We start from the raw sequence: 60,948 nt of genomic DNA on the forward strand, positions 1-60,948 counted from the left end.
GGGCTTAGTGGCTGTTGTGAACTGCAATTAACCCCTTATTACCCCGATTGCCACTGCACTATGGCAATCGGAAAGAGCCTGGTAAAGTGCCGGGACTGTCACATCTAATGAATGCGACAACCCTGGACAGCTGCAGGGTGCTATTTTTAGGCTGGGGGCTCAACCAGCACAGGTCTCCACAGTCTGAGAATACCAGCCCCCAGCTCTCAGGCTTTATCTTGACTGGGCATCAAAATTTGGGGGGAACTGCATGGAATATTTGCACAGAATGCATGATGATGAGGCTGATCACCCCTGAGGAAGCAGTTCAATACAGCATTCTGTGCAAATATTCCAAAAAAAGCAAAACATACGTTGGGGTTACTTTGTCTGCTAGGGAGGGAGTTTTCTTGACTTATGAGACATGGGTTGGACATAGACTTTTTTATGAGAGTGGCACCTAAACAAAAAAAAAACACTGAAATCTCAATCTCTCTGTCATGTGCCTTCCTCTCTATTGTTACAATAGGCATGACATTCTTCCTACAGTTACTTTAAAGATAAATTAAAAAATGTATAAAATTTTCCAACTCACCTTAGCAAACAAACATATGCATAATGTTAGAAGCAATAACATTGTTTGCTTTTTGCACTCTGAAGGGTGCTTTACGCGCTGCGACATCGCTAGCGATAGCTAGCGATGTCGTGCGCGATAGCACCTACCCCTGTCACTCATGCAACATTTGGTGATCGCTGCCGTAGCGAACACTATCACTACGTTAGCGTCACAAGCACATACCTTATCAGCGACGTCGCTATGACCGGCGAACAATCCCTCCTTCAAGGGGGAGGTGCATTTGGCGTCATACCGACGTCACTGCAGCGTCACTAAGCGGATGCCCAATAGCAGAGGAGGGGTGGAGATGAGCGGCCGGAACATGCCACCCACCTCCTTCGTTCCTCATTGCCAGTGGACGCAGGTAAGGAGATGTTCGTCGTTCCTGCAGCGTCACACACAGCGATGTGCGACGCCGCAGGAGCGACGAACAATCAGAGGCATGCACCACCAATGATATTTGGAAAAGGAGCGACGTATCAACGATTTTAGACGTTTTTGCGATCGTTGCACGACGCTCCTTGGTGTCACACGCTGCGATGTCACTAACGGCGCCGGATGTGCGTCACAAACACCGTGACCCCGAAGATATATTGTTAGCGATGTTGCAGCGTGTAAAGCACCCTTAAGTATCATGAGCACATAAAAGATTAAATATAAAGTTCAGTGTCCTTGTTGGCAGTGGCCATAAACCCCCTTATAGCACGTGACACAAGGCTAGAACAGCTTCTAGTTCTTTACTAGAGGAACACATGACATATTTCATCTTTACATAACAGCATCTTAGTTCCTCACTTCTTGATGGTTTTTGGGTACTGCTAAGAATCGCTTCCTCTTGATGAACTCCTCATTACCGAGGCCATTGGCCCAGAGATATTCGGGGGACAGTACCTTTGTAGGCTTAATGTACACCAGATATCTGTTGAGATGAGATTCCTCCTGCCACACAGCTTCAATACCTTTTTTCTTGTCCTCCATAATACCTTTCTGGCATTCCTTACTAAGTTTGTAAATTTCCTCCACTTTTCCACCATACAGAGCTGCCATGTAATAGAAGTCTCCTTGTCCTTCTGGTATATATGCTGCAGAAATCGGTCTACGCTCATATGTAAAGTACTTTGGTTCAGCAAGAAAATATCCTGGGTGGAGTGTAGCTACCAGGTCTCCAAGTATTTCGACTCCTACGTGATCGGTGAATACCATATCTACATCAGCGCATACAAGGTAGTCTATCTCATTGGGCATATACTCCTTGGTGAAGATCGTGAGGGTATCCATTCTTCTCATTGACACGTCCTGCCAGCGTTGGTCAGCAATCACATTGTGCAGTTGCAAGATGCGACCATCAGCTACTTTGGGTTTAACTACATTAGTGACATTGTCAGTGAATACGTAGTACGTAACTTTGTGACCAACCATGAAATAACGTTCTGCAGACTCCAAGAATGGTAGAAGGAATCGGATATACCTGGAAGGAATAATTGATTTTATTATATACAAATATTATATAATATTAGGCTTTAACCTGAAATTACGTAACAATACAAAATTATCTGACTTCTAACAATTGATATCATCACTGTAATTTATATCTTCCCAATCTAATAAATAAATTAAAAAAAAATCTCAACAATGCCACCTAGCAGAGATAACTACAATAAAAGTCAATGTAAATTAGATATCTAATGGAAGGTAGCCCATCTAACAAAAGCTGCATACTTATAAAAGATTAATGTCCTGGAGGAGAATATAGTTGTTTTCCATCTCAGTTTACCACAATGTATTGTTGACAGATAAAGATAACCCAAGTCTTTGAAATGTACAAGACTCAATAGCTGAAAAATACAATAGTGCCTGAAAGAAAGAGGAAACAGAACCACTAAAAGGATGAATGGTATCACACAAATAATGTACACACCATTAAAACCTATGGATTGGATGAGCTCTGTATCAACCCCAATAAACAGCTATAGAAGACAGATAGGGTACACATAGGGGGAAAAGCATGAAGTACTTATTGGATGAATCAGGTAGGAGTTCAGCAGAGCTTTCAATAACAAAACCACAGAGAAGTATAAGCCACCTGCTTGCAATCTCGGCTTGAAGGAACTGAAAATATCACCAGCATCTGTCCAAAGACAGGAAAGGATATTTAAACACCAAGTGAACAGTGACAATTAACAGCTGGGTGGAAGGCGAGCTCCTGTTGGGTCTAAAAGGGAGGGAGATGAATCCAGCAGGAAAGCTATACCAATGAATACTGATAGCAGGAACAATGGAAAGTCAGGGAGCATTCTGCACAGCCAGACGCTGTGACCTTCTATGGCCAGAAATCACATGACACACACGTGACACACCCATGACAATAACTTTGCAATCATCAGAATTGATCAAACCACAGAATAAAGAATGCCATGTCAGTTTTAAAATTAAAAAAAATCTAGAATTGCTGTTTTTTGTTCATTTTATTTCCATTCCAAAAAAATGCAACAACAAAAAATGAAAAAAGAAAATCATCATATGTACCAGAAAATGGTACCAATGAAAGCATTAGCTTGCCGCGCAAAAAGTAAGTCCTGAAATAACTGTTTATTGAAAAGAAATATCATTAATTTATAGAGTGATCATATTGTAGGGGAAAAAGGTTTTTCAATTTTCAAAAAGTTTTTATTGTAGAAATGTAAAAGAAAAAAACGTAAATAAATCTGTATAAATGTAGTATAATTTTATTCATACTGACAAACTATAACAGTACCATTTAAAATATGTATGGTGAATACCGGAAAGTTTAAAATTGTTGATGTTTTTATATATTCCTAACCATAAAATTAATAAGACTTTGTCACTAGCATCGTTTTGCAGTACATGTAACTTTGTACTTCTAAACAAATAGAACTCATCACCCCCACCCAAAAAAAACCCCCCAAAAAAATAGTCCGTCATACTGTTTTGCAGCCAAAAAGTAAAATTAAAAAGTTATTGAACATCTAACGCAACAATTAAAAAGTAAAAAAAAGGACAAAAGGAGGCTTTGTGCATTGTGAATTAACCATTAGTTTCCAATGTATACTTACTTTTTCACAGCAAATACAAACAATCCAATTCTTGTACTGTTGTGTTGGTTATCTAATATGTTAATGTCATATATTCCATCCCAGATAATTGGGGCGAGCCAAGGAGTGAGAACATTGAGACCCAATTTCCTATTAAAAAAAAGGGAAGGATGTAAAAAAACAGCACATACCACACTTCCCATATATATGCATTTCTACATTAGTCTGTCTTACATAGAGAGGTTTTAACATTGTAGAATTATCAATAGTAAGGCCGGTGTCCCACTTGCGATTGCCTCGCGTGTATTTCGCGCGAGTCTCGCGTTGCATCACCCATCACGGACTCACACTCTCCCCACAGGAGCAGGTCGGTTGCATGCATCTCTATGCAGCCGACCCGCTCCTGTGAGGAGAGTGTGAGTCTGTGATGGGTGATGCAACGCGAGGTAATCGCACGTGGGACACCGGCCTAATTAAAAGAGTTGTCCCATTTCAACTGCTACCACCATGGCCTGCAGCGTCTCCAGACTTGTCTCCCATCGAGCATGTGTGGTATGTCACTGGTATGCATTTGCAAAGGGAGTTGGCAGCAGCAGATCTTGATGATTTGTGTGCTCAAGTCCATTCAGCACGGCAGAACCTTCCTCAGACAACCATTAATAATCTCATTGACAGCAGCAAAGGTGTGTGTGTATTTCTGCGTGTTGTGCTCATACCCGATAGTCAATGAGTGAAGATGTTTTTTAAATTTTGTTTAGATGTTTCATCATTGGCACACGTTTTTTGATCCTGTAATTTCCATAACTCCATTACTTTTTCTTCTTGGTGTTGTAATTTCAATATTGTGGAGTGTAAATTACTATTGCTTTTACTTCATGTACATGTTCTTGTTAAAGGGAACCTGTCAGGTGCAATATGTACCCAGAACCACGAGCAGTTCTGGGTATATATTTCTAATCCCTGCCTAACTGTCCCTGTATACACTAGCAAAGATAAAGAGATCTTTAGAAAAAACATTTCTAAAGGTCCTTCATTATATGCTAATGAGCGCAGGGAATAGTCGTAAGTGCGTTAGTTCCCTTGGCTACTCAGCCCCCTTTAGCATATAGGCGCGCCCCTTTGGGTGTTCTAGTGTGTTGCCCAGGGATAGGGGGTACTCGGAACCGGGCCAATGGGGTCGCTTCTAGAGGTATCATGGTGGCGTGACCTGGTCTGTGATTCCAGGCTCCACAACAAAAGGGGAATATGTAAAGGGAGATTGTCTGTGACGCCACCCGTGGGTTGCGGCGATGAGATGGCGGCACCGTCGCTGCCTCTGGGGACCGTGCCCGGGACTGATGGTGTGGGGCAGCAAGGTAGGATACCCTCCACGGGTAGGGGAGTTGTAGTCCCGGGGCCTAATTGGGAGTTGTGGTGGTGGCAGGGATTGCAGGGAGTAGGAAACTCACAGTTCGGTTGTCCTGGTGTTGGATGAGGCTGCTTTCATGTGTAAGGTCAGGAAACACACAGTCTGTTTTGTCAACCAACTTGCCAAATGGCCGGTCACCTTTGGCAGGTGTTTTCGAGTCCCACACCATGATGTACAGACAGGGCCCTTCTTTCCACACTCTCTGTCTGTCTCTTTCTTGTCTGGACTAGTCTGTTTGAACGGCCTCCGGACAGATTCACCACTCTCAGCACCGGCGGGCTACAACCCTGTCCCGGTCGCCTTAGGATCCTCGCGACCGGATCTCCGTCGCCTGTGGCCCTCACAGCCACCTAGTCCGGTAGTCCAGGGCTCCAACCCCAGCTACCACCTTCTCCCGGGGAGCTCCAAGCTTCCCCTGTCAGCGCTTCACTGACTACTGCACAACTGAAACTAAAACTCTCTCCACTGCCTTAGTTCCTCTCGCCCCCATCCCTTTTTCCTGAGGAGGGGGTGAGTAGGGCCTGATTGGCTCGTGTACATCTGTGTGGGGATTGTGTAGCTGCCAAGGAGGATTAACTCTTTCTGTGACTACCTGGTTTTGCCAGGGCGTCACACTAGCATGCTAATAAATGTGCAGAATCAGAGGTATGGTCGCACTCACCTCTCTGCTGCCACTGCGTCCGACGCTGGATTTTGGCACAATGTGCATGATCCCCAGACTACCGGTCATGTGCACTAAGAAGCTGGGTGTACGCGTCTCATCTTCAAATTGGTGTAGCGCGCATGACCGAAAGTGGCCAGAATTCTGAGGTGGTGCCATTGCCGATGATGACACTGGGCAATGGGAATTGATTAGCATGTTAGTGTCGCGCCCCAGGAGCGCTGATCCTGTTCAGGGACGCCACAGTGCTGGAGTTCTTCTGGTCACAAATAGGGTCAGGTTGACTTCTATGGGGGATTCGTGACGCCACTCTTGGTATTGCGGTCAGGGGTGACCGCCACTGCAGTTTTGGGGAGCGGTTGGGGCGGATGGTGGGTGCAGTAAGGTGACGTGGCCCCCCCGAGAGTGGGGCTGGCCCCAGTGCCCGAATGTAGCTGTGTAGTGCAGCAGAGCGCAGAGGAATCACACACGGAATGTCTTTCAGGGGTTTAACTCACGCTTAGATGTTGCAAGTGAGCCAATCCGGGCGATGCTGTGATTAAGCTGCAGGAGAACCAGGTACCTTCAGGCTGTATCCAGGGGTGACTACCGACTCGCCTTCCTAGCCCTCGTTGTTTGTAGTGACCCAGACTTGAAGTCCTACGGGGTCACCCAGGAAAGTCGCCTACGCCTGTTCTCCCCTTTTTCGGCCCGTTTGCGGGCAGCTTGGGCCAAGTGACTCCAGCTACTTGCCTCTTGTCACTATGGGCCCTCTCGTTGCTGCTGTAGCTGCGGACTCTGTGGTGTTTTCGTGGAGGGCATGAAGTGCCCCCACTTACAGGTTTAGCAGGCCAACTCAATGGGCCCCTGCTCTGGGGATCTGCAACCCCGTGCGGGCAGGGTCTACTGGCAGTCTCCTTACTCAGCCACCTCACTGCGCTCCGGCCTCAGGTGGTTTTCGGGTGGCACTACCAGGTAGCCCTTTCTCCCCCGCCAGCAGTCACTGCACCTGCGGTGTCAGACTAGTTTGACTCCTCACGTCTGCACTCTGTGCTGTCTTCACTAACTCTGACTCGGCTCACTACTCTTCTCCCCACTGTGCCTGCCTCTGCATCCTAGCAACCAGCCTCTCTACCACACCCCTTGAAGTGGAGATGGAGGCCACGCCCCCTCCTGGATTCCCCAGGGGTCCCTTCAAAGGTCCATGTGGGAGACCTGGCTACTACGTGCCTGTGTGTGTCTACACCCTGGTCAGCCTTCAGGAATACCTGTATTGTACCCACCCAGCATGGGTAAAGTACTCAGTAGTGCCTGACCAGGACAGGGGCGCCACATTAGCACGTCCCTGTGGGTGGGCTAACATGTTAAAAGGGTGGAATGAGCACAGGAACAAACACTCTTGCGACTATTTGCTGTCCTCATTAGCATATCATAAAGGATCTTTAGAAATACTTTTTCTAAAGATCTCTTTATCTATACTACTAGATACAGGGACAGTTGGGCAGAGATTAGCAATATTCACCCAGAACTGCTCGTGGTTCTGGGTGCATATTTCACCTGACAGGTTCCCTTTAAGGGTAAGAGGTTATATGTGCATCTACACGTTTTTTAGTCTATTTTATGTTTTTGTTGGGTGATAGGTGGTTAATATATTGATCACAAGATTAGTCGAGTACAGTCCATCAGGGTTTTTAATGAAGTCTTGAGTAAGAACTGGATATGATGAAAACTCTGTAGGCGTTTTATTGGTGTTTTTATTGGAATTGATAGTAAGGCTGGAAGATTCATAATTGGAATGGTCAGTGTGCGGAATAATCTCAGCTTTATATAGTTACATTATAATATATCGTCATGGGATGATACAAGTAAATGATCGGAGCTGGAACACCAGACACATCCAATGACCTTTATGGTGCAAAAAAAAATCCTCTGTCATTTACCTGCAGGAAGTATGATTTGTTGTAGGATTCTCATTTTCAGACTGTAATGGTCATGTCACACACAACGACAGCGATGACGACGACGCTGCTAAGTCACCATTTTCTGTGACGTAGCAGTGACTTTGCTAGCAATGTCGCTGTGTGTGACATCCAGCAACAACCTAGCCCCTGCTGTGAGGTCGCTGGTTGTTGCTGAATGTCCTGGACCATTTTTTGGTCGTTGCTCTCCCGCTGTGAAGCACACATCACTGTGTGTGACAGCGAGAGAGCAACGAACTGAATGTGCAGGGACCACGGAGCCGGCTTCTGCGGATGCTGGTAGCCAAGGTAAATATCGGGTAACCAAGCAAAGGCTTTACTTGGTTACCCGATATTTACCGTCGTTACCAGCGTCCGCAGCTTCTTGAAGCTGGCTCACTGCTCCGTGCACATGTAGCCAAGGTACACATCGGGTAACTAAAAGCAAAGCGGTTTGCTTATTAACCCGATGTGTATGTGACGCCCTGGACTAGCCAGGTAGTCACAGGTAGGCCCTTGCACAACAACCGTCCCCTAAAAAGGTGTCACCAGCCAATCTTAAAACCCTAGTCACCTCCCGCAGGGTTTGATGGACACACCAGGGGGCATGCCCAGGTGGTTGGACACGCCCGCCAAGGAGTTCACAGGCCCTGAGGCAGGAAAAACACACAGAGAGTCGGAGTTAGAGTCTGAGAGTGGAGTGGAGTGAAGGTCAAGTGCAGAGGCAGACCTATGCCCAGGTCTGCCACAGTCTAATGACAGGTGTCTGGGTCGGAGCCCAGTCACCTCTGGCTAGGAGGCAGACGGTGGCCTCAGCCTGCAGGAGCCGGGAAGACGGCTCGGTGGAACTGTAGGGGACCGGGGCAGGGTAGTGGCCCGCGGTGCCGAACCGGGGAACCGACTGGAAACCGGAGCGCAAAAAGGGGGTACTCAGACTCTGAAACTCCGTCCAGAAACCAGTGGACCCAGTTAATTAACTGATTGAGGTCTGGACTTTAGGTCCTTTCCCACCCAAGTCCCGACTGAAGACAATAGTCCACCGAGAGGGATAAAAAGCCACTGCTCAGGCAATGAGATCCCACGGGCCAGCGTCTGTGGGCAAACGGGCTCTCCCGACACACAACGCCAGGGAGCGGGCTCCTGTTGCTGAAGCACGGGCTGTCCACAGCTACAAAGAAGGTGCAGGAGAAAGGTGGAGACCACCAACCCGAGTGGGGGACCAGACCACCATCATCTTGGTTTACCAGAGACTCTTGTGCATCTGTAATAGTGAGTACAACTGTGCCCTCGGGCCACGCATCGCCCTGCACCGCCAAGCACCGACATATCACACCAATCGGGTCCCGGGGCCGTCACCCCTGCCCACGGAGGGGTTAACAACGTTGCTGCACAACATCTTCCCCGGATGCCTATTAAACAGCAGTGGGAGTGTTCACATTCACCACAACCTGTGGGTGGCATCACGAACTCAAACAAAAACCACGGCCCTGACCGTAACCTTAACCCCCTCAAAGCGCCAGCCCCTTTCAGAGCGAAGTGACCCCCGGTCCGGAGGCGCTCGAGCCACCCACAAACGAGCCCGGATATGAGCGGCTCGGCTGCGGCCGAGCACGGGGTGGTACATGTACTCTGGCTACGAGTGCAGGGAGCCAGCACTAAGCAGTGTGCGCTAGTAACCAAGGTAAATAACGGGTAACCAAGCGATGCGGTGCAAGTTATAATGCAGTTTACGGAATTGTATGTCAGCTATATACAGTTGAAACCAGAAGTTTCCATACACTATCTATAAAGACACATGTCCAGGTTTTTCCCTCCACTCTCTATAAAGATATATCTGCAGGTTTTTCCCTCCACTCTGTATAAAGACACATCTGCAGGTTTTTCTAACTATCTGACATGAAATCAAAACCGTTCCCATTTTAGTTCAATTAGGAAGCAAAATTATTCCTATTTGCCAAATGCCAGAATGATGAGAGAGAGGATGTTTTAAGGCATTTTTATTACCATCTGCAAAGTCAAAAGTTTCCATACACCTCATTAGTATTTGGTACCATTGCTCTTACACTGTATGATTTAGTCAAATGTTTTGGATCTCCTTCCACAAGCTTCTCACAATAGTTGGCAGGAATTTGGGGCCATTCTTCCTGACATAACTGGTGTAGCTGAGCCATGTTTGCAGGTCGCCTTGCTTGCACCGGCCTTTTCAGCTTGGCCCATAAACTTTCAATAGGATTGAGATCAGGGCTTTGTGATGGCCACTACAAAACATTGACATTTTATCCTTAAGCCACTTTGTAACCAGTTTGGCCAATGCTTCAGGTCATTGTCCATTTGGAAGACCCATTTTGGCCCAAGCTTTAAGTTCCTCGCTGATGTCTTGAGATGTTCTTCAGTATTGCCACATAATCTTCTTTTCTCATGATGCCATCTATTTTGTGAAGTGCACCAGTCCTTCCTGCAGCAAAACAACCTCACAACATGATGCTGCCACCCCCATGTTTCACAGTTCGGATGGTGTTATTAGGCTTCAAAGCTGCTCCCTTTCCCTCCAAATGTAACAATGGTCATTATGGCCAAACAGTTCAATTTTAGTTTTGTCAGACCACAGGACATGTCTCCAAAAATTAAGGTCTTTGTTCCTGTGTGTATTTGCAAACAATAATCTGTTTTGTTATGTTTATTTTGGAATAATGGCTTCTTCCTGGCAGAGTGGCCTTTCAGACGATGTTGATATAGTACTCGTTTCACTGTGGATAATGACACAATCTTACCAGCTTCCGCCAGCATCTTCACAAGGTCTTTTGCTTTTGTACTTTAGTTGCTATGCATGTCTGTCAATAGCACGTTCATCTATCGTACATAGAACCCATCTCCTTCCTGAGCGGTATGATGGCTGGACGTTCCCATCTTGTTTGTACTTGTGTATAATTGTTCGCCCACAACTATCAGTGATTGATGGCGGCATTTAAGACATTAACTGCTGTGAGTCGAGCATAGCTCTGCTTGCTCCTCATAAAGTAACACAGCCTGCATCTGCTGGGTAAGATGTGGCCTCAGCTCCTCTGTCCTCTCCATACATAGGGAGCCAATACACTGGTAATGAGTTTAAAGCACCCCTCATGCCTTTTTTGTTTATTTTTCAACACTGGAAAGGGCTTTAACTCTATGCCCCCTGACTCCTGTCATATACCCACCTTCTGGCAGCTTCACCTTTTACCAATGCCTCTTTGGTCTCACTGCTCCATCTTGTGTCCATAACTACTGTCTACCAATCAAAAAAGACTGCTGGAACACCATTGTCAATGTGAACAGGGTGCTAGCCAAAAAATACACAATCTATTTGAAGTGAAAGCTGCACACCAAATTCAGAGAAATATGGACAAGCATAACTGCTTTATGATACATAAGGAATGAAAAATACAATTAGCCATATGAGAAATTGAAAAAATTTAAAATGTGACATTGCATAACTGCTGAGGACTATTTGAAAAAAAAAGAGAGATTTAGCTAATGTATTAATCAATTCATTACTGCCCCATAACCAACTTCACGGTAATCTCTTATTTATGGGATCCCTAACCAAACGTTGCCTCTATATGCGGTTAAAACCTGCTTGTGTGCATGGGTATCTAACCAAATGTTATCTTTATGTGCGGTTGAAACCTGCTTGTGTATGGGAAGCAAGGGACCTGGCTATATAGGAAATTGAATAAACATAGCTAAAGGGCGGGACTGGGTTCTCAGCCAGAAAAAAACTGCATAACAATCAAAAAAGACTGCTGGACCACCATTGTAAATGTGTGCTAGCCAAAAAATACACAATCTATATGAAGTGAAAGCTGCACACCAAATTCAGAGAAATATGAACAAGCATAACTGCTTTATAATACATAAGGAATGAAAAATACAACTATATATATGAAAAATTTAAAAAATTTAAAATGTGACATTGCATAACTGCTGAGGATTATCTGAAAAAAAGAGATATTTAGCTAATGTATTGATCAATTCATTACTGCCCCATTACCAACTTCACGGTAATTTCTTATGCAATGTCACGTTTTTTGAATATTGGCACCAGATTAGCTTTGCGCCAACCCGGTGATAAAGACCCTGTTATTTTTGAGACCTTTAATATTACAAATAATGGTCTGTCTATCATGGTCCTTAATTTCTTCTCTATTTGGGGGTGTATGCCATTTAGGTCCAGTGTTTTGTCTATTTAAAGTGTTTGAGATAACGCCATACCTCCTGCTAGGTTAAACAAGTAACATTTAATGGAGAATTTATGGCATCGCTGGTCATGACAAAATGAATGGTGTCAATCAAAACTACAACTCATCTCATAAATATAAGCCCTCATATAGTAAAGCTGAAAAATAAAAAAGTTATGGGTTTTGGAAGAAATGGAGGGGGAATCGAAAGCGGAAAAATATAAAATTGCTTTGTCAGGAAGATGTTAAAATACCAATTAGTGCCCCATAAAAGACACGGTCTTCCTATTGCAAAGACAGCCATGTAAAGGTTCTTTACACCTAACCTGAGAGCAGCATAATGTAGGGGCAGAGTTCCTGATTCAAGTGATGTGTCACTTACTGGGCTGCTTAGTGTAGTTTTGATAAAAATCATTGTTTAATCAGCAGTAGATCATCATTACAGGACTACTAGGTGTGCTGCAGGTAGTCCAGCATATTCATGAGCTCTTTATAACTGCTAGATCTGCAAGCAGAAAAAACATTGATTTTATCAAAATGACAGCAAACAGCTCAGTAAGTGACACATCGCTGGAATGAGGGTTTCTGTCTTTACATTATGCTGCTCGCAGATCAGGCAGCACAATCCTGGTGACAGATTCCCGTTAAGTGACCAACATCTGTTCTACAATATTATGCCTCCACAGCATCTGACAATTGTCCCAGACTGTGAAGTGACAGAAATAGAGTTTTCACTTTACATTCTGGCTATTTATTCATTTATTACTAATTAATTTATAACACATATCCATGCATGACTTACCTCTTATTTGCAGTATTAAGAAGTAGTTTCCTCTCGCAATGCTCCAGTTCTATAGACTTCTCCACCACTTTCTGTGAACAATCAATAGGTGGTTCTTGTTTGGATGCAAATGATAATTTTGTGTTCTGTATGCTGTGAATGAGAGGAAAAGGAAAGCTATTAATAAAAGCACATGCTTCAGAAAGAAAATGGTTGCTCCTGCAAATAGCATGGCTATGTAAAGACATAGAAATCTGCTTTGTGCTGTCCCTCTGTTATTGCCACTAAAAAAGTATAAGGGCAGCTTTGCACGTTGCGACATCGCAAGCTGATGCTGCGATGTCGCACGCGATAGTCCCCGCCCCCGTCGCAGGTACGATTTCGTGTTATAGCTGGCGTAGCGAAAATTATCGCTACGCCAGCTTCACATGCACTCACCTGCCCTGCGACCGTCGCTCTGGCCGGCGACCCGCCTCCTTCCTAAGGGGGCGGGTCGTGTGGCGTCATAGCGACGTCACACGGCAGGCGGCCAATAGCGGCGGAGGGGCGGAGATGAGCAGGATGTAAACATCCCGCCCACCTCCTTCCTTCCGCATATCCTACGGAAGCCGCGGTGACACCGGTAGGAGATGTTCCTCGCTCCTGCGACTTCACACACAGCGATGTGTGCTGCCGTAGGAGCGAGGAACAACATCGGACCGTCGCGTCAGCTTAATTATGGATTACGCCGACGCTGCACCGATGATACGATTACGACGATTTTGCGCTCGTTAATCGTATCATCTAGGCTTTACATACTATGATGTCACCTGCGATGCCTGATGTGCGTCACTTTCAATTTGACCCCACCGACATCGCACCTGCGATGTCGTAGTGTGCAAAGCCTGCCTAAGTATATTGATGACTATCCATTTTTACAAGCTATGAGTGAAGAAATCCGCATTGTGTTATCTTTCTGTTATTGCTCCTAAAAAAGTATAAGTATATTGACGACTATCCATTGTTACAAGCTAGGAGTGAAGAAATCTGCATTGTGCTGCCCTTCTGTTATTGCTCCTAGAAAAGTATATTGACAACTATTTCTTTTTCCAAGCTATGAGTGAAGAAATCTGCATTCTGCTGTCCTTCTGTTATTGCTTCTAAAAAAGTATAGGTATATTGATGACTATCCATTGTTACAAGCTATGAGTGAAGAAATCTACATTGTGCTGTCCTTCTATTTTTGCTCCTAGAAAAGTATATTGACAACTATTTCTTTTTACAAGTTATGAGTGAAGAAATCTGCATTCTGCTGTCCTTCTGTTATTGCTTCTAAAAAAAATATAGGTATATTGACAACTATCCATTGTTACAAGCTACGAGTGAAGATATCTGCATTGTGCTGTCCTTCTGTTATTGCTCCTTAACCTCATAACGACGGCCGTACGACTTAAAGTGGCGGCAAAACAGGGTACTTATTCTGTTCCGCCGCTTTAAAGCGGCGGGCCGAAAAAACCCTGTAGCGCCCCCCAGCGACCGAAAATCTCGGGGGTTTCAGCTACCAGGGGCAGCTGAGACCCCCTAGATTATGAATCGGGGTGTTTTTTTTGGACCCCGATAATGTGATCGCCGGTATACACCGTATACCGACGAACACATGAAAAAAAAAAGAAATGACCGGTAAAACTGATCTCTTTTTCATCTGACGTGATCAAACATGTCAGATGAGAAAGAAATATAAACCCCTAGTGCCCCCAAAGCCCCCGGTACCGGAGAGTCCCCCCCCCACCCCTACCCCCCCTCCGGAAGTCAAAATGGCGCCGAAGCGCACAGAAAACTGCCGCCGCCGGCTCTGCATTAATTTCCCTCCGATCTGAAATGATCAAACATTTCAGATCGGAGGGAAATGTCCTCCCCCTGACCCCTCCTCCGGTACACCAGAGCCCTCTGGTCCCCCGGAGCCCCTCCGGTTCTCCAAAGAGCCCCCCGTTTTCCCCGCCGGAGCATGCAAGATAGTGGCGCGCAGCGCACAGTAACGCACGGCCGCATTCATCCTGCTCTTTCTGCCGCATGTGACACGTCACATGCGACAGAAAAGTTGTCGCCAGGTCTCCCCCCGTCACCCCCCGTCACCCCGCGTCAGCCCCCGGTCAGCCCTGTTACCTGGCTTCTGCTCTGTCGCCGCGATCACTCCACCTTAGTGATGTGTCGGTCGCGAACGATCCGACACAAAGATCCGGCTCCCTGCTGTGAACGACAGGAGCCGGATCACCAGTGTGAGCCACTAAAAATATCTAAACGGCTCTTTTCGACGTCAAACCTGGCCCACCCGCGACTAAACTCCGCCTACTCAGCAATCTAATTGGCCGCTTGTAAGTGGGCGGGGCTTAGCTGCGGGTGGGCGGGGCTTTGGCGGCGTCACTATAATCTTAAATATGTGTTCACCTGGGGTGAACACATATTTAATAAGGAGCCGAGAACGAGCTGAAAGATCCGGCTCTTTTTGGTGAACGGAGCCATAGGAACCGGCTCACCAAAAAGAGCCGGACTGCCCATCACTTCTCCGCCTCCTAGAAAGCTGGCAGCGCATGCGCAGACAGCGGCTGTCAGCTGGATCCTTGCAAGCAGGGACGCTGACCTCGCTGCTGCACTGTGGACCGGGGGAGAGTGAGTGCAGTAATCTGCAGCCACACTCCTCACATGGAGAGCCTGCTGTTCTAGAAAATGGGGGGTACGTTCTGTGAGCGTGCCCCTCATATTCTGGAATGAGGTTACTGCAGGTCACTCTGCCCTAGGTTGGACCGGGGCAGTGTGAGTGCAGTATTCTCAGATTACTGCACCCACACTGCTCATGCAGAGCTTGCTCTTCCAGAAAATGGGGGATACGTTCCAGGTCTAGAGCCGTCGAGGGACCTCCAAAATGGGCTACAGCGACCGGAATTTGTTTATTTTCAATAAATTGGTGAAAGAGGAATGTCTCGGGGAGTTTTTTTTCAAATACATTTTTTTTTGTGTTTATTTTTTTCTATTACTGACTGGGTTAGTGATGTCTGGTATCTGTTTAGATGCCGTGACATCACTAACCCCAGGGCTTGATGCCAGGTGACATTACAGCTGGTATCAACCCCGTATATTACCCCGTTTGCCACCGCACCAGGGCGCGGGATGAGCTGGGGCGAAGCGCCAGGATTGGCGCATCTAATGGATGCGCCACTTCTGGGGCGGCTGCGGCCTGCTATTTTTAGGCTGGGAAGAGTCCAATAACCATGGCTCTTCCCACCCTGAGAATACCAGACCCCAGCTGTCCGCTTCACCTTGGCTGGTGATCTAATTTGGGGGGGACCCCACGTTTGTTTGTTTGCTTTTTTTTTTAAAAAAAACGCCTGGGGAGCCCTCCAAATTGATCACCAGACAAGGTGACACTGTCAGCTGTGGTTTGCAGGCTACAGCTGTCTGCTTTACCCTAGCTGGCTATCAAAAATAGGGTGGACCCCACGTCGTTTATTTTAATTATTAATTTTTTGGGGGGCTAAATACAAGGCTAGGCACCCTTTAGTGCCACATGAAAGGCACTAAAGGGCGCCAGCTTCGAATATGCAGGGGGGTCGGATGTTATATATGTTTGACATCTATCCATTCATCCATTGTAGCATTTTAGGCTGTGTGCCCACGATCAGGGTTTGCAGCGTTTTAGGCGCAGTGTTTTCCCTGCATCCATAACGCTGCGTTGTGCAGTAGAAGCACAGTGGAAGGATTTTTAGAAATCTCATGCCCACTGTGCTTCTTTTCTCCGCAGCATACACTGACCTGTGGTGCAGCTTCCTGAGCCTCAGCATGTCAATTTATGCTGCGGAGACAAGAGTGTTCTCTGCAGGTAGCATATAGCTCCACAGCAGCCTGAACCCAAATCGTGGGCATTGGCAGCTGCGTTCTCCCGTGGACAACACTCACATCTCTGCAGGAAGGCTGACACTGTGTACTAGACGCCGTGTCGCTGGATCATGGCCACATAGCCTAACAGTGAGAAATTTGTTTCTACAGCAACATTTTTGTGAAGTACCTGTGGATTCAAAATGCTTACTATACTCCTGAATAAAATCCAGTTTCCAAAATGGGGTCACTTGTGGGGGGTTTCTGCTGTATAGGTACCCAAGGGGCCCTGCAAATGTAAACATGGTGCCCGCAATTTATTTCAACTTTTCCAGAATTCAAATGGTGCTCCTTCCATTCCAAGCCCTCCCATTTATCCAAACAGAGGTTTTTGGCCACATGTAGGGTATCCCTGTGCTCATAAGACATTGTATAACAACCTGTTGGGTCCACGGTTTGTTGTTGCCTCTTGAAAAAGTAAGAAATATGATGCTAAAGCAACATTTTTGTGAAAAAAATGAAAATTTTCAATATGGCAACCTAAGCTTATCAAATTCTGTGAAGTACTCTTGGATTCAAACTGCTCACTATACACCTAGATAAAAGCCTTGAGGGGTCTAGTTTCCAAAATGGCATCACTTGTGAGGGGTTTCTTCTGTTTAGGTACCTTAGCGCACCTGTAAATGCAACATGGTGCCCACAATCTATTTCAGCCAAATTTGCTTTCCAAAATTCAAATATTGCTCCTTCTGTTCCAAGCCCTCCCATTTGTCCAAACAGAGGTTTCTGACCACATGTGGGGTATCGGCGCGCTCATAAGAAAGTGGGGAACAAGTTTTGGCGTTCATTTTGTTGTGTTATTTCTTCTAAAAGGGAATAAATTTGGGTTAGAGCAACATTTTTAGGTAAAATTAAATTTTTGCTTTTTTTCATTCCACATTGCTTTTGTTCATGTGAAGCACCTGAAGGGTTAATAAACTTCTTGAATGTGGTTTTGAGTACTTTGGGGGGTGCAGTTTTTAGAATGGTGTCGCTTTTGGGTATTTTCTGTCATCTAGGCCTATCGAAGTCACTTCAAATGTGATGTGGTCCCTAAAAAAATGGTTTTGTAAATTTTGATGTAAAAATGAGAAATTGCTGATAAACTTTGAACTCTTCTAACTTCCTAACAAAAAAAAATTTTGTTTCCGAAAATTGTGCTTATGTAAAGTAGACAAGTGGGAAATGTTATTTATTAACTAATTGTGTCACAGAAATCTCTGGTTTAACGGTATAAAAATTCAAAAGTTGAAAATTGCTAAATTTTCAAAATTTTTGCCAAAATTCAGTTTTTTTCATAAATAAACGCAAAAAATATTGTCCTAAATTTGGTACTAACATGAAGTCCAATATGTGACGAAAAAACAGTCTCAGAATCACCGGGATCCGTTGAATCGTTCCAGAGTTATAACCTCATGAAGTGACACTGGTCAGAATTGCAAAATTTGGTCTGGTCATTAAGGTGAAAATTAGCTCCGTCACTAAGGGGTTAAAAAGTATAAGCATATTGACAACTATCCATTTTTACATTTTCTAATATTTATGTTGCAAAATTGCACAAAATTGTGAATGTTACATTTGTACCCTGACCTGCTCCTCAGACATCTGTCTCTGTCACCATGGACCACCATATTCCTCCTGCGTTAGGTGATGGTCATAGAGAAGATGATATGGCCAATACTGCTAGGCAGTACTGGTGTGGCTGGGACTCACTGGTTTGTATCCTGGCATTTGTCTGTATAATTTGTATAGTAATACTTTATATTATTTGGTATATTTAAATAATAAAAGTGATTTATTAAAAAATGTAACATGGAACCGCTTCAGTTGTTTAACCCGTTCACGCCTGGGCAATTTTCCACTTTTGTTTTTTGTTTTTTCCCTCCCCTTCTTCCAAGAGGCGTAACTTTTTTATTTTTCCATGATGGCTTGATTTTTTTACAGCACTAGTTGTACTTTTGAATGATACCATTCATTCTGTCACATAGTGAACTGGAAAAAGGGAAAAATAATTCCCAAATCCAGTGAAATTGCAAAAAAAAGTGCAATTCCACAATGTTTTTTTGAGGGTTTTTTTTTATTTAACACATTCACTACATGGTAAAACTGACCTGGCAGCATGATTGCCAGATCAGTATTAGTACTTAAATACCAAACATATATAGCTTTTTTTTCTTCGGGTTGTGAAAAAAAAAATCAGAAATATGTCCAAAAATCCCCCAAAAATGTTGCATTTGTGGCTATTTCCCAAGACCTGTAACGTTTTAATTTTTTGGGCTCTGGGTCTGTGTGAGAGCTTATTTTTGTGCTTTGAGCTTATGTTTTTCCTGATACAATTTTGGGGGAGAAACCAGTTGTTGATCGCCGTTAATTGCATTTTATTTCAATGTTGCGGCGACCAAAAAAGCATAATTCTGGCGTTTTTACTTTTCTCTCATTACCAATCAGATTAATTTATTTTATTTTATATTTTAAAAAAGCGGACATTTTTATTTAGGTTGTGAAAAAAATTCAGAAATTTGTAAAAAAAAAAAACAAACAAAACAATTTTTGCTTTTGTTGCTATTTCTCAGGACCTGTAACGTTTAATTTTTTGATATCTTGGTCTGTGTGACAGCTAATTTTTGTGCCTTGAGCATATGTTTTTACTGATATCATTTTGGGGTTGGTCACGTTTTATTGCATTTTATTGCAATGTTACAGCGACCAAGATAAACATTTACAAAGTGGTTAAAAGAAGTATCATTCATTCCTAAGCCGCCCGATCTTTATACTTCACCCTATAGAGAGATAGGTGGAGCTGGTGAAGCCTCCGCAAGAACCACGGCAAAGATGTCGTCTAAGAAAACCAATCATTTGTGTTTTCCTGAAACTGCTGTGCTTGGTAAAACTAAATTTTTTCAGAATTTTGGAGTTTTTAAAGACAATTTGTAGCACTTCCACTCAGTTCCTGCTCACTTTTCACTCCAAAAACTCATTGTGAACATGCTGTAAAGAAGTGACCTGCAATTTCTTTTCTCCCACCAAATATGTTTCAAAACATGAATCAGAAGAAAAACAGTCAAGTGACTAACCATATTGTTGGGGTGGACATTACCGGTGTTCTCTAGTTGCCTGCTCCTGACCTAATTGATATGGATCAAGAGCATGCATGAAAGAATAGTATCAGACAAAGTTGGATGTAAACTCTCCTTGATCAGAGAAAGGGACAGCTCCAAAAACAGGCTTTATTTTAACAGAGCAACAGCTTATATAAACAAGGGAAAGGGACATGGTCAGCTCTACAGTGGACATGCTCAAATGTTTCCACTAGCAGTAGGTTGGTCCATGAGGTCATCAGTGGGTTGGTCCAAGAGGTCATCAGTGGATTGGTCCATGAGGTAATAATAATAATAATAATAATCTTTATTTCTATAGCGCCAACATATTCCGCAGCGCTTTACAATTCAGGAGGATCATATACAAACAAGTAACAGTTATAGAAAATACAATATTTAGAGGGGAAAAAAGACAACGCTGCTCGTGAGAGCTTACAATCTACATTGAGATGGGGGGGGGACAAGGTACAAGTGCTTATTTACAATGACAATCAAGCCATCTCAAGGAAATGGGGAATAGATAATGGCTTCCTGGACCAATTTGCCAGAACCTTGAAATGCATTTGGGTGCCATGGAGTTTGAAGTGGGGTTATGTTGTGAGAACTTGTAGAGGGACTATGTGAATTGGATTTGATTAGGGAGTGTGATAGGCCACCCTAAAAAGATGCGTTTTTAGGGTGCGTCTAAAGCCGAGTAAGTTGTGATTCGTCCTAACTTCTTGGGGTAGAGCGTTCCAGAGGATTGGTGCAGCTCGGAAGAAGTCTTGGATCCGGGAGTGGAAGGTTCGAATTAGTGTGGATGTTAGTCAAAAGTCATTTGCAGAGCGTAGAGAACAGGTGGGGTGATAGACAGAGAGGAGGGTGGAGATGTAGGGGGTGCCGCACTGTGGAGAGCTTTGTGGGTGAGAACAAGCAGTTTGAATTAGATCCTGTGATATATGGGCAGCCACTGCAATGACTGGCACAGAGCAGAGGCATCTGAGTAGCGGTTAGCCAGATAGGTGACCCTGGCTGCTGCATTAAGGATGGACTATAGAGGAGAGAGTCTAGTTAGGAGGAGGTCAATTAATAGAGAGTTACAGTGGGTTGGTCCATGAGGTCATCAGTGGGTTAGTCCATGAGGTCATCAGTGAGTTGGTCCATGAGGTCATCAGTGGATTGGTCCATGAAGTCATCAGTGGGTTGGTCCATGAGGTCATTAGTGGGTTGGTCCATGAGGTCATCAGTGGGTTGTTCCATGAGGTCATCAGTGGGTTGGTCCATGAAGTCATCAGTGGATTGGTCCATGAGGTCATCAGTGAGTTGGTCCTCTTCTCCATCTCGACATTCCTTGCATACCAGTGCAGGGTTGAAGAACAGGAAATGGCAGCCATCTTTAGATCTGTGTCACATGTATCTATCTATACAGGCTTATGTAAAGTGAAATAATATACTTTATGGGTCATTTCTCATAATCTTTTACGGCTCAAGGTTAATTAAGTATTTGATCAGAATTATCTCTAGATAGTCCTCTTTAACAATATGAACAATAGAAATAAATAGAATGACTCTTTCAAGTGTTTTTAAGAGATTTTTCAAGGGTGTTTTGGATTGGACCAACTCCAAAAGACTCCTCAACAAACTGTGTACACATAGCCTTACCTTACCTTACCTTAAGCTGGTGTCACACATAACGACGACGACAACGATGTCGCTGCTACGTCACCATTTTCTGTGACGTTGCAGCGACGTCCCGTCGCTGTCGCTGTGTGTGACATCCAGCAACGACCTGGCCCCTGCTGTGAGGTCGCCGGTCGTTGCTGAATGTCCAGCTTCATTTTTTGGTCGTCACTCTCCCGCTGTGACACACACATCGCTGTGTGTGACAGCGAGAGAGCGACGAAATGAAGCGATCAGGAGCCGGCACTGGCAGCTGCGGTAAGCTGTAACCAGCGTAAACATCGGGTAACCAAGGGAAGACCTTTCTTTGGTTACCCGATGTTTACGCTGGTTACCAGCCTCCGCTCTTGCTGCCAGTGCCGGCTCCTGCACTGTGATATGTGGCTGCAGTATGCATCGGGTAATTAACCCGATGTATACTGTAGCAAGGAGAGCAAGGAGCCAGCGCTAAGCAGTGCGCGCGGCTCCCTGCTCTCTGCACTGTGACATGTAGCTGCAGCACACATCGGGTTAATTAACCCGATGTGTGCTGCAGGAGAGCAAGGAGCCAGCGCTAAGCGCGGCTCCCTGCTCTCTGAACTGTGACATGTAGCTGCAGCACACATCGGGTTAATTAACCCGATGTGTGCTGCAGGAGAGCAAGGAGCCAGCGCTAAGCGCGGCTCCCTGCTCTCTGAACATGTAGCACAGCGACCTTATGATCGCTGCTTCTGCTGTGTTTGACAGCTAAGCAGCGATCATAACAGCGACTTACAAGGTCGCTGTTACGTCACCGAAAATGGTGACGTAACAGCGACGTCGTTGTCGCTGTCGTTTAGTGTGACACCAGCTTTACTAAAGAATGTCACTATGATAATGCACCACTTGATACTACTCACCATTTTTATGTTTGCTTTCTACGAGGAGCATTTAATCTGAACTCTCCAATTAGTGTCTATACAAAGCAACATTCCAGCTAATCATTTCTGGCTAGTGATTCCACTGATACAATTAATTAACAGCTACTAAACAAAGTCATTTCAATCTATTTCCCCATAATGAACAGTAAGGAACTCCAACACACTTTATCAAAATGTCAATCTTAATAATTAAGTACTTTTATCAGGAAACGGATTGTAGATGATGTGATTTATTTCTGAGCTCTTCAATGGAAATCTCCTAGTAAGGTGTATGAAAAAAAAAACAATTGTAATATCAAAAAGCCCCTATGAACAGATATAAGGCATAAAAGGGTTCATAAAAGTCAAGACCACCAAAGAAATAAATTCATAAAAAATATATATTTTATTGAAAAAATTAATTTGTTAAAAAATCCTTTATGGAAATAATCATGGTAATAAGTGGGAACAATAAATATTTATAGAGACAGGGTTACTCCAATAAAGACAAAAAACGAGGTAATAAATATCAGAGGGACCACTAAAGGCAAATGTTAAAACTCCATCCAAAAATAATCAATAAATATGGAAAAAACTGCATAGTTAAATAAAAGAATAAATAAATAATTACCAATGCATATTGTAATAATTGTATCCCAGTGGCAAAAAATCAATATAAATAATAAAGTGCAATAGTGTTTGATAGAACTCCTAATGGGGATACTGCATCAAAGTTTAAATGTGGAGTAAAGGAGGATGTAATAAATACGTAATGCAGGGTCCGTGAAACTCGTCTGTCCTTAGCCCGACGCGCGTTTCGTCTAGCATTGACTTTCTCAGTGGGGTAGTGTGTAGGAATGGAAACTACTTTTCCTCCTTTAATCTAAACTTTACGTTAAGTTTCCACAATGCATTTTATGTGAGCTTTTGACGCAACGTCTTCCAGTTCCAGCACAGTGGATAGGGTTTAAAGAAATCTCCGGCCCACTGCACTTCTCTTTTATTCTGTAAACTAACCTGCAGTGCGAGTTTCAAATCCACAGCATGTCAATTTCTCTTGCAGGTACGCTGCGTTTTATGTAAAGATTTTCTCTATAGAATTGCATAAGATGCGGAAAATCTGAATGTAATAAATCATCGCTTTTTATTGCGTATTTTTAAGGAGTTGTACTAACAAAAAAACACAATTCTAGCATCCTGATTTGTTTTCTTTATGTTGTTTACCATATGGGTTAACTGATTTTATATTTTGATAGATCGGACTTTTAAGGACAACAACGTCAAACATATTTATTTTTTAGTTTCTATGTATTTAACTTGGGAGAAGTTTTTTTTTTTTTTAATATTTTTTACAACTTTATTTTTAAATTTGAGCCTGAGATCGTTTGATCGCTTATACTATATACTGCAATACCATTGAGTTTCACAGGCGTGCCAACATGAAAGCAATGGGAGCCTTTAGCAAGCCCCCACCTGTCATGGTTGCTGAAAGGTGCACATGATAGCTGATGCATGCATGCAGCAGCAAAACATTCCATTTAAATGACACTGTCTGAGCTTGAAAGCAGCATGTAAATGGTTAACTGCAGTTGTCAGCACTCAGCTCTGTTTTCTGCTATATGAGACATATGTCTATCTCAGGACAGATGCAGATGGGTGTATTTGCTTGATCTAACAAAAGATCGGATTGCACTAGGACAAATGTTAAGACGGCGTCACACGCTACGATATATTGGGCGATATGTCATCGGGTTCATGGATTCTGTGACGCACATCCAGCATCGTTCAAGATATCGTAGCGTGTGACAGCTACGAGCAACTGTTAACGAGCAAAAATACTCACCTTATCGTTGATGGTCGCCGAGCATGGACAGCACGCTTCAAATCATCCCACAGATTTTCAATGATATTCAGGTCTGGGGACTGGGATGGCCATTCCAGAACATTGTAATTGTTCCTCTGCATGAATGCCTGAGTAGATTTGGAGTGGTGTTTTGGATCATTGTCTTGCTGAAATATCCATCCCCTGCGTAACTTCAACTTCGTCACTGATTCTTGCACATTATTGTCAAGAATCTGCTGATACTGAGTTGAATCCATTCGACCCTCAACTTTAACAAGATTCCCGGTGCCGGCATTGGTCACACAGCCCCAAAGCATGATGGAACCTCCACCAAATTTTACTGTGGGTAGCAAGTGCTTTTCTTGGAATGTCGTGTTTTTTTGCCTCCATGCATAACGCCTTTTTGTATGACCAAACAACTCAATCTTTGTTTCATCAGTCCACAGGACCTTCGTCCAAAATGTAACTGGCTTGTACAAATGTGCTTTTGCATACCTCAGGTGACTCTGTTTGTGGCGTGCTTGCAGAAACAGCTTCTTTCGCATCACTCTCCCATACAGCTTCTCCTTGTGCAAAGTGCGCTGTATTGTTGACCGATGCACAGTGACACCATCTGCAGCAAGATGAAGCTGCAGGTCTTTGGAGGTGGTCTGTGGATTGTCCTTGACCATTCTCACCATTCTTCTTCTCTGCCTGTCTGATATTTTTCTTGGCCTGCCACTTCTGGGCTTAACAAAAACTGTACCTGTGTTCTTCCATTTCCTTACTATATTCCTCACAGTGGAAACTGACAGTTTAAATCTCTGAGACAACTTTTTGTATCCTTCCCCTGAACAACTATGTTGAATAATCTTTGTTTTCAGATCATTTGAGAGTTGTTTTGAGGAGCCCATGATGCCACTCTTCATAGGAGATTCAAATAGGAGAACAACTTGCAAGTGGCCACCTTAAATACCTTTTCTCATGATTGGATACACCTGCCTATGAAGTTCAAAGCTCAATGAGGTTACAAAACCAATTTAGTGCTTCAGTAAGTCAGTAAAAACTAGTTAGGAGTGTTCAAAACAAGAAATTGATAAGGGTGCCCGTACTTATGTGTTACATCTCGTGGCTCTCCTGAGGCAAGGACTGAGGCAGTCTCCCATTCCTTGCCTGCCACGAGCGCTCCTGTTCATTAGCGCCAAAGGTCTGCCAGACTGCAGGAGATACCTTCTCAGAGAGACAGCAGAAGGGTGACACCTAGTGGTTCTCCTGTTACAAAGAGTGAAGCGGTCTCCCATTCCTGGCCTGCCGCAGACCCTCCTGCTCAGCGGCCCCGAAGGTCTGCGAGGTTACGCAATGTGCAGAGGTTTACTGCTCAGGGAAGCAGTGAGACTCCCGTTATCTCTGCACATTGTGAGACCGAGGATCCCACCTCTATTTCCCAGAGGCAGGAGGGTGAGCATGTGCAATGCGTGGTGGGTTCTGATTCGCCCACTGATGTCACACGGCTTGATGACAAGGCAGGTGACGTGGTGAATCCTGACTGGCCAGGCTGGGACGTCGTGGACCCTGATTGGGTCAAGTCCGTCATCTCCGCCTCGCGCCCGCCCTTGGGTGGAACGACACCTCCTTAAAAGCTCCTCCTGCCATCATGGCGGCGCGCGACCGTCCTTCTATGTTTGGATGTCTGGCAGCGTGCTGCCACGCCACTGCTCAGGCATTACTGTGTTTTGTGGGCTTGGCCCTTGCTGCTTAGGCAGCACCTGGTTTGCAGGCCGTGTTCCTGCCTTGCTGCTCCGGCAGTATCCCCTTCAACAGGCCGTGTTCCTGTCCCAGGTGAGCTCCTCAAGTCTCCACCGGACTCACCTGGTTATTGAAAGCACACGTGCGTGGGCACCTCTGTGCTACCCTCGTGCCATATTCTCGTGACTTCCACTGGCACACGTGCGTGGGCACCTTTGTGCTTCCCCGTGCAACAGGTACACCGAGCCGTGAGATCCGTGCCATACAACCCTCACGGGTTAGGGCAGATCGGTGTACATAGATCGTCTGTGACATTCCAGACGATTGCTAGCAGCAACCCGCTCACTCTTCACCCACCATAGCGGCGGTCCCTTACACCGCACAGTGGACCTTGACCGGCGGAAGCTGTCCATTTCCCATCTTGGCACGCTTCCCCGGGTCCCCCTCGTAACACTTATGCACCTGTCAAATTTAGTTTCAATGCAGATTGCACATTTTCTGTTAGTACAATAAACCTCATTTCAATCCAGAAATATTACTCAGTCCATCAGTTATTAGATATATGAAACTGAAATAGCTCTTGCAAAAACCCAAATTGTTATAAAGAAAAAAGGTTAACATTAATAGGGGTGCCCAAACTTTTACATATGACTGTAATTTGTAAGACTTAGTGCATTATATCCCTGTGTGACTTACCTGTAATTTGCAGTATTTACAAGTAGTTTCCTCTCACAATTCTCCAGTTCTATAGACTTCTCAGCCATTTTCTTTGACCAATCAATAGGTGCTTCTTGTTTGGATGGAAACACTAAGTCTGTGTTCTGCATGCTGTGATTTGAAAGACAGAAATATAGGAAATCCTTGATTGAAAAATATTTATTTCACAAAGAAAGTAATTGCTATCATAGTTAAGCAGGGACATAGTTAACAGTGGTGAAGCCTACACGTGCTGACCAATAAGTGTAAACAGCTTCCTGCTATGACCGATGAGCAGTAGCACACTGTATGCAAACGTCCAACATACTGCTGGCAGTTACTAGTTTTTCCCGATCTTGTTATTGACACCGCTTATGATCCTGACTTTTCTTTTTCTGTATCCCTCCTGACTCTGACCCTGGTTAGCCTGAATTCGCTTTAACTTCCCACCTAATATCTGACCATTGCTGTTTCTCTATGACTTTGCCTACTGAAAATAGTCTTGTCACCCTACTTTTGACCCAGCTACCTTTGGTCACCGTTGCCTTAGGGCTACTTTGCACGTTGCGACATCGCACCTGCGATATCGTCGGGGTCAAATCGAAAGTTACGCACATCCGGCGCCAGTAACGATGTTGCAACGTGTAAAGTCTAGGAGTGAAGATGAACGAGCGTGAAACAGTCAAAAATCGGTGATCTGTGTCACGTTGTTCATTTTCATAATGTCGGTGGGTCTACAGGTATGATGTTGTTCCTCGTTCCTGCAGCAGCACACATCGCTGTGTGTGAAGCCGCAGGAGCGAGGAACATCTCCTTACCTGCATCCCGATGGCTATGCGGAAGGAAGGAGGTGGGCGGGATGTTTACGTCCTACTCATCTCCACCCCTCCGCTTCTATTGGCCGCCTGCCGTGTGACGTCGCTGTGATGCCGCACGACCCGCCCCCTTAGGAAGGAGGCGGTTCGCCGGCCAGAGCAACGTCGCAGGGTAGGTAAGTGCGTGTGAAGCTGCCGTAGCGATAATGTTCGCTACGGCAGCTATCACAAGATATCGCATGTGCGATGGGGGCGGATACTATCGCGCTCAGCATCGCTAGCATCGGCTAGTGATGTCGCAGCGTGCAAAGTACCCCTTAGACTCACTTCTCCTACCAGTAGCCACTCCATGGAAACAACCGAGATGGTCCCATTGTTTGTACAGATCCTTGTATAGAATTTACAAATTGAAAGCCAGTGTTCTTTGGCATCTGCTAGACAGGTAACCTTTTGGTAGAAAAATTGTTCAGGAACAAAAGTGCACAAGACCATTCAGTGATACCCTTTTGGGTATAAGAAAATTAAAAGGAAGGTACTCACCTGAGCAGGTTGTGTGCATGCACAACTCCTATGAATGCCTGAAAATATCCACTGCTGCTGAATCGTAGCGTATCGTGTGATAAACTCCTCCATTATAGTTGACCAACTTCGACAACATCATGATTTTAGGCTGCGCTGCTGTAATGAAGAATCCTTAGGGCATGATGAATTGAACATTTTTTATTTGCACAACAAGTTTCAACCTTGGGCTTGCGTCTTTCTCAAGGGTAAAAACCAATTACATTAATTGTTTTTTTCCCTTGAGAAAGACACTGGTCCAGCATTGAAACGCGTTGTGGAAATTAAAAAATGTTCAATTAATCTTGGTCCTAAGGATTCTTCATTACAGCAGCGTAGCCTAAGGGCTGACAGTTTTTGACAGACTTATCAGTGAACTAGAAGGTGGCCCGATTCTACGCATCGGGTATTCTAGAATTTACGTATTGTGTAGTTCATGTATGATTTTTGTTATATATATATATATATATATATATATATAGATGTTGTTGTGTGTAGTTACCAAGTGTTTGTGTAGGGGCTGTACATGTTCTGGGTGTTGTCTGGGTGTGACGGGGGGTGAGAGCGGTGTTGTATGTGTGCTGCGTGTGTTGCGTTGTTTGTGGAGCGCTGTGTGTCTGTAGCGTTGTGTGTGTGTTGCGCAGTTAGTGTGTGTGTGGTGTGTTTTGGGGGGAGGTATGTTTTGTGCAATGTGTGTGTTGTGCGGTATGTGCGAAAATTTGTGTGTGCCGCGGTGTTTGTGTGTTGGGTGTTGTGTGTGTGCAGCGTTGTCTGTGTGTGTGGGTGTCTGTGTAGGGCAGTTGTTTGTGGTTCCCAGTGTGTGTGTGTGTGGTGTGTGGTGTGTTGTGCAGTGCGCGCGCGTGTGTGTGTGTGTTGGGGGGAGGTGCGCACTCCCAAACGTGCTCCATCCCCCATGCAGCGCACTCCCCATCGTGCTCCATCCCCCATGCAGCGCACTCCCCATCGTGCTCCATCCCCTATGCTGTGCACCCCCCATCGTGCTCCATCTCCCATGCTGCGCACTCCCAAACGTGCTCCATCCGCCATGCTGCACACTCCCAAACGTGCTCCATCCGCCATGCTGCGCACTCCCAAACGTGCTCCATCCGCCATACTCCGCACTCCCCATCGTGCTCCATCCCCGATGCTGCGCACCCCCCCATCATGCTCCATCCCCGATGCTGCGCACCCCCCCATTGTGCTCCATCCCCCATGCTGCTCCAGCATCAGCCTCTCTGCCCCCAGCATCAGTCTCTCTGCCCCCAGCATCAGCCTCTCTCCTCCCAGCATCAGCCTCTCTCCTCCCAGCATCAGCCTCTCTCATCCTAGCATCAATCAGCCTCTCTCCTCCCAGCATCAGCCTCTCCTCTCTGTCCCCAGCATCAGCCTCTCTCCTCCCAGCCTTCCCCAGCATCAGCCTCTCTCCTCCCAGCCTCCCTCCTCCCACCCTCCCCCAGCATCAGCCTCCCTCTCCCAGCCTCCCCCAGCATCAGCCTCCCCCAGCATCAGCCTCTCTTCTCTCAGCCTACCTCTCCCAGCCTCCCTCCTCCCAGCCTCCCTCAGCATCAGTCTCCCTCTCCCAGCCTCCCCAAGCATCAGCCTCCACCAGCATCAGCCTCTCTCCTTCCAGCCTCCCCCAGCATCAGCCTCCGCCAGCATCAGCCTCTCTCCTTCCAGCCTCCTCCAGCATCAGCCTCCCTCTCCCAGCCTTCCCCAGGATCAGCCTCTCTCCTGCCAGCCTCCTTCCTCCCAGCCTCCCCCTCCCAGCCTCCCTCAGCATCAGCCTTCCGCTCCCAGTCTCCCCCAGCATCAGCCTCCCCAAGCATCAGCCTCCACCAGCATCAGCCTCTCTCCTTCCAGCCTCCCCCAGCATCAGCCTCTCTCCTTCCAGCCTCCCTCAGCATCAGCCTCCCGTTCCCAGCCTTCCCCAGGATCAGCCTCTCTCATCCCAGCCTCCTTCCTCCCAGGCTCCCCCTCCCAGCCTCCCTCAGCATCAGCCTTCCCCTCCCAGTCTCCCCCAGCATCAGCCTCCCCAAGCATCAGCCTCCACCAGCATCAGCCTCTCTCCTTCCAGCCTCCCCCAGCATCAGCCTCCCGTTCCCAGCCTTCCCCAGGATCAGCCTCTCTCCTCCCAGCCTCCTTCCTCCCAGGCTCCCCCTCCCAGCCTCCCTCAGCATCAGCCTTCCCCTCCCAGTCTCCCCCAGCATCAGCCTCCCCAAGCATCAGCCTCCACCAGCATCAGCCTCTCTCCTTCCAGCCTCCCCCAGCATCAGCCTCCCCAAGCATCAGCCTCCACCAGCATCAGCCTCCCTCGTCCCAGCCTCCCCCAGCATCAGCCTCCCCCTCCCAGCCTCCCCCAGCATCAGCCTCTCTCCTCCCAGCATCAGCCTCTCTCATCCCAGCATCAGCCTCTCTCCTCCCAGCATCAGCCTCTCCTCTCTGTCCCCAGCATCAGCCTCTCTCCTCCCAGCCTTCCCAAGCATCAGCCTCTCTCCTCCCAGCCTCCCCCAGCATCAGCCTCCCCCAGCATCAGCCTCTCTTCTTCCAGCCTCCTCCAGCATCAGCCTCTCTCCTTCCAGCCTCCCCCAGCATCAGCCTCCCTCTCCCAGCCTTCCCCAGGATCAGCCTCTCTCCTCCCAGCCTCCGTCCTCCCAGCCTTCCCCAGCATCAGCTTTCCCCTCCCAGCCTCCCTCAGCATCAGCCTTCCCCAGCATCAGCCTCTCTCCTCCCAGCCTCAGCCTCTCTCCTTTCAGCCTCCCCCAGCATCAGCCTCTCTCCTTCCAGCCTCCCTCAGCATCAGCCTCCCCTTCCCAGCCTTCCCCAGGATCAGCCTCTCTCCTCCCAGCCTCCTTCCTCCCAGCCTCCCCCTCCCAGCCTCCTTCAGCATCAGCCTTCCCCTCCCAGTCTCCCCCAGCATCAGCCTCCCCCTCCCAGCCTTCCCCATGATCAGCCTCTCTGCTCCCAGCCTCCTCCAGCACGCCGTGCTCCTCTGCCGACACTCACACACCCGATCGCATCCACTCACACACACCCGATCGCATCCACTCACACACACCCGATCGCATCCACTCACACACACCCGATCGCATCCACTCACACACACCCGATCGCATACACTCACACACACCCGATCGCATACACTCACACACACAGACACTGACGATATCGCACATACGCGCTCACACTCAAAACATCCGGAGATACCACATGCCTCTGGCCATGTGATCCTCCGTCAGGTCCTGGAAGGTCACAACAGCACAGTATCGAGGCCGAGAAGCAAGCGATATCGCCGGATGCTGTGAGTGTGTGGATGCGATGTGAGGTGTGTGTGAGGTGTGTGTGAGAGTGAGTGTGATCTGATGTGTGTGTACGTTTGTGTGTGTGCTGTTATGTGTGTGCGTGTGGATCTTCCGCCGCAGCAGGACCTTGATGCGCTTGTAACCATGCGAGCATGGTTACCAACGTATCCACACCACTCCCGTGCGAGCGGGGGCCGGGGGGGGGTGGGGGTGGGGGGGAGTACAGTACTCACCTCCGTGACAGCCATGTCAGTTCGGGGAATGCGCGGGGGGAGGGAGGGGGCGGGGCCAGAGCTAGCGTGCATTGCGTGAGGGGGGCGGGGCGTGGCGTGGCCGAATTGCCAATGCCTGCAGGGTGCCGGGGCGAGAGGCCAATCTGTGGGGGGGGCGGAGCCTGGGCGAGCGGCTGGCCAATCCGTGTGGGGGCGCAGCCTGGGCGAGCGGCCAATCCGTGGGGGGGGCGGGGCCATGGCGAGCCCAGCGGCCAATCAGCTTTGTGTCACCGTAAGGACACAATTTTGGAGCATGACAGACAGACAGATAGACAGACAGATAGACAGACAGACAGACAGACAGAATAAGGCAATTATATATATAGATATGTAATGAAGACTTGCCACTCACAGTCAAGAGAACATGTCAATGTCATTTTTTGGTAGAAATAGTATATTCCCACAAGTAATGCATGACGTTTCGGTCACAATGACGTTCATCAAATGTGCCAAGGTTCAAAGACGTTTTTTACAGGTGGTATTCGCTCAGCAGGTTGCCGCTTTACACAGCACTAATGTCACAGGGAAGAGAAGTCTAGACAGTGACACCTAGGCTCACCCTCAGACTAGGGACCCTGCGATAACCCTTCTCTCAGAGGTACGTTTGATGGTAGCAAGGTCTGAGCCGCCAGGGGGACCTAAACTCCTGCCGAAGCCCTGGTGTAAGTCCTCCCTCCTTCCCCCAAGGGGTGAGCTGGGACTGTAGTCACAAACCCCACAACTAATTACAGAGAGGGGAAAACCAAAACTTGTACGCACTACAATTAAACACAAAGGAATGACAATACATGCACAGGGAAAAATAATGTAAAAAAAGAGGAAGTAAACTAACAACTGGGAATCTTCCACACTGCACAGTAAGCACACCACAGATCACCAAAAGATTGGATCACCACAACAAGACCGGAATCGCTGCAAAAGCTGGAGCTATCATCGGCACTGAGTAGCAGGATCCAATACCTTCTATAGGAAGGAAACTGCTATGATTGGTAATTAGCAACCCCAGGTCAGCAAGAATTAACTCCTGCAGAACTGAGGAACAGTGGGCATGAAACAGCCAATGCCCAGCTCTGGCAGAACAACTAGGTGACATCAGGTTGCCTGTAAGACTCTGCAGAGTTAAGAGAGCCTGACGCCGCCGTGATACTTAATGAGTTTGGAACCGAACATTGCATGACAACTTATTCATCACAAACATTACCATTCTGTCTCTGAACCTTGGCACATCTGCTGAAGCTCAATGTGACTGAAACATCATGCATTGCTTATGGGAATATATCTACCAATAAGTTACATTGAAGTGTTTTCTTGACTATGAGTACCAAGTTCTTCATGGCGTGTTTCATAAGAATTAAGACCCTTCTTTGTGTACCTGCAAAATAGGAGTTCTCTTCAACATCATCAGTGAATATATGAGAGTAGAGTGATTGAGATGTACATCTACAGTGCCTACAAGTAGTATTCAACCCCCTGCAGATTTAGCAGGTTTGATAAGATGCAAATAAGTTAGAGCTTGCAAACTTCAAACAAGAGCAGGATTTATTAACAGATGCATAAATCTTACAAACCAACAAGTTATGTTGCTCAGTTAAATTTTAATAAATTTTCAACATAAAAGTGTGGGTCAATTATTATTCAACCCCTAGGTTTAATATTTTGTGGAATAACCCTTGTTTGCAATTACAGCTAATAACCGTCTTTTATAAGACCTGATCAGGCCGGCACAGGTCTCTGGAGTTATCTTGGCCCACGCCTCCATGCAGATCTTCTCCAAGTTATCTAGGTTCTTTGGGTGTCTCATGTGGACTTTAATCTTGAGCTCTTTCCACAAGTTTTCAATTGGGTTAAGGTCAGGAGACTGCCTAGGCCACTGCAACACCTTGATTTTTTCCCTCTTGAACCAGGCCTTGGTTTTCTTGGCTGTGTGCTTTGGGTCGTTGTCTTGTTGGAAGATGAAATGACGACCCATCTTAAGATCCTTGATGGAGGAGCGGAGGTTCTTGGCCAAAATCTCCAGGTAGGCCGTGCTATCCATTTTCCCATGGATGCGGACCAGATGGCCAGGCCCCTTGGCTGAGAAACAGCCCCACAGCATGATGCTGCCACCACCATGCTTGACTGTAGGGATGGTATTCTTGGGGTCGTATGCAGTGCCATCCAGTCTCCAAACGTCACGTGTGTGGTTGGCACTAAAGATCTTGATCTTGGTCTCATCAGACCAAAGAACCTTGAACCAGTCTGTCTCAGAGTCCTCCAAGTGATCATGAGCAAACTGTAGACGAGCCTTGACATGACGCTTTGAAAGTAAAGGTACCTTACGGGCTCGTCTGGAACGGAGACCATTGCGGTGGAGTACGTTACTTATGGTATTGACTAGAGATGAGCGAACCGGTCCCGGTTCGGCTCGAGGTTGGTTCGCCGAACGGAGGTCCCGTTCGAGTTCGGTTCGTCGAACGTTCGACGAACCGAACTCGAACTGCATAGGAAACAATGGCAGGCAATCACAAACACAGTAAAACACCTAGAAAACACCCTCAAAGGTGTCCAAAAGGTGACAAACAACTCCAACACATGGGAAAGTGACAAGGACATATACTCATGCGAAAACAAAACAGCTGGACAAGGAAAAAGAGGAGGACACACAGATATAGGCATGGCACGCCATTCTAAAATCATGTAAAACACCGCAAGGTGACTCCAAGCTGAGTCTCCCTTTTTTTCCAAAAATTGGGCCCCACACACACCCACCCATTCAGTGGCAGCAGTTGGGCCCCAGTTGTACAATTCACAGCTAGATTTGCATCAAGCACATTCAAAAATACGCCATTCTTATCCGTCCCCAGGATGACACAGGGGTAGGTAGCAAAGTCTTTCCTGATCCCAGCTCTGTTCATCTTGGCTTCTTTTAAAAACACAGCAAGCAAGGGTTACTCCAAGCGGAGTCTCCCTTTTTTCCAAAAATTGTGCCCCACACACCCACCCATTCAGTGGCAGCACTTGTGCCCTAGTTGTACACTTCACAGCTACATTTGCATCAAGCACATTCAAAAATACGCCATTCTTATCCGTCCCCAGGATGACACCGGGGTAGGTAGCAAAGTATTTCCTGATCCCAGCTCTGTTCATCTTGGCTTCTTTTAAAAACACAGCAAGCAAGGGTTACTCCAAGCGGAGTCTCCCTTTTTTCCAAAAATTGGGCCACACAGACACCCACCCCATCAGTGGCAGCACTTGGGCCCTAGTTGCAAACAGGATGTTTTGATTTGCATCAAGCACATTCAAAAATACGCCATTCTTATCCGTCCCCAGGATGACACCGGGGTAGGTAGCAAAGTCTTTCCTGATCCCAGCTCTGTTCATCTTGGCTTCTTTTAAAAACACATCAAGCAAGGGTTACTCCAAGCGGAGTCTCCCTTTTTTCCAAAAATTGGGCCACACAGACACCCACCCCATCAGTGGCAGCACTTGGGCCCTAGTTGCAAACAGGATGTTTTGATTTGCATCAAGCACATTCAAAAATACGCCATTCTTATCCGTCCCCAGGATGACACCGGGGTAGGTAGCAAAGTCTTTCCTGATCCCAGCTCTGTTCATCTTGGCTTCTTTTAAAAACACATCAAGCAAGGGTTACTCCAAGCGGAGTCTCCCTTTTTTCCAAAAATTGGGCCACACAGACACCCACCCCATCAGTGGCAGCACTTGGGCCCTAGTTGCAAACAGGATGTTTTGATTTGCATCAAGCACATTCAAAAATACGCCATTCTTATCCGTCCCCAGGATGACACCGGGGTAGGTAGCAAAGTCTTTCCTGATCCCAGCTCTGTTCATCTTGGCTTCTTTTAAAAACACAGCAAGCAAGGGTTACTCCAAGCGGAGTCTCCCTTTTTTCCAAAAATTGTGCCCCACACACCCACCCATTCAGTGGCAGCAGTTGTGCCCTAGTTGTACACTTCACAGCTACATTTGCATCAAGCACATTCAAAAATACGCCATTCTTATCCGTCCCCAGGATGACACAGGGGTAGGTAGCAAAGTCTTTCCTGATCCCAGCTCTGTTCATCTTGGCTTCTTTTAAAAACACAGCAAGCAAGGGTTACTCCAAGCGGAGTCTCCCTTTTTTCCAAAAATTGGGCCACACAGACACCCACCCCATCAGTGGCAGCACTTGGGCCCTAGTTGCAAACAGGATGTTTTGATTTGCATCAAGCACATTCAAAAATACGCCATTCTTATCCGTCCCCAGCATGACACCAGGGTAGGTAGCAAAGTCTTTCCTGATCCCAGCTCTGTTCATCTTGGCTTCTTTTAAAAACACATCAAGCAAGGGTTACTCCAAGCGGAGTCTCCCTTTTTTCCAAAAATTGGGCCCCACACACCCACCCTTTCAGTGGCAGCAGTTGTGCCCCAGTTGTACACAGGATGTTTTGATTTGCATCAAGCACATTCAAAAATACGCCATTCTTATCCGTCCCCAGGATGACACCGGGGTAGGTAGATAAAGTCTTTGCTGACCCATGACTTGTTCATCTTGGCTTCTTTTAAAAACAATGTAAGCAAGGGTTACTCCAAGCGGAGTCTCCCTTTTTTTCCAAAAATTGTGCCCCACACACACCCACCCATTCAGTGGCAGCACTTGTGCCCTAGTTGCAAACAGGATGTTTTGATTTGCATCAAGCACATTCCAAATCAACAAGCATTTACTCTCCCCAGGATGACACAGGGGTAGTAAATTCCTTCTGGATCCATGACTTGTTCATTTTGATGAACGTCAGTCTGTCCACATTGTCACTGGACAGACGCGTGCGCTTATCTGTCAGCACACACCCAGCAGCACTGAATACACGTTCAGAGACAACGCTGGCAGCTGGACACGACAAAATCTCCAAGGCGTAAGTTGCGAGCTCTGGCCATTTTTCTAGGTTTGAAGCCCAAAAGGAGCAAGGCTCCAGTTGCACAGTCATGGCATCGATGTTCATTTGGAGATACTCCTGTATCATCCTCTCCAGCCGTTGAGTATGTGTCAGACTTGTTGTCTCTGGTGGCCTTGCAAAAGAGGGTCTAAAGAAATTATGAAAAGATTCCATAAAATTGCTGTTACCGGCACCAGATACGGTCCTACTGGTACGGGTAGACTGTTGAAGATGACGAGACCGTCCCATGTTTGTCAAGTTACAACTGGGAGATTCCCTCCCTGCACCTGCACGGTTGTTTGTTGGAAAAGCGGATCTAAGATCGAGTAACAGCTTCTGCTGATACTCCTGCATACGTGCGTCCCTTTCTATGGCTGGAATTATGTCACAAAATTTGGACTTGTACCGGGGATCTAATAGTGTGGCAATCCAGTAGTCATCATCACTTCTAATTTTGACAATACGACTGTCATGTTGGAGGTAGTGCAACAAAAAGGCACTCATGTGTCTTGCGCAGCCATGAGGACCAAGTCCACGCTGTGTTTGTGGCATAGAGGTGCTACCCGTTCTTTCTTCCTCTGACATCTCCCCCCAACCTCTTTCAACTGAAATTTGACCAAGGTCTCCCTCATCCGCTGAGTCTTCCATGTCCATGGACAGTTCGTCCTCCATTTCTTCTTGTTCTCCTGCACCTTGCTCAACATTTCGCCTGCTACTATGCGCCCTTGTCGATCCCTGTCCCACATGGTCCCATGCCTGCTGCGTTGGTGATGATGAACGTCTGGACCTTGGTGATGTTGTTGTCCCTTGCGCATATGAATCCTCCTGTAGTTCCTCCCCTTCATGTTGTCCCACCCCCTGACTCCGAATAGTGTTTAGCGTGTGCTCCAGCATGTAAATGACTGGAATCGTCATGCTGATAATGGCATTGTCAGCGCTAAACATATTCGTCGCCATGTCGAAACTGTGCAGAAGGGTGCATAGGTCCTTGATCTGAGACCACTCCATCAGGGTGATCTGCCCCACCTCTGCATCTCGTTGTCCCAGGCTATACGTCATGACGTATTGCACCAGGGCTCTGCGGTGCTGCCACAGTCGCTGTAACATGTGGAGAGTTGAATTCCAGCGTGTCGCCACATCGCATTTCAGGCGATGAACCGGCAGGCCGAAAGACTTCTGGAGCGATGCAAGTCGCTCTGCTGCGGCGCTTGAACGGCGGAAGTGAGCTGACAGTTTTCGTGCCCTGTTCAGAAGGCCATCTAGGCCGGGATAGTGTGTTAAAAATTGCTGGACGACAAGGTTCAACACGTGAGCCATACAAGGTACGTGTGTCACCTTGCCCAGGCAAAGTGCCGCACCCAGGTTTGCAGCATTGTCGCACACGGCCTTACCAGGCTGCAGGTTGAGTGGAGACAACCATTTATTAAACTCGGACCGCAGAGCTGACCACAACTCCTCAGCTGTGTGACTCTTATTCCCAAGACATGTCAAGCTAAAGACCGCCTGATGCCGTTGCGCTCTGCTGCCAGCATAGTAATGAGGGGTGCGTGATTCCTTCTGCGCAGTGAGAACGCTGGTGGCCTGACCAGGCAGGCTTGGGGCGGAGGTGGAGGACCCAGATGAGGTGGAGGATGCAGAAGCTGTGGCGGAACTTGGACAGACAGAGGATTGACACACAAGTCGTGGGGACGGCAAGACTTGTGCAGCAGACCCTTCACCATCTATCACCATAGTTACCCAGTGCCCAGTGAGCGACATGTAACGTCCCTGTCCATGCTTACTGGTCCAAGTATCGGTGGTGAAATGCACCCGTTCACACACAGAGTTTCTCAAGGAAGCGGTGATGTTGTGTGCGACATGCTGGTGTAGCGCGGGCACACCTTTCTTAGAGAAGTAGTGGCGACTAGGCATCTGGTACTGGGGCACAGCGACAGACATAAGGTCTCTAAAATCCTGTGTGTCCACTAGGCGGAAAGGCAGCATTTCGGTAGCCAACAGCTTACAGAGGGATAGAGTCAACCTCTTAGCTTTGTCATGGGTCGGAAGAAGTGGCCTTTTATTTGACCACATCTGAGGGACAGAGATCTGGCTGCTGTGTGTAGACGGTGTTGAGTAGGGTGTCCCTGGAAAAATGCAGGTTTGTGAGGAAAGTGCAGGCGGAGACATGATGTTGCCTTCATCCAACGTTGGTGCTATCGATGTCTGAGAGAGCTGTACACACTCACTTGTTTCCCCTTCCAAACCAACTGACGACCTTACAAGCAAACTGCCTGTTGCGGTTACAGTGGTGGAAGTTTTGCGTGGAAAAACAGGTGTGACAGCTGTCCCCACAGTCCTAGAAGATGAAGAGCGCGCGGATGCACTGGAAGGGGCGGGCAGTGGATGGTTCGCTCCGCTAGGCCGCATTGCAGCACGGTGAGCTTCCCACCGGGACCTATGATATTTATTCATGTGACGATTCATGGAAGAAGTTGTCAAACTGCTGAGGTTTTGACCTCTACTAAGAGAATCATGACAAATGTTACATATCACATGATTTGGGCGATCTTTTTCTATGTCAAAAAAGGACCAGGCTAGGCAAGGCTTAGAGGCCATGCGACCTGTTGATCCACCCCGAATAATGCTCATAGGCAGAGTGGTGGCTGAGGATGCAGTTGTAGACGTGCTACCAGTGCTCCGACTCTGTCCAGGAAGGCGCAAGGTAACTTCGTCGTCGGTTGCATCCTCCTCCACTGCCTCTGTTGACCTCCTCGAGTGCGTGACTGGGGGTTGACAGTAGGTGGGATCTAGAACTTCATCATCAATTGTTGTGTTTGCACTCCCCTCCCCCTCAGACCGAGCCTCTTCTTGCCCTGACCGAATATTTAAGTTGTCATCCCAATCGGGTATCTGCGTCTCATCTTCATCAGTATGTTCCTCATTGTCTATAACCACAGGTGTTACAGTTTGTGACAAAGGGTCAACATTATGCTCAGAAACTTGGTCCTCACGGCCTGAATCAGAGTCACAAAGGTTCTGGGCATCACTGCAGACCATTTCCTGTTCTGTACTCACTGTAGCTTGGGAGCAGACCTCTGATTCCCAGGCTATAGTGTGACTGAACAGCTCTGCAGACTCAGCCATCTCAGTTCCACCATACTGTGCAGGGCTGATGGAGACTTCAGAGCTGGGAGAAATCAAGTGTGATTGGGATGACAACTCAGAGGACTGGTGTTTTTTGGATGCGGTACTTGAAGTGGCTGAGAGGGCACTTGTTGGACCACTTGAGATCCATTCAAGCATTTTCCTTTTTTGCCCATCATCTACCTTTCTTCCTGTTGTTCGTGTCCGTAAAAAAGGGAGCACATCGGATTGTCCACGGTAAGTAGTAGACATCTTACTTTTGCTGGTAGATGGTCTATCTTCAGCAGATGATATTGGAGCTTTGCCACCTTCCCCACAGACAAAACCTTTTTTGCCTTTTCCACCACGCCTCTTCCCCTTTCCACCAGCATCTGTCATTTTGCCACTCATGTTGATTGCGACAAGATTGTGGACTGAAAATGTGGTAGTAAAAATTGAGAGGTGGTGAAGATTGCAGTGGTGGTCTAGCTTTATTAACAGCAGAATAATAAAGAATAAATATCCCTGACAATGCAGCTTAGTTATAATTAGTTGGAGTGTGCAACGCAGGCAGATGCGCTCTGCAAATGTCTTGGCACTAGTGGGACTATAGCAAAGTCCAATAGCCACGTATAGGATGCCACTAGGTACACTGAGTGTTTGCTAGTATAATGGCTTAGTTATAATGAGTTGGAGTGTGCAACGCAGGCAGATGCGCTCTGCAAATGTCTTGGCACTAGTGGGACTATAGCAAAGTCCAATAGCCACGTATAGGATGCCACTAGGTACACTGAGTGTTTGCTAGTATAATGGCTTAGTTATAATTAGTTGGAGTGTGCAACGCAGGCAGATGCGCTCTGCAAATGTCTTGGCACTAGTGGGACTATAGCAAAGTCCAATAGCCACGTATAGGATGCCACTAGGTACACTGAGTGTTTGCTAGTATAATGGCTTAGTTATAATGAGTTGGAGTGTGCAACGCAGGCAGATGCGCTCTGCAAATGTCTTGGCACTAGTGGGACTATAGCAAAGTCCAATAGCCACGTATAGGATGCCACTAGGTACACTGAGTGTTTGCTAGTATAATGGCTTAGTTATAATGAGTTGGAGTGTGCAACGCAGGCAGATGCGCTCTGCAAATGTCTTGGCACTAGTGGGACTATAGCAAAGTCCAATAGCCACGTATAGGATGCCACTAGGTACACTGAGTGTTTGCTAGTATAATGGCTTAGTTATAATGAGTTGGAGTGTGCAACGCAGGCAGATGCGCTCTGCAAATGTCTTGGCACTAGTGGGACTATAGCAAAGTCCAATAGCCACGTATAGGATGCCACTAGGTACACTGAGTGTTTGCTAGTATAATGGCTTAGTTATAATTAGTTGGAGTGTGCAACGCAGGCAGATGCGCTCTGCAAATGTCTTGGCACTAGTGGGACTATAGCAAAGTCCAATAGCCACGTATAGGATGCCACTAGGTACACTGAGTGTTTGCTAGTATAATGGCTTAGTTATAATTAGTTGGAGTGTGCAACGCAGGCAGATGCGCTCTGCAAATGTCTTGGCACTAGTGGGACTATAGCAAAGTCCAATAGCCACGTATAGGATGCCACTAGGTACACTGAGTGTTTGCTAGTATAATGGCTTAGTTATAATTAGTTGGAGTGTGCAACGCAGGCAGATGCGCTCTGCAAATGTCTTGGCACTAGTGGGACTATAGCAAAGTCCAATAGCCACGTATAGGATGCCACTAGGTACACTGAGTGTTTGCTAGTATAATGGCTTAGTTATAATGAGTTGGAGTGTGCAACGCAGGCAGATGCGCTCTGCAAATGTCTTGGCACTAGTGGGACTATAGCAAAGTCCAATAGCCACGTATAGGATGCCACTAGGTACACTGAGTGTTTGCTAGTATAATGGCTTAGTTATAATGAGTTGGAGTGTGCAACGCAGGCAGATGCGCTCTGCAAATGTCTTGGCACTAGTGGGACTATAGCAAAGTCCAATAGCCACGTATAGGATGCCACTAGGTACACTGAGTGTTTGCTAGTATAATGGCTTAGTTATAATTAGTTGGAGTGTGCAACGCAGGCAGATGCGCTCTGCAAATGTCTTGGCACTAGTGGGACTATAGCAAAGTCCAATAGCCACGTATAGGATGCCACTAGGTACACTGAGTGTTTGCTAGTATAATGGCTTAGTTATAATGAGTTGGAGTGTGCAACGCAGGCAGATGCACTCTGCAAATGTCTTGGCACTAGTGGGACTATAGCAAAGTCCAATAGCCACGTATAGGATGCCACTAGGTACACTGAGTGTTTGCTAGTATAATGGCTTAGTTATAATTAGTTGGAGTGTGCAACGCAGGCAGATGCGCTCTGCAAATGTCTTGGCACTAGTGGGACTATAGCAAAGTCCAATAGCCACGTATAGGATGCCACTAGGTACACTGAGTGTTTGCTAGTATAATGGCTTAGTTATAATGAGTTGGAGTGTGCAACGCAGGCAGATGCGCTCTGCAAATGTCTTGGCACTAGTGGGACTATAGCAAAGTCCAATAGCCACGTATAGGATGCCACTAGGTACACTGAGTGTTTGCTAGTATAATGGCTTAGTTATAATGAGTTGGAGTGTGCAACGCAGGCAGATGCGCTCTGCAAATGTCTTGGCACTAGTGGGACTATAGCAAAGTCCAATAGCCACGTATAGGATGCCACTAGGTACACTGAGTGTTTGCTAGTATAATGGCTTAGTTATAATGAGTTGGAGTGTGCAACGCAGGCAGATGCGCTCTGCAAATGTCTTGGCACTAGTGGGACTATAGCAAAGTCCAATAGCCACGTATAGGATGCCACTAGGTACACTGAGTGTTTGCTAGTATAATGGCTTAGTTATAATTAGTTGGAGTGTGCAACGCAGGCAGATGCGCTCTGCAAATGTCTTGGCACTAGTGGGACTATAGCAAAGTCCAATAGCCACGTATAGGATGCCACTAGGTACACTGAGTGTTTGCTAGTATAATGGCTTAGTTATAATGAGTTGGAGTGTGCAACGCAGGCAGATGCGCTCTGCAAATGTCTTGGCACTAGTGGGACTATAGCAAAGTCCAATAGCCACGTATAGGATGCCACTAGGTACACTGAGTGTTTGCTAGTATAATGGCTTAGTTATAATGAGTTGGAGTGTGCAACGCAGGCAGATGCGCTCTGCAAATGTCTTGGCACTAGTGGGACTATAGCAAAGTCCAATAGCCACGTATAGGATGCCACTAGGTACACTGAGTGTTTGCTAGTATAATGGCTTAGTTATAATTAGTTGGAGTGTGCAACGCAGGCAGATGCGCTCTGCAAATGTCTTGGCACTAGTGGGACTATAGCAAAGTCCAATAGCCATGTATAGGATGCCACTAGGTACACTGAGTGTTTGCTAGTATAATGGCTTAGTTATAATGAGTTGGAGTGTGCAACGCAGGCAGATGCGCTCTGCAAATGTCTTGGCACTAGTGGGACTATAGCAAAGTCCAATAGCCACGTATAGGATGCCACTAGGTACACTGAGTGTTTGCTAGTATAATGGCTTAGTTATAATTAGTTGGAGTGTGCAGAGGACAAGAGGGTACAGTGGCAGGATTGTGGTGCTCTGGGTAGAGGAATGGAAGCCTGCCTTTCTATTCCCTCCTAATGGTGAAATGCAGGGAGGAAATCCCTGACCCTGACCTTGGCTGCACAGACGCTGGCGCTGTTTTCAGGACCTGTCACCTTAACTCTGACCCTGCCGGTTTGAGCCCTTAAAAGGACTGCTATAAAGTGCTCTCCCTATGCTGTCTAACGCTGTGTATGCAGCGCATACAGCTGTATCGGCTATAGGACTCAGGAGGACGGAGCTGCGACAGTGATGTCTGACACCAAAGACGCAGAAGAGATAATGGCGTTTGTGAAGAAAATGTCCGGTTTTATAATGCAGGGTCATGTGACATGGACATCCTATCACACATGCCGTTGCTTCTCTGGCTCAAAGTCCACTTAGCTGTGTGTGTGTCTGGGATTGGCTGACATGCTGGCCCGCCCCACAAGACGCGCGCGCTTAGGGAAGGAAGACAAGAAAAAAAAAAAAAAAATGGCGATCGCCATTATACAAACAGCAGTGATCTGAAGGCGCTGTTCACGCACACTATACACTGAAATGTCATAATAGTGTGATTCACAGAGTGACTTACACTATTACAGCAGAAACCAAGCTAGGATTTTGCTGTTTTTTTGCTGCTAGAACCGTTCTCGAACGTTTCTAGAACTATCGAGCTTTTGCAAAAAGCTCGAGTTCTAGTTCGATCTAGAACAGGCCCCAAAATCACTCGAGCCTAGAACTGGAGAACCACGAACCACGAACCGCGCTCAACTCTAGTATTGACTGAAACCAATGTCCCCACTGCCATGAGATCTTCCCGGAGCTCCTTCCTTGTTGTCCTTGGGTTAGCCTTGACTCTTCGGACAAGCCTGGCCTCGGCACGGGTGGAAACTTTCAAAGGCTGTCCAGGCCGTGGAAGGCTAAAAGTAGTTCCATAAGCCTTCCACTTCCGGATGATGCTCCCAACAGTGGAGACAGGTAGGTCCAACTCCTTGGAAAGGGTTTTGTACCCCTTGCCAGCCTTGTGACCCTCCACGATCTTGTCTCTGATGGCCTTGGAATGCTCCTTTGTCTTTCCCATGTTGACCAAGTATGAGTGCTGTTCACAAGTTTGGGGAGGGTCTTAATTAGTCAGAAAAGGCTGGAAAAAGAGATAATTAATCCAAACATGTGAAGCTCATTGTTCTTTGTGCCTGAAATACTTCTTAATACTTTAGGGGGACCAAACAGAATTCTTGTGGTTTGAGGGGTTGAATAATAAATGACCCTCTGAATAAACTATTCACAATTTAAAAAAAAAAATAAAAAAAGAAATAACATTCTTTTTTGCTGCAGTGCATTTCACACTTCCAGGCTGATCTACAGTCCAAATGTCACAATGCCAAGTTAATTCCGAATGTGTAAACCTGCTAAATCTGTAGGGGGTTGAATACTACTTGTAGGCACTGTATATACACATATACACATACACATATACACATATACGTTAGGTCCAGAAATATTTGGACAGTGGCCGAATCATCATGATTTGGCTTCTGCATGGCACTATTTTCAGGTGCTCAAAAGTAATTGGACAAATTTACTTTACCATAAATAAAATGTTCATTTTAAATACTTTGTAGAGAATCCTTTGCAGCCAATGACTGCTTGAAGCCTAGATGCCATGGATGTCATCGAACTCTGGGTTTCTTGCTTTGTAATGCTTTGCCGGCCTTTACTGTAACTGTCTTCAGTTGTTGTTTTTTGTGGCTCTTTCTGGCCTAAGTTTTGTTATAATATCATGAGTGTATCTTGCTCGGGAGAAACCCAGGGTGAATCTGATGTCATAAGGTCACAGCGTCTTGCTGCTGGCAGGTTCACTACTGTTATTTGATAACATCTCATTATGTGTCGTGCTGTAGGAGTTAAGCACCCTCTCCTGCCTGGCTGCTGGCTGCAGCTTGAAATTTCAGGTGCAGCTCTTTGGGATCACTCCCTTTCACTATTTAAGTCATACAAATCAGAGTGAAAAGGGGGTTGTCACAAACCACCGGGGGAGTCACTCAGAAATCCCCCGCGCTGGCTACCAGTACGTCACAATCGGGGGGTAACAAGTGGGGGTCACCCCTCCTTTATACCTCCCGACCGACAGACAGAGCACGTGACGCGCTCTCTAGCGCCCCTCTTATAGTCAGGCCAATTATGGAATTGCCCGACAATAAGCAAGGAGGCCGCTATACTACTTATGCCGATTATTGAAGGGTCCCCGGTGAGAGTAGGGTATATATTCCCCCGACCTCCGCGGGCGGAATATATAAAATCTCCCCGAATCTCACTGGCCTCCCCACAATAATCCTTGGCACAAACTCGCTGCCACCAACCGCTTCACGGTAACTATTAGCCGAACACACAGACGTGGGATTCAAGATCGAGATAACAGAACAGCCCAAGATTAATTATATAATTTAATCAGCCTAAAGCACACTAGAAACTACAATATATACAATAGGGAATCTACAGAATATACATATGTCAGAGTACAGTTACAATCAAAGCATGGGTTACAAACAGGCATACACAGTTCCAGCAGTTACCTTGTTGCGTCTGGCCACAGGGGGGCGCTGTACCCAGGTTTCTAGGATCCTTCCCACAGATGTTTCCTACACGTGCCCCCAGCGAAAAGAACACTGGAAAATGGCCGAAGTAGGGTTATCAACCTGGCCAAATCCAGGTCCCCTCCTACCTTCGTGACCTCACAGGGAGCACTGCTCCACCCCTGGCTGGAGTTATGGACAAAATCCACAACATGGAATATGGCCATAACTTGGCCTGGGAGCGTCGTAGGCGGACGCCAATGCTCTCATTGTGACAGTTATGAATTTAGCTACAGAACGAGGGGACTCATGACCTGTCTGCCAGTTCCCCATTGGCTGATATCACGCCTGGGGCATTTCCCAATGTCCTGCTCCCATAAAAAGGGTGTGCCGGCATCGTCCGCATGCAGAGACACCATTTTTATGGTTGCCATATTTATCGGAAATATGGCTTGCGAGATATGAACCATTTTTTACTGGAGTCGTTCTGTCTGGCTAGTTCCATAGCCTTGCTAATTAGCTAGCAGCTCCTACTACAGGGTGACGGCAGGGAGTCATCCTGTGTCCATTGTTCCCACACCACCTCATCTCCATATCACAGGACATGGCCATGGAGGTGTAAGTGGAACACTGAGAACAAGAAGGGAGGGGGCACTGCCAGGGAGTGATGAGGGATTATGACTGGAGTCATAATTCATCTTCATATCCCGGGATTTGCCTCACACCTCCCCCCTTTTGAGGGCGCTAGGGGGCAGCACACTCCGGTGTTCCCCCGTGCGCCCGTCCGCGACCTCTCCTTGTCGGGACAGCCCGTCTGCGTTACCGTGGTCACGGCCCCTTTTGTGGCGAATGGTGAAGTTGTACTGCTGGAGCGCAAGGCTCCATCGCAACAATCGCCCATTCGTCCCAGAGACGGTGTGCAACCAGCTGAGGGGATTGTGGTCCGTCTCCACGATGAAGTGGCGCCCGTATAGATAGGGTTGCAGACGCTGCAGGGCCCACACTATGGCCAGGCACTCCTTTTCCATCGTGGAATAGGCAACTTCCCTTGGTAACAGCTTCCTGCTCAGGTACAAGACTGGGTGCTCTTGGCTCGCAGAGTCCACCTGGCTGAGCACCGCACCGAGGCCGAAGTCACTGGCGTCGGTCTGTACTACAAACGGCCGCGTGAAGTCGGCTGCCTGTAGCACGGGCGGGCTGGACAGGGCGTCCTTTAGGGCCTGGAAGGCTGTCTCGCAGTCCATTGTCCAATCGACTGCAGAGGGCAGCTTCTTCTTGGTGAGGTCCGTCAAGGGCTTTGCCAGGCTACTATAGCATGGAACAAACCTCCTATAGTACCCAGCGGTCCCCAAGAAGGACATCACCTGCTTCTTGGTCCTGGGGGTGGGCCAGGATGCGATGGCTTCCACTTTCTCAGGCTCGGGCTTCAGTGTTCTCCCACCTACCCGGTGACCGAGGTACTGGACCTCGCTCATGGCCAGCTGACACTTTCCCGGCTTGATGGTCAAACCTGCCCGGTGGATCCGCCTGAGCACCTGTGCTAGATGCTCTAGGTGGTCCTCCCAGGTGGGACTGAAGACGGCAATGTCATCCAGGTACGCGGCCGCGTACCCTTCAAGTCCCTTGAGCAGGGTGTTGACCATCCGCTGGAAAGTGGCAGGGGCATTCCTCATCCCGAATGGCATCACCGTGGACTCGTACAGTCCAAATGGGGTAATAAAGGCAGAGCGTTCCCTGGCCTTGCGAGTCAGGGGGATCTGCCAATATCCCCGGCTCAGATCCATGATGGTCAGGTACTGAGCCCCGGCCAACTGATCGAGCAGGTCATCGATGCGTGGCATTGGGTACGCATCGGCGACCGTGACCGCATTGAGCCCCCTGTAGTCCACGCAGAACCGAGTGGTTCGGTCCTTCTTAGGGACGAGGACTACAGGCGAGGCCCAAGCGCTGTTGGATGCCTGGATCACCCCCAGCTTCAGCATCTCGTCAATCTCCTGGCGCATGTGTTGCTGCACCTCCAGGGAGACCCGATATGCTGAACGCCGGATCGGGGGATGATCCCCAGTGTCCACGTGATGGACAGCCAAGTCAGTCCTTCCGGGCTGGTTGGTAAACAACCCCCGGAAGGGGAGGAGGGTGGCCCACAGCTGGGACCGTTGGTCTTCCAAGAGCTGGTGGCCAACCTCCACATCCTCAATGGATCCGCCTGCCCTAACCTGGGCTAGCATATCCAAGAGGGTTTCCGCTTCTCCCTCCTCGGGCAGGTTGCACACGGGGAGCGCACATGCCTCCCGCTCATGATGTGCCTTCATCATGTTCACATGGAAGGGCTTCCGCCTTCCACGGGCAGGGTCCAGGGTGACCAGGTACGTTACAGGGTTGAGCTGCTGGTACACGAGGTATGGGCCTTCCCAGGCTGCCTGAAGCTTGTCCTGTGGTACGGGGACCAGTACCCACACCTTTTGACCCACTTGGTAGGTCCTCTCACAAGCGTTCTGGTCGTACCAACGCTTCTGATCGGCCTGGGCTTGAGCCATATTGTCGTGTACCAGTTGCGTCAAGGCCTGCATTTTGTCCCGGAAGCGCATGACATACTCGATAACCGACACTCCAGGGGTGGCCAAATCCCCTTCCCAAGCCTCTTTCACCAGAGCCAGGGGGCCCCACACACGTCGCCCGTACAGGAGCTCAAACGGTGAGAATCCTGTTGAGGCCTGTGGAACCTCCCGGTAAGCAAATAACAGGTGTGGGAGATACCGCTCCCAGTCACGCCCATGGGAGTCGACCAACATCTTAAGCATCTGCTTTAAGGTGCCATTAAACCGCTCGCACAGGCCATTAGTCTGTGGATGGTACGGGCTGGCCACCAGATGTCGCACCTGGACTTGCTTACAGAGGGCCTCCATCAGCTGGGACATGAATTGGGTCCCCCGGTCAGTGAGCATTTCCTGGGGAAAACCCACTCGGGAGAAAATCTCCAGCAATGCGGTGGCCACCTTGTCAGCCCGAATGGACGACAAGGCCACTGCTTCTGGGTACCGGGTGGCATAGTCCACTACCGTCAGTATGAAGCGTTTCCCGGAGCTGCTGGGGATGGCCAGCGGGCCGACCAGATCCACAGCCACCCTCCTGAAAGGCTCATCGATGATGGGCAGAGATACCAGTGGGGCTTTGGGGTGTGGCCCCGCCTTCCCCACTCTCTGACAGGTTTCACACGAACGGCAGTAGGCAGCCACATCGGCCCCCATTTTTGGCCAGTAGAAATGCTGGTTTAACCTGGCCTTGGTCTTAGCGATCCCTAGGTGTCCGGCCATCGGAATCTCATGTGCGATCCGCAACAACTCCGTCCGGAACGGATAGGGTACCACCAACTGTCGGTCCCTGGGCCACGCCTCCGGTGAACCCTGCTGGACCGTGGCCCGGTACAGCCGTCCTTGGTCCCAGACCACTCGCTCCGGGTCCGAGTCCGAGGGAGGCTGTGCCGCCTGCTCCTTAAGAGCTTTCAGGCTGTCGTCAGCTTCTAACGCTGCCTGAAACCCCTGACTAGATGTGGCCAGAATCGACGAGACTGTCACATCTTCAGTCAGTACCCCGGGACCTGTGTCCTGGCCTCCACCTGACTCGGCTGCCACTTGGTCAGAAGGGGAAGAGCTATCGGACCTCCGGGAGGCCCCTTGGCTTCCAGCACTCCCACTGCGGGTGACAGCGGCCACAGCCGCTGCGACCGTGGGTCGTGCCTGCTCCTCCTCCATTCCTGACCAAGTCGCCGGTTCAGGCAGACCTACCTGGCTTCCTGACACCCCGGTTGTGGGGGAACCATGCACCGAGATCTTACCTGGGAGCACTTCCGCTCCTGGACCGGCCCCAATCTCACCTGCCTGTTCCCCTCCTGCAGCAACAGAACCCCGCTGTGAAATCTCTGGGGACCCCACATTTGCTGTGGTAGCCCCCACCCCACACACTGGTCCTCCCCCTGCAGCACCCTGCTCTCTGCTTATCCCTGCAGAGGGCAACAGATCCCAGCTCACAGGCTGGTTACTTGTAGAGGCATCGTCACACCTTTCTCTGACCCCCTCCCCTGTCACAGCTGCAGCTGCGTGTGTGTCTATGGTGTCTGTGCAAGCAGAAATATCAGAGTTCACTCCCTCCTCCCTTACATCATTCATAGATAACACATTAACATTGTCCGGAGGCATGTCAGTACTGGCTGAAGGTTCAGCCCTTGGTTGGGGCCCGAACTGGGAGGTTATCTGCCCCAAATCTGTCCCAAGTAGCACGTTTGCAGGGATCCGATCAGTTACCCCCACCTCCCTCACCCCTCGCCCTGCGCCCCAGTCCACATAAATGTCAGCAACAGGCAGCGCCGGGTCAATGCCTCCAATCCCGGAGACAGCGAGGGTTTTTCCAGGGATCAAGTCTTGGGGGGACACCATCTCAGGCCGCACCAGAGTCACCTCCGAGGCGCTGTCTCGCAGTCCTATGGTCACAGACCGGCCGACGGTGACAGGTTGGAAGCTGTCCAGGGACCTACCACCACCCCCACCCACACAATACACCTTGGGCGGCCCTTGGGACGGGGACGGAGCCGGGGCCTTGGGACGCTGAGGGCACATGGCCTTGAAGTGTCCAGGTAGGTTGCACTGGTGGCACCGTCTTGGTTCCGCCACGGGCCTGGAGAGGGGAGTTGAGGGGGACACCCCCTGCAGTCTAGGGGCAGGTGGGGCAGTCGCCGAATTCATCTTACCCCCTCTCCAGGTGCTGCTGGTGGCCGCTCTCCTGGCCTCAGGGGCCCGGTTGTTGGTGTAGTCATCGGCAAGGGCAGCTGTAGCCGTGGACCCCTTTGGCTTCTGGTCTCGGATGAACTGGCGGAGATCCTCAGGGCAGTTCCACAAGAGTTGCTCCGTGATGAACAAGTCCAGGATCTCCGGTCCGGTGGAAAGCTGCAGGCCTTGGGTCCAGTGGTCGGCAGCTCGGGCAAGTGCCCGCCGGTGGTCAGCCCAGGAGTCCTTTGGTCCCTTCTGTAGGCTCCGGAACTTCTTGCGGTAGGACTCTGGAGTGAGGTTGTACTGTTGGATCAGGGCCCGCTTGATGGTGTCGTAGCCCTGATCTGCCTCAGCGGGCAAGTCCCCAAGGATATCTAGGGCCTTACCCCTTAAACGGGGGGTCAGGTATTTGGCCCACTGGTCCTTGTTCAGATGGTGCTGCAAGCAAGTCCGTTCAAAAGCAGTCAAGAAAGAGTCCAAGTCTCCATCCTTCTCCAGCACTGGGAAGTCCTCAACACGGACCTTTGGAAGTTTGGTGTCTTGAAGGTCACGTGTGGCTGATGAGGGCCGGAGCTGAGCTAGCTGCAGCTGGTAGTCACGCTCTGCCTGGCGCTCTTCACGCGCTGCCTGCCGCTCCGCAGCCTCAGCCTCACGCGCTGCTTGCCGCTCTGCCCTGCGCTCTGCCAGGAGTCCCTTGTAGCCCTCCTGGTCTCCAGCCTGGAGAAGGGCCATAGCCATTTGAAGAAGGCTATCCGAGCCTCCCAGGCTCGGTGGAATGGCACGTGGTGATCTGCGGCCCGCTGCGGAGCCTGGTGATTCACTGTCCCTTGCAGAGCGGAGGGCTGGCATCTGGCTCGTTGAGGGCCCTTGGGTGAGCTGCTCCTCCTCTTGTCCAGCAGTGCCAGGTTGTGCAATGTCCTCTGCAGAACGGTTTTCTGGCGTCGAGCTCCTGGAGGACTCGTGGGCAACCTCCTCATTGCTGTCCACAGCACCGTCCTCCCTCTCTTCGGCTCCTGCCTTAGCATTGGCCAGTTGCATAGCTCTGCTCCTGGTGCCATCAGCCATTCTTGCAGACTTTTGGTCACTGACACAGAACTGACACCTGATGCCTCCACACACCTTACAGTATCTGCACTCTGACACTCTAGTGTTGAGCTAGTCTGAAGACCCCAGCAGCCACAGCTGCTGCAGGCAGTCTTTAGTGTCTGGGAGTATGGGTCTCACACTCACACACACTATTATCTCGATCCCACCGCTATGCCACCAATATGTCACAAACCACCGGGGGAGTCACTCAGAAATCCCCCGCGCTGGCTACCAGTACGTCACAATCGGGGGGTAACAAGTGGGGGTCACCCCTCCTTTATACCTCCCGACCGACAGACAGAGCACGTGACGCGCTCTCTAGCGCCCCTCTTATAGTCAGGCCAATTATGGAATTGCCCAACAATAAGCAAGGAGGCCGCTATACTACTTATGCCGATTATTGAAGGGTCCCCGGTGAGAGTAGGGTATATATTCCCCCGACCTCCGCGGGCGGAATATATAAAATCTCCCCGAATCTCACTGGCCTCCCCACAATAATCCTTGGCACAAACTCGCTGCCACCACTTGGCTGATATCACGCCTGGGGCATTTCCCAATGTCCTGCTCCCATAAAAAGGGTGTGCCGGCATCGTCCGCATGCAGAGACACCATTTTTATGGTTGCCATATTTATCGGAAATATGGCTTGCGAGATATGAACCATTTTTTACTGGAGTCGTTCTGTCTGGCTAGTTCCATAGCCTTGCTAATTAGCTAGCAGCTCCTACTACAGGGTGACGGCAGGGAGTCATCCTGTGTCCATTGTTCCCACACCACCTCATCTCCATATCACAGGACATGGCCATGGAGGTGTAAGTGGAACACTGAGAACAAGAAGGGAGGGGGCACTGCCAGGGAGTGATGAGGGATTATGACTGGAGTCATAATTCATCTTCATATCCCGGGATTTGCCTCACAGGGGTTAATGCCGCACATCAGCCAAAATGAAGATGTAGCACGTTGATGTTATAAACGTATTCTTTTATTCCATCGGTGTACGCGTTTCGAGAATATACCTCTTCTTCAGGACCAGTGCATCAACATAGTATACTATGTTGATGCACTGGTCCTGAAGAAGAGGTATATTCTCGAAACGCGTAGACCGATGGAATAAAATAATACGTTTATAACATCAACGTGCTACATCTTCATTTTGGCTGATGCGCGGCATTAACCCCCTTTTCACTCTGATTTGTATGCACATCCACGTGGGGCTGCAGCAGACGCCATCATCCTATGCTCTATCAGTGGTTGTGACTATCACAACCATTTCAGGTGAGTGTATTTTTCCTGATCTACCTCACTGATCTGTTGGTATTACACTATCAGCGCTCCTTATTTTTCAGCTTATACTATTTAAGTCATGTAATCTGATCACATGTGTCCTGTAATAGAAAGTGAATTCCTCATTTCTATGTGGTCCATTTTGGAAGGAGATTGCTCTGGAAGAAATTTGTTGTGTTGTGTGCAGCAGTGGTGTTTGCTGCACTGAAACTGCGTGGAATGTTTTACCTTTGCCTGTCTATTTCCGCTGTTTGTATTCCTACCTTTGTGTTTCTGTATTTTGGTGGTTAGTCTAGTAAGCGTGTTGGCCTACACATTAGCCAGAGTGAGTGTAGGGCTAGCTGAGCGCCTAAGGTATCCAGCTCAGCGACAGGTTGCAAGAAGTTGTATAGAGACACTACAAAGGTCAGCAATCAGCTTGAGGTGAGTTCAGGAAGTGCCCCCTCACCCCTCTCCCTAGCGTTAGGAACTTCCTTTGTATCGTAACCCCTGTGTTCCCTGTGTGTTATCTCTTCTGAGGGTTTACAAGGTATTGGGTAAACTCTGTTAGTCATGGGTGTGAGACTTAAGCATGTGAAATGCAGCTCAATGGGGTTGAGATCTGCTGATTGACTCAGCCATTGCAGAATAATTTACTTCTTTGCCTTAAAAAAAACTCCTGAGTTGCTTCCTTAATATGACTGGGTCAGTGTCAATCTGTACTGTGAAGCACTGTCCAATCAACCTTCCTGCATTTGGCTGAATCTGAGCAGAAGGGATAGCCTTGTACATTTCAGAATTAATCCAGCTGCTTCTGTTTTCACTCACATCATCAATAAACACTAGTGACCCATGGCCATTGGAAGCCATGCATGTCCAGCCATCACACTGCTTCCACCATGTGTTACAGAGGATGTGCTCTGCTTTGGATCATGAGCCGCTTCAAGCCTTCTGCAGACTTTCTTCCTCCCATCATTCTGGTACAGGTTGATCTTAGTTTCATCTGTCCAAAGAATGCTTTTCCAGAACTGGGCAGCTTCTTTAGATGTGGGTGGCAGGGTGGCTCAGTGGTTAGCACTGCAGTCTTGCAGCACTGGTGTCCTAGATTCAAATTTCCCCAAGGACAACATCTACAAGGAGTTTGTATGTTCTCACATTGTTTGTGTGACTTTCCTCCATGTTTTCCAGTTTCCTCCCACACTCCAAAAACATACTGATAGGGAATTTAGATTGTGAGCCCTAATGGGACATTGTTGCTAATGTATGTAAAGCGCTGCAGAACATGTTAGCACTATATGAAAAAATAAAGAGTATTATTATTATTACTATTATTATTATTTTTATGAGATAGAACATTAGAATATTTGAAGACATTGATCTTAGGTAAAATATAATGTCTTACAGTGATGGGCTTTGAACAAACAGAGAATAATCCATATCCTTAAATGATATAATGCAGGAAAAAGATGAGACAGTAGAAATATATTTTGCTCATTAGCAGATGACTTGGACATATATGGGATATTCTTCAAGAGACACACTTAATGTTACGGATATTGGCAACTGGTTTTGTGGGTGGACTAAAGAAACCAATCATGGAGGCAGAGCTGAAGGCCCTTACTGAGGCATGTAGAGCGGCAAAGGGTAAGACAGCCAATGTGTATGTCAATAGTAGATTTTCTTTTGGGATTTGTCATGATAATGGTCCAATATTGCGTAGTGAAGATAAAAGCTCATGCTCGAGCTGACATTGATTAAGACAGAGAAAATGTTGTGCAGATGCAGCAGTCAAGGAAGCAGCCAAAAGACCTAGCTGAGAGTCCAGCGCAAGTTCAGACCATGTGGCACCTGTCACTCCTGATATTCTTAAAATCCCTACAGAAACAGGTGGTTCAACAGGATGAGAAGGAGTGGAAGATGTAGAGAGCCCAGTAACTGAAGAAGGTTTGTGGAAAAAGAGCAGTAAACTTCATCTACCACAAGCTCTCTTCTTAATGATGGCCCAGGTAATGCATAGACTAATGCATTTGTCAAAAACAGCTATACATGCATTGGTAGACAAGGATGGGTGGCACCAGGGTTCATTACCCAGGCAGCCAAGTGCACCCACAGAGAAAAAATTGTATCCGCTCACCTGCAGCCGGAGGAGACCACTGCATCCAGGACTCGTGCAAAGAAAGAAAAGGTGTCAGTCTTGTACATAGAAAGATCCGAGGTTCCAGCAACAAAGTCCTGGAGGATAAATATTAAAATTGTAGAAATTTATTTATAACATATTAAAAAGTCCAAGCATGGTTCACGCTCAGAACCATGCTTGGACTTTTTAATAAGTTATAAATAAATTTCTACAATTTTAATATTTATCCTCCAGGACTTTGTTGCTGGAACCTCGGATCTTAGCCAAGTGAACTCAGTCTTGCATGACGCGTGTCAGACACAATGTAGTAAAAATTGTAAAACTCTGCAAAAACACACCCCTCTTCTGCTCTACCCATTTCAGAGATTGCAGATTGGCTATATACAGCTACCATGAGTGGGTGTATATGAGTTTTTGCTTGTTTGTGTTTATCTCTTTTAAGGTTGGCCTGAGGCTTATCCGGTACCGAAACCTACAGCTAAGTTTACTACTCAAAATCTCATGAAGGAGGTGGTACATAGATATGAGCTTCCTGAAGTGATCGAAAGTGATATAGGTACACATTTTACAGGAGAGGTTATGAGAAAGATTTTACAGTCTTTACGAAGGCTTTCCACACTCCTTATCATCCACAGTGTAGTGGGAAGGTGGAAAGACTAAATGGGACAATAAATTTAAAGATTCAAAAGGAAAAAGAGAAGACAGGCAAGCCATGGACAGAATGGTTGCCTTTAGCTCTTTTCTCAATGAGCTACGCTCCATGCAAAAAAAATTAGCTCTCTCTCCAGATGAGATACTTTTTTGGTTCTGCATCAAGAACAGGACTATACTCTCTCCAGTCACTTCAGATGCAGCACGATAACATGACCAGCTATGTACAAGCCTTGCATAATCGACTAACCAATATGCATAAATAAGCGTTTGGAACACATTATCTCAAGCCAGAAGACTGGGTTGTCCTAAAAGACACACTAGGAAAATCCTTGAACCAAGATTTGACGGTCCATTCCAGGTTCTCCTAACTACAGAAACTTCAGTGAAGCTTGAAGGATAAATGATTTGGATTCACGCCAGCCATTGTAAAAGAGTCATACCACAAGAACAATGATGATCTTTTTGCCTGTTCTACTAGGAATAATGGCCCTATTGCCCTTACAAATGACATTGAATGAGTTTCTGAATGATGATGGGGATTGTGTAAACGTCACCTTAAAAAATCTAATATCAGGTTTTACCTCAAATGACACTCAGTACCAGGAAAAGATGAGGAACATATTAAGCACCACCTTGTTAGCTAAATAGATTGCTACTATATTCAATAACAGTGGTGGGAGTATCAGAGAGTTTGTATATTATATGTGGACATTAGGCTTATAAATGGCTACCTAACAATTTCACAGGAGTTTGCACACTGGCTTTTCTGATCCCTTCAACCTTTATAGTGCCTCACTCTAAAGTAAATGTAAAGACAATCCCTATACACACATTGTAAAGACGAGCTGCAAAGAACACACCCATACCAAGTGGTAAACCGCATCTCGTAGAAATGGGGATGGTCAATGCCTTTTTAGTGCCTTATTTATTGACCCTTCTATAACTCAAATGTGGGATAAGTTGGTGGAAACAACTGATTATCTTGATGACCAGCTCTTATAGGTCCTTGATGTCCTCAATACATCTAATGTCATACAGAAACAGATAATTGTAGTTACTAACCAATACAACATAGTACTAAACTATCTCACAGCAAAAGAAGGTGGACTGTGTCAGATCATAGGTTCTACATGTTGTCATTATATTGACCTTAAGGAAATTGTGGTTACAGGAACACTACGTAACTAAAGACTCATGATGGGGAAAAACATTCTTTTTTCTGAATCCAGCCAATTGTTTAAAAGAAACCAAAATAATGAGCCAGAGCATGAGTTGGTATGCATCTGTCGCGGGCGGGGAGGACGCCGCCGCTGCACGCTCGCTAACGCTCGGATCCGGCGCTGCTGCTGCTTGGTGGCTCGAGCGGTGGGCCGGATCTGGGGACTCGAGCGGTGCTCCTCGCCCGTGAGTGAAAGAGGTGGTTGGTTTGGGGGATTTAGTCCGTGACGCCACCCACGGGTCGTGGTGAAGATGGGCACCACCGCTGCTGGTGACGGGGATCCCGGGAGCGATGGTAGGGAGCAGCTGGGATGTTGTTTTCCCCCTCCGTGGGTAGGGGTCGGTGGTCCCGGGGCCTGGTGATGTGACGGGGAGGCTGGGTTGGTGAGGTGCAGGGTTGCAGGGACAGCGCGGCGTGGTGCCGGATGGCACGGGTGTACTCATTCAGTAAGAGATGCAGAAAGTCCTCGGTAAACCAAACGGCTGGATGGACGGGTCCCGCAGCCGGCTGCAGTGTCTCTCCCCGGACAGGTGATGGAGGCTGTCTTTCCTTGCACCTTGATGTACTTGATTGACTACTATGGATCCCCAACGGTAGTTCGCTCCCCAGTGTATGGATGCCGGAGGAGCCCGTTTGCCCGCAGGCGCTGGCCCTTGGGTCTCTAGCCTTAGGCGGTAGCTGTATACCCTCAAGGTGTGGGCGGTTGCCTTCTATCGGGTCTTTGGCTGTTAGGAAACCCCTGGGGTTCCGGTCACACTCGGATTTGACTATTGTCGGTGGCTCCAAGCCTGGTCAGGGTCCGATGGCCCTGCCTGTGTATGCTGGCTTCACTTTGCTCCCCGGTCGGTACCGGGGGGCCAACCCCCGACTCCGGTCCTACGGTTCCACGTTGCTTCACCACTCCTGCAGACGGCCACCACCGTCTGCCAACCTTGCTGTCAGTGCCTGGGCCACAAACCCAGACACTCAAGTGCTTGCTCCTCTCACTTCAAACTCCAACACTCAACTGTCACTTTTCCCACCTCCAGGCCTGTGAACTCCTCGGTGGGTGGGGCCAACCTCTTGGCTCCGCCCCACCTGGTGTGGACATCAGACCCTGGAGGGAGGCATCAAGGGTTTTGTGTTTGGCTGGTGTCACTGTCTAATGGGGGTGGGGGTGTTTGTGTGTTATCTGTGACGACCTGGCTAGTCCAGGGCGCCCCACATGCATATACAGTAAATGCAGTTCACACTGGCCATAAGACAAAGCAAACCCAAGATAAAAATAATATGGACATCTACCCTGCTGTAACTAAATAAAAGCATAGTGCATATAAATAAACATGGGGTACTTAGTAAACACTATTTTTGGTCAAAAAAGCATATAGCCATCCCACCGCGACAAGGTGAACCCAAATCAGGACGGTAACTCACACACTCTAGTATTAAAACCTCACCATGTGTCAGGAGACATAAATGTAAATAAGGGCAAAGAGTGACTGGGTCTCAACTATGGACACAGTCATGGGAGGTACTATAGATGAAATGCTCAGTACAAATAGGGTGTAGCCCCCTTTTCATTGAGTGGGGCATTTCATCTATAGTGCCTCCCATGACTCAGCCATAAGTTCACTAGATGAGTGTTAGGTGAGTTTTTGAAGTTGCATATATTCTCTGAGAAAAAAACAGCATCCTACATATTCAGCAAAGTGGAAGGGATTTATAAAAGTCTCATGGCCACTGTGCTTTTTATGCAGTGTAAACTGACCTTCCATTTGATATAGGAATACTGCAGAAAATCCATCAAAATCAAAACCCCACCAATGCTCATTGTAGGAATGTAACTTTCTGAAGTTACAACTTCTACGAGTACAACTTTCTAATATCATTTGTGTTAAACTTTTTGCATTTCTTATGATATTTGTTTGCTGTCGGTGAATGAGAGCAGTCTTTATTGTCATCGGAGGAGACTGCCTGTAGTTAACGAGCCCTGCACTTGGAGAAGAAAAGGAGACAGACTATAAAAAAACCTATTAGGACATTATGGGGCTCAAGCAGCTATTGAACATGATCAGATGGGGCTTTAGAAGAAATGAGCAAGGATGTTTCCATCCACTGACAACAAGAAATTCTTAAAATGGCAATAAAGTTTACAACTAGGTATATTAGAAGGCTGCAAAACTGTAGTAAATAAACGGTTATTTTTATATGCAGATACAAGTAATTGAGAAAATATGCCAAGAGATTAATTTCTACAATACTCAATTATTCCATTAAGCAGGAAGGATTAAATCAGTATATATACAAGTGCATCTCAATAAATTAGAATATCATCACAAAGTTAATTTATATCAGTAATTCAATACAAAAAGGAAATTCATATATTATATAGATTCATTACACACATAGGGATCTATTCCTATATATTATATAGAGTCATTACACACATAGTGATCTATTCCTATATATTATATAGAGTCATTACACACATAGTGATCTATTCCTATATATTATATAGAGTAATTACACACATAGTCATCTATTCCTATATATTATATAGAGTCATTACACACAGAGGGATCTATTCCTATATATTATATAGAGTCATTACACACATAGTGATCTATTCCTATATATTATATAGAGTCATTACACACATAGTGATCTATTCCTATATATTATATAGAGTCATTACACACAGAGGGATCTATTCCTATATATTATATAGAGTCATTACACACAGAGGGATCTATTCCTATATATTATATAGAGTCATTACACACATAGTGATCTATTCCTATATATTATATAGAGTAATTACACACATAGTCATCTATTCCTATATATTATATAGAGTCATTACACACATAGTGATCTATTCCTATATATTATATAGAGTCATTACACACAGAGGGATCAATTTCTATATATTATATAGAGTCATTACACACAGAGGGATCTATTTCTATATATTATATAGAGTCATTACACACAGAGGGATCAATTTCTATATATTATATAGAGTCATTACACACAGAGGGATCTATCTCTATATATTATATAGTCATTACACACAGAGGGATCTATTCCTATATATTATATAGAGTCATTACACACAGAGGGATCTATTCCTATATATTATATAGAGTCATTACACAGAGAGGGATCTATTTATAGTGTTTATTTCTGTTGATGTTGATGATTATGGCTTATTGATTGAGATGCACTTGTATGTGTAATGTGTATGTATGTGTGTGTGTATATATGTGTGTGTGTATGTGTAATATGTATGTATGTGTATGTATAATGTGTATGTATGTGTGTGTATGTGTAATGTGTATGTATATGTGTGTATGTGTGTGTATGTGCGTGTGTGTGTGTATGTGTAATGTGTATGTGTAATGTGTATGTGTATGTGTAATGTGTATGTATGTGTGTCTGTTTTAAATACATGCAAACTTACAAATAAATAAAAAGGCAACTAAAATACACAGAAATTACTTACCAAAATCCCACGATAAAGAGTATGAACACGACCAGGCCTCCAATAATATAAGACCTGGGAGGCAGCATGTTCTTATAAGACGCCATGTGTTTATTCTGGGTGAGTGTCAGAGTTACAGCTTCTTACATGCAAAAGGGAAGAAAAAAAAAAAAGTAGAGCTCTCAGAAAGTTAATGTACACTATTCTCTGATTTTCAAAGAACAATGAGTTCATTTCTCATGTAGCAGCCAAGCAAAGATGTAATCTCTCCTCTTTCTCCTCCTTCTAGTGCTTCAACTACATTTTAACCACACTCATACTCCTAGAACTTACAGTATGTCATAAAAGTGAGTACACATTTTTGTATAGTGTGTCCACCCATATCCTGTCCACAGCCATTAACTTGAGAACGGCGGCAGCTATAGGAATAGAAGTGGTGTCTAGGTATAGTAAACTAGCCATGCGCTACGCAATGAAACCACCTATAGCGCCACCTGGTGGAAAACAACGGAGTTACCATTTTTATCTCGAAAACGGAACAAGATAGAGAAAAAAAGTGAAGTACAAAGTTGTAGGGCATCATCAATTCAATACAAATCGACACCTTGCATACAGAAATGCTATGATATGAAACCCATGACCCCCCCAAAAAAATTGAATGCTGTTCACGCATATGGCGCTCATTTAAGTCTGATGCTCAAAGCGACCCCCGTCAGCTGCAATGTACATCTGGACTCTGCACAGCATACTGTATCTTGCTGCACGCTGTGCAATATGG

At 47.1% G+C, this 60,948-nt stretch overlaps 1 protein-coding gene across 1 annotated transcript; it reads right to left on the bottom strand.

The window, feature by feature from the left end:
• Window positions 1-1,294: 1,294 nt before the first annotated feature.
• On the bottom strand, window positions 1,295-60,304 carry LOC142249432 (histo-blood group ABO system transferase 2-like). The gene is made up of 5 exons (XM_075321086.1): window positions 60,192-60,304; window positions 26,437-26,568; window positions 12,671-12,802; window positions 3,670-3,798; window positions 1,295-2,063 (listed from the first exon to the last, which is right to left on the bottom strand). The coding sequence occupies exons 1-5, from the start codon at window positions 60,275-60,277 to the stop codon at window positions 1,379-1,381; spliced, it is 1,164 nt and encodes a 387-aa protein (XP_075177201.1). The 5' UTR covers window positions 60,278-60,304; the 3' UTR covers window positions 1,295-1,378.
• Window positions 60,305-60,948: the final 644 nt, after the last annotated feature.

Source organism: Anomaloglossus baeobatrachus, chromosome 8, assembly GCF_048569485.1.
Source record: "Anomaloglossus baeobatrachus isolate aAnoBae1 chromosome 8, aAnoBae1.hap1, whole genome shotgun sequence".
NCBI classification, from domain to species: domain Eukaryota; kingdom Metazoa; phylum Chordata; class Amphibia; order Anura; family Aromobatidae; genus Anomaloglossus; species Anomaloglossus baeobatrachus.

Coding starts and splice junctions, on each gene's coding strand:
- LOC142249432 (XM_075321086.1), bottom strand. CDS start 60,277: ATGGCGTCTTATAAGAACATGCTGCCTCCCAGGTCTTATATTATTGGA. Junction 3,799..12,670: donor CTTAATACTGCAAATAAGAG/GTAAGTCATGCA, acceptor TTTTTTTAATAG/GAAATTGGGTCTCAATGTTC. Junction 2,064..3,669: donor TTTGTATTTGCTGTGAAAAA/GTAAGTATACAT, acceptor TATTCCTTCCAG/GTATATCCGATTCCTTCTAC.